Source organism: Pongo abelii, chromosome 12 (assembly GCF_028885655.2).
Source record: "Pongo abelii isolate AG06213 chromosome 12, NHGRI_mPonAbe1-v2.0_pri, whole genome shotgun sequence".
Taxonomy (NCBI): domain Eukaryota; kingdom Metazoa; phylum Chordata; class Mammalia; order Primates; family Hominidae; genus Pongo; species Pongo abelii.
This window is the reverse complement of record NC_071997.2, coordinates 44,834,400-44,906,488: the sequence shown is the minus strand read 5'-3', so window position 1 is coordinate 44,906,488 and position 72,089 is coordinate 44,834,400. Positions and strand designations below refer to the sequence as shown.

At 42.0% G+C, this 72,089-nt stretch overlaps 1 non-coding gene across 1 annotated transcript; it reads left to right on the top strand.

The window, feature by feature from the left end:
- The first annotated feature begins 48,401 nt into the window (after positions 1-48,401).
- Positions 48,402-48,505, top strand: LOC112132206 (small nucleolar RNA U13). The gene has a single exon (XR_002914013.1). It is a non-coding gene; the product is annotated as a small nucleolar RNA U13 (small nucleolar RNA).
- Positions 48,506-72,089: the final 23,584 nt, after the last annotated feature.

The window sequence follows — 72,089 nt, the reverse complement described above, 5'->3', positions numbered from 1 at the left end:
CTGGACTTGTTCACAGCCCAGGGAGGATCCAAGGATCACATCTCCCTGGGTGCCCTCGGGGGACTGAGGCAGCTGCTGGGAGTGAGTCCCACACAGTGGTGGGGGATGCCTGGGCACAGCCATGCTCTCCATTGACCATAATAAAAGAGGTCAATAATAACAAATGGAAGCCTTATGTTTGTACAGAACTTTCTAATTTAGAAAGCCCTCTTGCAATTTCCATTACAACACCACGGTGAAGCAGGTGGGCGGATGCTGCCAACCTTGTGCCGATAAGAAGTCTGGGGCCCGCTGGGCACAGTGGCTCATCCCTGCAATCCCAGCACTTTAGGAGGCTGAGGCGGGAGGATTGCTTAAGCCCAGGAGTTTGAGACCAGCCTGAGCAACATAGCAATATTTTGTCTTGACAGAAAATTTAAAAATTAGCTGAGTGTGGTGGCACACACCCAGCTGTTCCAGAGGCTGAGGTGGGAGGATCACTTGAGCTAGGAGGTTGAGCCTGCAGTGAGCCATGATTGCACCACTGCACTGTAGCCTGGGTGACAGAGAAAGACCCTCCAAAAAGAAGAAAAAAAAAAAAAGAAGGCTGGAGCCAAGAGAGGTTTAAGGACTTCAACGGGTGACAACCACTGGATGGGGCACCTCCACTATACCTGGCACGCTTCTAAGCACTTTCATGTATAAGCATTTAATCCTCACAGCAACCCTATGAAGTAGATGCTATTTTTATTCCCATTTTATAGATGAAGAAACCGAAGCTCAGATACACTAAGTAACTTGCTTAAGACCCTGCAGCTGTTAATGGTGGAGCCAGAATTTAGAACAGGGGTCAGCTATTTACCCACTACTTGATTCTAAATTTCTGAGATCAGAGGAAAATCTCATCCATAGTTTTTTGGAGGGGAGTCCCCGGGTTTGATCTTTGTTTGAAGGTGTGGTCACAGCCACACCCCTCTAATCCCCATTGAAGCCTCGCCAAGCCAGCCGTCATGCTTGGCCATGGCAGACTAAGGGCACTGGGGAGGAACCCAGACCAAAAGGTACCAAACACACAAATGCGAGAACCCTCGCACCAATAGTCAGAGGGCAGCTTGACAGAGAGAAATCAAAAGAATACAGTACCAGGAGGGCAAAACAAGGATAGTCAAAGCCCACTTGGTCAGTCAGCAGCCAGAATGTCTGGAGGAAGGGACAAAAGAAAGGGACAGTGTAAAGGAAGCACATGTTCCATCATCTTGTTTATTTTGTGCACTGTCCTGTCATACGACCTTATTTAAACCTCACATCAATGCTGTGAAGAAACTGAGCTCTAAGAGGTTGAGTTACCACCCATTAATCTTACTACAGTGTTGGCAAAAACCTACTGTCAACATACAGTGATCTAAATTCTAAACTATCATTATAAATTCCCAAGTTTCCTCCCTTCATGGGCTCCATGGGCCAATCAATCAAAAACCCTTAGCTATTTAGCATTCAAGACTCTTTGCAGGGAGTCCAAGGAACTTCGCACTTGGCACCATCCCCACCTACCAGAAGCTGGCAAATTCACTAGGAGAAGATTCCTCCCAAGTTCATCTTTCCATCTGCAGTCAACCGTGGATGAACTGGTGCTTTGTTTGAATAGCAAAGTAGCATGTTTTCGGCATGGAAAACTGTAGACATAAAGCACTGAAAACAAAACAAAACATAACAAACAAACAAATAAATGGAAATAACTTTTCATTCCCTCATTAGTATTAGCCTTAAAACATCTATTAATAGTAATAAAACAAGCTTACTTAAAATCTACCCCTCATTATGAAATAAGAAACAACATATGCTGTTCAAAAGCTTTTGTGCAGAGGAGTAAAATGCCTTTGAGTAAAAGTGATACAATCCTCTAACTGCTCACTTAATTAAACCTAATTTTATTTATGGATTCCTCCTGGCCTTTCCCTTGCTTTGGTTCTCTTCCCATTTAAGCTCTTCTAGTTCTTTCAGATCCAACTGCTGGTCACTTTTTCTCCTTCCTAGTAGCGCCTTTGGGTCTTGCAGAGAAAACTTTCTCTTATCCCTCTCAAGCCCAGACCAAGGGGCAACCAAACAAACAAGCAGAAAAACCTAGCTTGCTTTGCAAGTACACACACGAGAAGATAAAACAAGAATTCACATCTTAAATGCTATGTGTGTCTAGTGAATGTTCTAGACCAGAAGTTTCCAAACTTTCTCCAGTCATGGAAACTTAGTGTCTCTGTAATTTTCTCATGGTGCCCCAGGCCAAAAGAAATACCAACACTTCTGTTTATTAAGTAATTAAGTAATTAGGTCCAAACGACTTAATAAGTGTTTGTGGCTTAAAAATTTAGTAGCCATTTGAAAAATTAATACACAAAAAGTAGAAAGAAAAAAGGTTTGTATTCCATTATTAAATAATTACAATGACTTATTTATGGGCACTGTACAACTTCTCAGATCTTGGAATCAGGCTGTACAGAGCCACCCTCATTTTCTGTTCCACATTGATTTTCACAGAACTTATTTGTTTTAATCACAGCAACTGCAAAAAAAATATTCCATCAAAAGGAATGTGGTACAATCTAATGTTGAAACTGGGCACTACCTTGAGTTAGGAGTTTGTGTGATGTTTGACAGATGTTTTCTTGGAGAAAATGGAAAATATTCCATAGCACCCTGGGAGCTCAATGCAGTGCCCTAAGCACATCGGCACACAGTTTGAGAACCACAGTTCTACACGATAAATGCAGTGAGCACTCAAAGGAGGAACAAAAACTTTCCACTAAGATGGTTCACAGAAGATTTCATGGAGGAGGAGAAATTGAAGCTGGGCTTGCTGGCTTGGCTGGGTAAAGAAGAAGGGATGGGAGCAGGCCAGGAGGGAAGGGGCTGTCTGCAGGGGATCATAAGCAAAGTGCGATGGAAGCCAGCGGAAGACTGGACTAGCTGGAGAAAGATATGGAGAGAAGGCAGGCAGGTCTTAGCCATCAGCCTGAGGGCTGGGCCCTGGCTCAACTCCCCTGGGGTCCATCCTTAGTCCTCCTTCACTTTCTGAATTTTTACCTGTTTATGTCTTCAATTAGGCTGAAAGCTCTGAGAAAAGGGACTGTCTGTCTTCCTTTGTATCTTCCATACCCAGTAGCACAGAGCTTTATGCAGTGTCCAACAAATATTGACCCTATTGACACCAACCCCTACTGAATGCTAGTATCTGGGCCTTTGCAGACCAATGGCACAACCAAAGGGGTAAGAGGGAGTGGTGGGGATTCCAGTCCCTGGACAGGCTACTGGATGAGCTGTCTGATTCCTGCTTCACATTCTCCTATGGCTAATTTTTGGAGAAATGATAGGTAAGGAACTCAGTCCCCATGTCGTTTTCGGAGAGTGCAGGATTGTGTGTCTCCAGATCTCTTATCTGTCACATCTCCCAAGTTTTACCAGGAGGGCAGATCTTAGCACTCCCAGCCAGCCCAGCCCTCCCTAACCCACCTCCGTTCCCACGAGGCAGCCCAGATGTGACAGTAGCTCATCAGAGAGCTGTTTGTGTCTTTCTTATTTACAGTATAAACAGCATTTAGACTGCAGCTTTGGAAGGCCTCCGTCTATTTGTTCAGTTAAATCCACAGCCCTGGATGTGGTTTCCCTGTGAGATCTCAGGCCGGCAGCTTCTGGATTGCTCCTCTTTGCTGGCCATCACAGGAAAAAGAAATCCTCTGGTCTTCATTGCCTTTGCATGTATTGTGTTGACTAACATTGTTCCTAGCAGAAATTCTCCCAGGAGAAAAGATGGGGTTTGCCTTTCTGTACCTCCATCCGTTCCTTCTCACACACAGCACTACTTTAAATAACAAATCCTTTGGGAACATAGCTTTATAACAAAGTTCATTGGATTAAAAGCAAAGTCAACAATAACAAAATAAATTTTCATAATCAAAGACTATAGAGCAGACTGCTTCTGCAGCTATGTAACCAAAAACTCTCTGATTCTGATAAATAGATGTGTTGTTGGAATTTCCTGGCTTTGTTACAAATACAGGTACATTTATAACCGGCATCTTTTACTTTACAGAAAAGTTGAATTCTGGCAAAGCTAACTCATAATAGATTCTGTTTCCAAGGGAAGCCTATTGTTTTTCTCTTAATTTGCTTTGTAAAATTGAAAATGCTTTCTCTGCTTCTCACAGTCTTTTTAAAGTCTGGGTTTCAAAAGTAACAATCAAGAGGCATTTCTATTCCTCTTAAGTATTTTGTCTTCAATTAGAATAATTACCACCATTTGGATAGTAATGCTTCATGATTCCACCACCCAAGCTTCTCATAGTGTCCTTGCCCCAAAGAAAAAGGAACACAATTCTTTAGATGCACCTTTGACAGGTAAAATCCATAACATTTGTTATGACCACTAAGCAAGAGTCCCAAAGAAGAAAATTATAAGAAAAATAAATCTAGATAAAAATTTGGAACTTTTCCACAAACTCTTCTTTATTATTAATCAATACTTAAGATAGTTCTGACTTTGGTTTTCCTCCAGGGTGAAAGAAGGGTCTCTTTTAACTCACCCTTGATGTGAACACTTCCTCAAGTCAAAAGCCTTTCCTGGGGCTGCTACTGGTGACTTCAATCTTCATCTGAGCTGGGCATTAAAAACAAAAACAAACAAAATTCTGGCTTTTGTTCCCTTCTTCAATTGCTTGCCTTCTCTGAACTGCCCCCACCAGAACTCCAGTTCCATGAAGGCAGGCCTTTCTTCCCTGTCTGATCACTGGTTTATCTTCAGTGCCTTGGAAGTGGGCCTGACACATAGTCAGTGCTCAGGAAATACTTCTGCAGAAAGGAATGAATGAAGTAGAAAATGGAGAAGAGTGCTGTGAGGCTGATGCATGGGGGACTTGAGTCAGAGCAGCCCTTGGCCAGTGTCACTGTCTTTCCCTGTCTTCTCTGGCCCTTTCCTCTGAAATATGTCAAGATCTCAGTTCGATTCTCCTTAATCAGAACATAAGTTTAGTTACCTTCCTTGTGGTGCTTATTGATTTATTTACACATCTGCATAAATAGGATAATGGATGTTTTAGTTTCCTGGGAATGCCACTGACCAACCTGGTGGCTTAGAACAACAGAAATTTATTCTCACAGCTCTGGAGGCCAAAAGTCCAAAATCAAGGTGTTGGCAGAACCTCACTCCCTCCAAAGGCTCAATGGGCAGATCACTTTTTGTCACTTCCAGGTTCTGGTGGCTCCCAGCAATCCTTGGATTTCCTTGGCTCGTGGCTGCATCACTCTAACCCCTGTCTCCATCTTCACTCATCCCCCTCCTCTCTTTTTAAAGGGACACCTGTCATTGGCTTTAGGACCCACCTTGAATCCAAAATGATCTCACTTAACTTTACCCACCTTAATTACACCTGCAAAGACCCTTTTTCCACATAAGGTCACATCCACAGGTTCCTGATGAATGTGTCTTTAGAGGGACCACAATTCAACCCTCTACAGTGAGAATCAACGAGAACCCTCCAATGAGGTCTTACTGGTGCTGAATACAATGAGACCATTACTTATGATCATCGGATAACTTAATGCATGCTAACGTTTTTAAATTTGTCCATTGCCAATCCTGGTTCAAATTAACTTTGTTGTCAAGTGAACATTGATTTTACAAGAATGCTGCTAAGCCAGATCTCCCCAACTACATTTTTGTCCTTGCTTATTAAGCAAAAAGAGGTCATTTTTTTTCCTTTTTAATCTTTTTTTTTTTTTTTCAGAGACAGGGTCTCACTCTGTCGCCCAAGCTGGAGTGCAGTGGTGTAAGCATAGCTCACTGCAGCCTTGAACTCTTGGGCGCAAGAAATCCTCCTGCCTCAGCCTCCCAACTAGCTGGAACTAGAAATGTGTGCATTTGTAGTCTCAGCCTGCCAATGTTTTTCATTTTTCTGTAAAGACGAGGTTTCGCTTCGCTGCCCAGGCTGGTTTCGAACTCCTGGCCTCAAGCGATCTTCCCACTTCCCAAAGTGCTGGGATTACAAGTGTAAACCACCACACCCAGCCTATCTTCTTATTCCTCATTGATTTCATGTAGAGAATATTTAGAGCTTTGATCTCATCATCCATCATTGTTATCTAAGCTATCAGTTAACATATTCAACACAATGAGAACCAAGGAGAGAGCAGTGAGGGGGACTTTAACTAGAATTTTATCCCTCCGGAGCATTCATTTAATGAATCTTTATGGAGTGTTCACGCTGACTAAGGTGTTGCACTGGGCATCTGAAGGCTCCAAGTTAAGACACTGTGAAGAATGCCGAACATTAGAGAAAGCTCAAAGAGCTGTCAACTCATTTTTTTAAAAATTTATTTGGGGAATTCAACTAAAAGCACATGCCCTTATTGTATTCACAACAGTCTCATTATATATAAACAACTTGCCGAATGCCTTGCTAATTGTCAAGTTGTATTTTATCTTCCAATTTGCCAATTCAGTAACCAATCATATTAGAAAGAGGCCTTTATTTAACAGGGCTTATTCTCAGTGAACCTGTATTAGCTCCTGGTGGTCACTGTTGATGGAATGATTCTACAATGTTGGCATCTATAGAGAGCAAATTTACTAGTCTGTACTTAGTAGAATGAAAGTTTTTTTTAAAAATGACATTTGCGGCCGGGCGCAGTGGCTCACGCCTGTAATCCCAGCACTTTGGGAGGCCAAGGCGGGTGGATCATGAGGTCAAGAGATCGAGACCATATCGGCCAACATTGTGAAGCCCTGTCTCTACTAAAATACAAAAAATTAGCCAGGCGTGGTGGCATGTGCCTGCAATCCCAGCTACTTGGGAGGCTGAGGCAGGGGAATCGCTTGAACTTGGGAGGCAGAGGTTGCAGTGAGCTGAGATCGCACCACTGCACTCCAGCCTGGTGACAGAGCAAGACTCCATCTCAAAAAAAAAAAGACATTTGCTTATGTCCTGCCAACTGACACTTATTTAACTTTCCACAGATTCTAATATTACTGACAGCTTACTTGTGTCAAATCAAAAGTCAAAAGTTTTGTGTACAACCAAGCTCTGTGTGTGTGTGTGTGTGTGTGCATGTAACTTGCTTTTGTTTACTTAATCCTCACAACAACCTTATGGGACAGGAACTGCTGCTAAGCCCACTTTCCAGATGAGGAAGTTGAAGCAAAACTGAGAGACAAGAAATATTCTTTCATGAAAACTGGTCATTTTAAAGGCAGTATTCTTCTTGTGAAGATAAAGTTGCTGGTGCCAGAGAATGTCCCTCAATCTGACCACCTGCACACACAGTTTCCGACTGTACTGTCTTTGTGCTGTGTCCGTGGTGACATCTGAATGGGGATGAGTCACAGATGAATGAGTCTCTTTCTGTTTTGTTGAAGGTCATACATGTTTAAATCAGGACATGATGCCAGTTTACATTCATATCAGCTTGGAACAATTTCTTCTTATGTAACCCTCTGAAATAAGAACTGAAAATGCTTTTAAACAATTAATCCAGATCAATGGTTCGTATCAGAATTATCAGAAAGAACTTTAATAAAACAATAACAAGAGCACCGATAAAATGATCTCTAGGCCCTTCTCTGGACCATTTCAGTGGTTCTCTAGGAATAAGGCAGAGAACCAGCATTTTACAAAAAACAAAACAAAACAAAACAAAACAAAAAAAAAGCTTGGCCAGGTGTGGTGTGGCACATGCCTGTAATCCCAGCACTTTGGGAGGCCAAAGCGGGTGGATCACTTGAGGTCAGGAGTTTGAGACCAGACTGACCAACATGGTGAAATCTTGTCTCTACTAAAAATACAAAATTAGCTGGGCATGGTGGCACATGCCCATAATCCCAGCTACTTGGGAGGCTAAGGCAGGAGAACCACTTGAACCTGGGAGGCAGAGGTTGCAGTGAGCTGAGATCGTGCCATTGCACTCCAGCCTGGGCAACAAGAGCATAACTCCGTCTCAAATAAATAAATAAATAAATAAAATTGTTTAAAAAAAAAAAAGCTTCCCGCATGATTCTAATGTGCAGTCAGGATTTTGAGCCACTAATTTGAGAATATCTCATGTAAAGTGGTAGGGTCAGAGCTTCTCAAACTTACCTGTGCATAAGAATTGCCTGGGAGTATGGTAAAGATGCAGATGCTCAGGTGCTGCCCTTATAGAGTCTGGCTCAGTAGGTCTGGAGTGGGGTCTGGGATCTGCATCTCTAACCAGCATCTCAGGTGATTCTAATGCATGCGTTCCCTGGACCACACTTCAAGAAACACCTGATGAGATGCTCTTTTTGAGCCTAGACTGGGCTAAAATTATTTCTCTTTATCTTCTGTGTTTCCCTTTCCAAACTGGAGATCATCCTTCCTTCTGAAAAATAAGAGCAAGAGCCATATTAGTCAGGTTAGTCTCCACTGATGTCAAACCCCTACATCTCAGAGGCTTTACACTTGCTATAAACTGAATTGTGTCCTCCCAAAATTCATGTATTGAAGTCCTAACCCCCTGTAACCTCTGAATGTGACTGTATTTGGTAATAGGTCCTTTAAAAAGGTAATTAAGTTAAAATGAGGTTGTTAGAGTGGGTCTCAATTTAATCTGACTGGTGTCCTTAGAAGAAGAAATTAGGCGGGGCACAGTGGCTCACGCCTGTAATTTCAGCATTTTGGGAGGCCGAGGTGGGCAGATCACTTGAGATCAGGAGTTCAACACCAGCCTGGTGAACATGGTGAAACCTCGTCTCTACTAAAATACAAAAATTAGCTGGGAGTGGTGGCACACGCCTGTAATCCCAGCTACTTGGGAGGCTGAGGCAGGAGAATTGCTTGAACTCAAGAGACGGAGGCTGCAGTGAGCCGAGATCATACTACTGCACGCCAGCCTGGGAGACAGAGCGAGACTCTGTCTCAAAAGAAGAAGAAGAAGAAGAGATTAGGACAGAGAGAAAAACACCAGGGACATGCGCACACAGAGAAAAGACCATGCGAGGGCACAGCAAAAAGGTGGCGAACCAAGGAGAAAGGCCTCAGAAGGGATCACATCTGCTGGCATCTTTGTCTAGGACTTCCAGCCTCCCGAACTCTGAGAAATAAATTTCTGTTTTTCAAGCCACACAGCCTGTGTTATTTTGTTATGGCAGCCCTTACAAACTAATAGACATATCAAAGTTTACTTCTGGAGACACCCCATGGCTTTCACCTTGCAGTCTCTGCTCTACACGAACAAGTGGAGACCTGGCTGATGGAGACACTGCCATCTTGTTATGCTGCCATAACAACAGGATGAGTGGCCGAGGATAGAGAAGGGTGCGAAAATGTGCAATAGCTTGAAGTCCATCACTTCATCCTTGAAGTGATGCTTGGCCCTGCTACTCACAGTCCACTGGCCAGAACTAATCACATGAGCCCCAAGAGGAAGATCAGAGAACGAAGGGAGTTCGAGCAACAATTACAAGCACAACTGCCTCTTACATGGGATTGGAACAGTTGTGCCTTATCTCCGACTTCTTTTGATCTATTGGCAATGTATTATCTTTCTCAATCAAGCAAGTATTTATTAAGTCCAACTTTGTGATCAGCACTGTGCCAGGAATGAATGGAAGACAGGCTCCAAAAGAAATAAAGATAGGCTTCCTAGTGGTGGAGATTCTTTAGGGAGATAACGCTTACAGATGAGCTATCAAACAACAGACAATATTGCATGGTGGAGGGCCAAATGATGTAGGCAGCTCTGCATGCCGTAGATGCTCAGAAAAGGTGCAGTCAAGGGGCCTGGGATGATCAGGGAAAGTTTGATCATACAGAAAATCAGACAACAGACTGAGAGTTTAACTTGGGGTGAAAATGCTTCTCCAAGATGGGAAGGGGGTCCCAAGTAATCCCCTTCATGATCTCCTCAGCATCTACTACTTCCTCCCACCTACCACCAAGTATTGCACAAGTAATGAGTGGAAAAGTGCCTTTTTCCAGTAATAGAGCCTTAATCTTATCTCACAGATGAACTTCTAGTTTTTAGTTAAGGCTAGACATGGAAGCTGGACTAGGACTTGAAAGGGATGTAGGTAACAGCTTAGAGAGAAAGCATAGAAGCATGGAGTATAAATCCTCAGAGAGGCCAGGCGCGGTGGCTCACGCCTGTGATCCCAGCACTTTGAGAGGCTGAGGCGGGCCGATCACGAGGTCAGGAGATCAAGACCATCCTGGCTAACACGGTGAAACCCTATCTCTACTAAAAAAATACAAAAAAATTAGCCAGGCGTAGTGGTGGGCGCCTGTAGTCCCAGCTACTCGGGAGGCGGGAGAATAGCATGTACCTGGGAGGCGGAGCTTGCAGTGAACCCAGATCACACCACTGCACTCTAGCCTGGGCGACAGAGCGGGACTCCGTCTCAAAAAAATAATAATAATAATAATCCTCAGAGAGTATGAAGGTATTAGGTGTCTGGGGAGCCTGGAGTGGTACATTTGCTACTCCTGAGTCAATTTTATTTATTTTTATTTTCTTGGAGACAAGGTCTTGCTCTGTCGCTCAGGCTGGAGTCCAGTGGTGTGATCATTGCTCACTGCAGCCTTGACCTCTGGGCTCAAGCAATCCTCCCACCTCAGCCTCCTGAGTAGCGGGGACTACAAGTGTGCCCCACCACACCCAGTAAATTTAAAAATATTTTTTTGGAGATGAGGTTTCATTATGTTGCATAGACTGGTCTGAACTCCTGAGCTCAAGCAATCCTCATGCCTCATCCTCCCAAAGTGCTGGGATTACAGGCATGAGCCATCATGCTCAAATGTGAGTTTATTTTGGTTTCTGTTAAATGCTCATAATTAGCGGAACTCAGATGTCAGTGAAGGTCAATTGTTGGCAAAATGCAAACTCTAAATAGTGTCTTGTATGCGAACTAACCTATACCTATTCCCTATTAAGGAGAAGAAATGCTTTGACACAGTTTTTCACACCATAAGAAATGGCAGAATTTGCTTGGGGCTGCCTCTTTAACGTCTCCCAAATAGTAACTCCCTCTCTGAGGACCACAGGTAGAGTGTCCCCCAAGGGGGACCTGAGTGCTTGGGGTTTGCACTGTCACATGCAATGTAGAACCATCTCTTAAGACTCAAAACCTTCTGGCCTTGCCATGCTGCTGCCACCGCCACTATCTTTCAGGTTTCAAGAACAGTGATGTCAGGAGCTCCAGAAGCTTTCTCACCAGGGGTGGGGCTCCACCAGCCCAATAAATCAGCAGGAAAATAATAAATAGATGCTCTCACTGCCCTTCCAGAGACTTGTGCAATTACCCCCACCCATGCTGCTGTGCCACTCCTGCCTGGGACTAGGGAAACTCAAAAGGGTGAGGGGTGCCTCCATCCCTCGAGACAATGAGCCAAGTCTCTGAGAGGGGTGAGCAAGGTGCTGGAGGCAGTGCCTGTGGAGGGGGTGGGCCCTGAAGATTGAGATCTGCTTGGCTGTGTTGAAACTGAGTCTCGTGCTGGGCCTGGAGGCACAGAACCATCTGCAGATAAGCAAGCTGGGCTGGAAGTCTGGGTCAAGATGGGGCTCACCTCTGCAAACAGCCTGCTTGGCAGTGCTGTGAGAACCAAGGTTTGGACATGCCTACTTGCTTGTGGCTTTGGCCTCCACAGCGAGGCAGGGGGAGTGACGGGGGAGAAGAAGTGTTGAAATGTCAACAGGAAAGCTGAGGTAGTTCTCATGGGTGGCTGCGTCAGGGCGGCAACTGGGCTAGGAAGGGAGGACTCAGACTTGGTGGGGTCTGGGAGGAGCTTCTTATCAGGGATTGCTAAGGGGGTGGTCCTTGTATCTCCTCCAGGAGATTCTAAATTATTTCCCAGGTTAAAACATCTCTTCCAACTCCTATGTCTTAAAAATTTAAGTAGTGAGGCCCAGAGAGGGAAGGTGACAGACCCAAAGTTGCACAGCTCATGGGGACAGAGTCAGAAATGCTCAGTTCTCCTGGCTGATAGACCAAGCCACTTTTCATTATGCTCCTGATCAGGGCAAAATACATACATTCATACATGCATACACACATACACGCATATAGAAAATAAGATAACAGATTGAAAGTTTAACTTGGAGTGAAAATGCTTCTGCAAGGTGGATAGAGGGCCCCAAGAATCCCCTGCATGATCTCCTCAGCATCTGCTGCTTCCTCACTGCCCCCCAGTGTTGCACAACCAATCCATGGGAAAGGGCCTTTTTCTAGCAATAGATCTTTAATCTTATATCACAAATGAACTTCTAGTTTTTAGTTAAGGTTCCATTTGGTCATTCAAGAGGTAGCCCATTGGCATAACTTTGATGAGACCACAAAGAAAGAAATCTTTGGTACAATTCAACTACCTGTAGGACCCCTTGACCCTGGAGTGAGGTCTTCCTGGAATTTCTTTTTTTAAATTAATTAATTATTTATTTTTTGGTGATGCTGGGAGGTGATGGAGCAGGGAGAAGAATTCTGCTCACTGAGTAAACGTCATCCAAAATCGACACACATTGTCATTTTATGAATCTCTAAAGAACTTATATGTGGGGTATTGCTCCCTTGAAAAAGTTGAGAGATTGGTGGGGAATATGCCCCAGGGGAAAAACCCAAAGGCAGGAGAGAAGCCCAAGGGCTGGCTGGGACAAGGAGAGGCCCAAAGCCCATGCCATAGTCAGCCACCAAGAACAGGCAACACAGGTGGCCTCAGTGGGTGCCTCTTCCATGTTTGGGCTTCTCCAGGAAAATGCCATATTCCTTTCATGCCTCACTGTATCCATGTCAAAGGCAGCTCTTCATACATTGAATGGATAGGAAGTATTTCCTACTGGTTAGAAATGCAAACTCTGAACCCGATTGCCAGGTGGGGTTCTCAGCTCCACCACGCAGCTGCGAAATCCTGAGCAGGTTAGTTAACCTTTATGCCTCCATCTTCTCATCTGTAAAATGGGAATGATAATAGTACAGTAGTTTCCCTTGTCCACAGGGGAGATGTTCCAAGATTCCCAGTGGATGCCTGAAACTGCAGATAGTACTGAACCCTAGATATACTAGGTTTTTCTCTTTTTTCTCCCAAAATGAGAACGTGAGGCATATACTAGGCTTTTTCATCTGGTCATTGAGATAGCCACCAATGGGAAGGTAGCATCTACCTTGGACAAAGGGACGGCCCAGGTCCTGGGCAGGTGGGAATGAGCAGGACAGTGTGAAATTTCTTTTCTTTTCTTTCTTTCTTTTTTTCTTTTTTGAGATAGAGTCTCACTCTGTTGCCCAGGCTGGAGTACAGTGGTGCGATCCCAGCTCACTGCAACCTCTGCCTCCCAGGTTTAAGAGATTCTCATGCCTCAGACTCCCGAGTAGCTGGGACTACAGATATGCACCATCACGCTGGGCTAATTTTTGTATTTTTAGTAGAGACAGGGGTTTTGCCATTTTGGCCAGGCGGGTCTTGAGTTCCTGACCTCAAGTGATCCACCTGCCTTGTCTTCCCAAACTGTTGGGATTTCAGGTGTGAGCCACTGCGTCCGGCTGACAGTGTAAAATTTCATCATTCTAATCAGAAATGTGCACAATTTAAAACTTACAAATTGACTATTTCAGAAATGTTCAATTCAATATTTTCAGACTGAAGGCAGCTGAAGCCACGGAAAGCCAAATCATGGGTGAGGGGAGGCTACTCTGCTCCATCACAGGGTAGTTACTGAGGATTACATAATTATGTGAAGCACCTAAAATAATTCCCAGCAAAAAGTGTTACTTTATTATAACTGGTATTCTCTCTTCTAGACATAAATCTTATTTTCTCTGTTTTGTGACATGTGGCCAATATGGGAGAGAGAGTGCTCGGTAAATTAATAAAAGCTTCTCCACCTTCTCATTCATTCATTTAACATGGACCATGGTTGTATTTTTTCTTTCTTTCTTTTTTAAGTAAAAAAGCCATAGATGAGACACAACTACCCAAATATAGCTTCAGGCACAGCTTAGTTTCCTCTTGTTTCTCCTGGATCTCCAGCTGTTCTCCACAAACGTGTAATTGTCCCAGCTGCTCGCTGGAGACATCGGCCCAGTGCCTCTCCCAGGTGAATGACTGGCAGCAGCCTGGCACACTTGGGTCCCACCTGGGCACCCAGCAGGAACATTTGCATATTCCGTAGGTTCGCCTTTTGAAATTCCACACCAATAATTAAGGATTTCTAATTCTCTGGTAATTGAGTACCATTTGGGACTGATTAAGCAGATACGATCTAAATAATTATCTATTACAGCTTTGCTTTCCTTTGTGTGGGCTATGAATGACTTGTCAAAAGTGAACATCAAGTATTTCTCGCACCTGGCTCTTATTGTGTCTGATATATTCTCCCTCCTCCTCCCAACTGCTTCTCCCCTTTCTACCCTTTCTCTGCTCTTGTCTCTCTTTCTCCCTCTCCTTCTTTTGCCACACTTTGCCACAGTCCCACACCGTGATAAAATCAACCTCCAGTGTTTCTACGGAATTCCAAATCAAATAAGTGACAGGACAATTTTTTTTTAAAACTCAGTGGTAGAATTGACTGGGTGGTTAGGTGACCCTCTTTATAACCATCTATATTTCACCACTTAACCCTTTTCCTGTTTAGAAAAAAGCCAGTGCTCATTTAATTTTACATAGACACACTTTTTGAGGCTGAAGCAAACTGACTGATTTTCAATGTGAAAATGAAGTATAAAAACTATTCTTGGAGTTATTTCTAAACAGAACTAACATCAGAATCTTCTGAATCATCACAATTGTCTATTTTGGAAAAATCAGATCCACCAAATGAATCTTCGGCCAACAACTGTTTGAGAATGATAGCTAACATCACGTGTAGGAATGCTATGTTTTCTAGGATTTGACATTTTCGGCGATGGAGAATTACTACATTTTGTAAATGGAAATGCTGCTACTAAAAACAGAATGCTATCAATAGAATGAAGTCTTTTGTTTCCAAAGTCAATGTACTAGAGCGATGAGCAAATAATAATCAAAGCGAGATATTTCACAGCAAAGTTATCTCGGAGTAAATGCTGTAGCCACAAGCATGGCCGGTGAGTATTCTCAGAGCAAATGGAAAAAGGGCTAAGAAATGGAAGCAGAGGAAGTTTAAGTAACTTGCCCAACATCACACAACTACTAAGTGATAGAACATGGATAACACGTATGAGAATGTGTATCAAAAACGGACCCCCTTTTCATTCAAAGTAATCCTGGGGTCCACAGGGACCCCTCCCCCACAGGCCTAAAGGTCTTTTCATTCAACACTCTATCACTGCAGTGGAAGTCTCCTATGTATCCAAAGGCCAAATGCTGGGGATCCATGGTCTCTTTCACTTCCAGTAACAGCCTCTTGCTCCCTGCGGGCAGGGACCGCATCCTATTGGCCTTCATCCACTTCTTCAGCACTCAGTTCAGTGTTCAACACATGGTAGATCCTCTCATTTTGTGAACGAATTGAAGAGTTTTGTGAATGCATGGAAGAGTTCCTAGGGCTTCCAAATGCAGGCTGGTTCTCACTGATTTAGGTACCAGTGGGGAACATGCACACCTTAATTGTCCCATCTCTGTCTTGTCTCTAATAAGGTTGCTCACGTTCCTTCTGTCATACACTAGGGTGCCTAAAAGTGCTGGGGACACAGTGGATACGCAAAAGGTTCTTGTCAGATTAGACTACTAATAGACGGCAGCTCTAGGGCAGGGGTGTGTGTGTGTGTGTGTGTGTGTGTGTGTTTTGTTTGTTTTGAGACAGAGTCTCGCTCTGTCACCAGGCTGGAGTGCAGTGGCGTGATCTCGGCTCGCTGCAAGCTCTGCCTCCCGGGTTCATGCCATTCTCCTGCCTCAGCCTCCGGAGTAGCTGGGACTACAGGCTACTCCTGCCACCATGCCCAGCTAATTTTTCGTATTTTTAGTAGAGACGGGGGTTTCACCATGTTAGCCAGGATGGTCTCGATCTCCTGACCTCATGATCCTCCCACCTCGGCCTCCCAAAGTGCTGGGATTACAGGCGTTAGCCACCACCGCGCCCGGCTTTTTTTTTTTTTTTTTTTTTTTGAGACGACGGAGTTTCACTCTTGTTGCCCAAGCTGGAGTGCAGTGGCATATCTCAGCTCACCACAATCTCTGCCTCCCAGGTTCAAGCGATTCTCCTGCCTCAGCCTCCTGAGTAGCTGGGATTACAGGCGCCCACCACCACGCCTGGCTAATTTTTTGTATTTTTAGTAGAAACAGGATTTCACCATGTTGTCCAGGCTGGTCTCAAACTCCTGACCTCAGGTGATCCACCTGCCTTAGCCTCCCAAAGTGCTGGGATTACAGGTGTGAGCCACCGCGCCCAGCCTAAGGCAGGTTTTTAAAGGAAAAGAAGGGTGCTTGTCTAGTCCCTCAGCTGAAGGTTGTAAAGGACACCTAGCTCCCCTGCCCCACTGCCCATCTGTTGGTCTCACCTGTCAGCATAGATTGTTGGTAGTAGAGTCATAGTTTCTTCAGGGGACTCACAGTCAATTAAATGGTTGACAGCCCACTTACCTCACATTTTAGAGTCTCCAAGAACTCCTAGGCTGTGGGCAGTTGATTTGACCTGACCATTCACTAACTAATTTCTAATTGTTAAAACCATCCCAGGAGCAGGAGTGAAAATTCACCAAATAGCTTTTGTTTTAGATCGGGGTGTCCAATTTTTTGGCCACATTCAAAGCTGTCCTGGGCCACATGCAGGCCACAGGCTACAGGTTGGACAAGCTTGTTTTAGATCAAACCTAGCTTTAAATCAGACCTAGCTTGGAATGGTAGTCTTTTTCCATTTAATATATCTTATGTGCATATGCCTGGGCTTCAGAGGCCAAACTCGCAGATAGCTTCCTTTCAGGCACTCTCTACAATGTGGGAGGGTTGTTTTATTCATCTGTTGAAGGTTTTTTTTCCCCCATTAGTAAAATAAGAGTTTTTCTCTGAGGCCTTATCCACAAATCTAACCTTTTAAGATTCTATGATGGTGGAGGTAGGACAAGAATGAGTCATGAGACTATAATACAGGAATACCTCATTTAAAAAAAATGTATTTCATTTTAAGTTCTGGGATACCTGTGCAGAATGTGTAGGTTTGTTACATAGGTAAATGTGTACCATGGTGGTTTGCTGCACTTATCAACCCATCACCTAGGTATTAAGCTCCACGTGCATTAGCTATTTATGCTGATGCCCTCCCACCCGCTACCCCCCATCACAGGCCCTGGGGTCTGTTGTTTCCCTCCCTTTGTCCATGTGTTCTCATTGTTCAGCTCCCGCTAATGAGTGAGAACATGCTGTGTCTGGTTTTTTGTTCCTGTGTTAGTTTGCTGAGGATGATGGCTTCCAGCTTCATCCATGTCCCTGCAAAGGACACGATCTAATTCCTTTTTATGGCTGTATGGTATTCCATGGTGTATGTGTACCACATTTTCTTTATCCAGCCTGTCCCTGATGGGCATTTTGGTTGATTCCACGAATACTTCATTTTATTGTGCTTTGCTTTACTGCATGTCATAGATAATTGCATCTTTTACAAATTGAAGTTTCGGCCGAGCATGGTGGCTCATACCTGTAATCCCAGCATCTTGAGAGGCCAAGGCAGGTGAGTCGCTTGTGCCCAGGAGTTTAAGACCAACCTGGGCAACATGGTGAAACCCTGTCTCTACAAAAAACCTAACAAACCAAAAAACAGACTGAAGGTTTGTGGCAACCCTGTATTTAGCGAGTCTATCAGCACAACTTTTCCATCTGCTCACTTCATGCCTCTGTGTCACATTTTGGTCTTGCTCTTTTGCCCAGGCTGGAGTGCAGTGGCACAATCTTGGCTCACCGCAACTTCTGCCTCCCAGGCTCAAGTGATCCTCATAATATTTCAAACATTTTTATTATTATTGTATCTGTTACGGTTATCTGTGATTATTGACCCTTGGTATTACTATTGTAATCGTTCTGGGGTGCCATGAACCATGCCCACTTGAGATGGTGAACTGAATCCATCGAGTGCTTTTTTATTTTTTTGGTTTTTTTGAGACAGGTCTTTCTCTTTTGCCCAGGCTGGAGTGCAGTGACACAGTCTTGGCTCACTGCAACTTCTGCCTGCCAGGCTTAAGTGATCCTCCCACCTCAGCCTCCCAAGTAGCTGGGACTACAGGCGTGTGCCACCATGCCTGGCTAATTTTTGCATTTTTTGTAGAGACAGTTTCCTCTTGTTGCCCAGGCTGGTCTCAAACTCCTGAGCTCAAGTGATTCATCTGCCTCGGCCTCCCAAAGTATTGGTATTAGAAGTGTGAGTCACCATGCCCCTACCAGGAAAAGTGCTTGAAGGAAATTAAAAGTGCTACTTCAGTGAACACATAAATGATAAGAAAGGGAAACAGTCTTATTGCTGATAAGGAGAGGGTTTGAGTGGTCTGGATAAATGATCAAACCAGCCACAACATTCCCTTAAGCCAAAGCCTAATCCAAAGCAAGGCGCTAACTCTCTTCAATTCTGTGAAGGCTGAGAAAGCTGAGGAAGCTGCAGAAGAAAAGAGTGAAGCCGCTGGAAGTTGGTTAATGAGGTTCAAAGAAAGAACCCGGTCCATAACATAAAAGTGCAAGATGAAGCAGCAAGTACTAATGTAGAAACTGCAGCAAGTTATCCAGAAGATCTAGCTAAGATCATGGATGAAGGTGGCCATGCTAAACAATAGATTTTCCATGTAGACAAAATATTGGAGGAATATTTTGATTCTATTGGAAGAATATTTTGATTCTACTGAAAGATTCTATTGGAAGAAGATGCCATCCAGGATTTTCTTTACTAACAAGGAGTAACCAATGCCTGGCTTCAAAACTTTAAAGGACAGGCTGACTCTCTTGTTGGGGGCTAATGCAGCTGGTGACTTTAAGTTGAAGCCAATACTCATTTACCATTCCAAATATCCTAGGCCCTTAAAATTAATAATAAGTCTACTCTGCCTGTACTCTATAAATGGGACAATTCCTGGATGACAGCACATTGGTTTACACCATAATTTACTGAATATTTTAAGCCCAATATTGAGACCTACTGCTCAGAAAAAGATTCCTTTCAAAATATTTCTGCTCATTTACAGTGTACCTAGTCACTCAAGAGGTTTGGCCAAGAGGTACAAGGAGATTAATGTTGTTTTCATACCTGCTAACACAACATCCATTCTGTAGCCCATAGATCAAGGAGTTATTTAATTATTTCGGCTTTCAAGCCTTATTATTTAAGAAACACATATCATAAGGCTATAGCTTTCATAGTGATTTCTCTTATGGATCTGGGCAAAGTACACTGAAAACTTTTGGAAAGAATTTACCATTCTAGATGCCATTAAAAATATTCATGATACTTGGGAGGCCGAGGTGGGCAGATCACAGAGGTCAGGAGTTCAAGACCAGCCTGGCCAACATGGTGAAACCCCGTCCACTAAAAATACAAAAAATTAGCCAGGTGTGGTGACAGGCACCTGTAATCCCAGCTACTCGGGAGGCTGAGGCAGGAGAATCACCTGAACCCAGGAGGTGGAGGTTGCGGTGAGCTGAGATCGCACCATTGCACTCCAGCCTGGGTGACAGTGTAAGACTCCAACTCAAAAAAAAAAAAATCATGATTCATGAGAATCGGTAAAAATATTAACGTTAATATGAATTTGGAAGAAGTTAATTCCAACCCTCATGGTTGACTTTGAGAGATTCATGATTTGGGTAGAGGAAGTAACTGCAGATGAATGGAAATAGCAAGAGAACTAGAATTAAAAGTAGAGCCTAAAGATTGAGTGAATTGCTGCAATCTCATGATAAAATATGAATGGATGAGGAGTTGCTTCTTATGGATGAGCAAAGAAAGTGTTTTTTTGAGATGGAGGCTATTCCTGGTAAAGATGCTGTGAACACTGTTGAAGTGACAACAAAGGATTTAGAATGTTACATAAACTTAGTTGATGAAGCAGCGGCAGGGTTTGAGAGGATTGACTCCAATTTTGAAAAAAGTTCTACTGTGGGTAAATTGCTATCAAACAGTATTGCATGTTACAGAGAAACCTTTCATGAAAGGAAGAGTCAGTCAGTTAATGCAGCAAACTTTATTGTCTTATTTTGAGAAATTGCCACAGCCACCCCAACCTGCAGCAATCACCACCTTGATCAATGAACAGCCAACAACATCGAGGCAAGACCCTCCACCAGCAAAAAAGATTACAACCTGCTGAAGTCTCAGATGATATTAGCATTTTTGCAGTAAAGTATTTTATTATTATTATTATTGTAGGGATGGGGGTCTCACTTTGTTGCTCATGCTGGTCTTGAGCTCCTGGGCTCAAGCAGTCCTCCTTCCTTGGTCTCTCAAAGTGCTGAGATTACAGACCTTAACCACCTCACCCAACCCACAATAGAGTATTTTTAATTAAGGCATGTACATTGTTATTTTAGACATGATGTTATTGCACACTTAATAGACTACACTATAGTATAAACATAATTTTTATATGCACTGAGAAACCAAAAAATGTGTGCGACTCACTTTATAGTGATATTCACTTTATTGTGGTGGTCTGGAATCAATCTTGGAATAGCTCTGAGGTATGCCTGTATAGCGATGGGCCAGAAATTTGACTACACAGAAGCCAATTCATAGGAGATAAAGGCTGGAGAGGATCCAGCTATACGGTGGGATGAATAAATAAGAGTGAATGGGCCGGGTGCAGTGGCTCATGCCTATAATCCCAGCACTTTGGGAGGCTGAGTTGGATGGATCACCTGAGGTCAGGAGTTCGAGACCAGCCTGGCCAACATGGCGAAACCCTGTCTCTACTAAAAATACAAAAATTAGCCGGGCATGGTGGCAGATGCCTGTAATCCCAGCTACTTAGGAGGCTGAGGCAGGAAGAATGGCTTGAACCTGGGAAGGGGAGGTTGCAGTGAGCCGAGACCGTGCCACTGCACTCTAGCCTGGGTGACAGAGCGAGACTCTGTATCAAAAAAAAAAAAAAAAAAAAAAAAATGGAAATAGTCAAGAGTAGAAGAAACTAGAAGGGATTCAGCGATTCAGGGTAACAGGGTAGGCAGTAGGCACTGGGGACAGGGGTATGTGGAAAGTGATGTAGATTAGGCCCTAAGAGGATGGAAAAGTTCCTGAGATTAGGCAGACGCTCCAAGCAGCACCTTTGAACTGTGGTCATCAAACTTGGGTACCCAATAGAACTACTCGGGAAGCTTTTTAAAGATATAGATTCCGCGATCCCCACACCTGAGGATTCAAATCTAGCAGATCTCATGAAACTGTTTTAAAATATAAGCCCCATGTATTCTCATGAACCAGCCTGACTTTGAGTCCAATGTTAAAGCTGGTGTTGAGGGGGCTTCTACTGGGTCGTGGGCGGAGTTCTGGGAATAAAGGCACCCACTTGTCTAGGGGTGAAGGAGGGCTCATGCTTCAGGAGAGGAAGGCTGGATCCTGTTGCAGAGCATCTGTAATGTGTCAGTTTGTAGAAATCGTGTACTTTCAGATTATTTGCCCTCTGGTTGATTATTTCGCCTGAGTATGAGGATTTGGAGGTGGCATTGAGGGGGTACTGCATAGTTCCAAGAGGTGCTCTCTTGCATCTTAGAAGATAGCATCCCAAATCACCTTCTTTTTTTTTTTTTTTTTTTGAAACAGAGTCTAGCCCTGTCACCAGGTGGGAGTGCAGTGGTGCGATATTGGCTCACCGCAACCCTATGCCTCCCAGGCTCAAGTGATTCTTCTGCCTCAGCCTCCTGAGTAGCTGGGACTACAGGTGCATGCCACCACGCCCAGCTAATTCTTGCATTTTTAGTAGAGATGCAGTTTCACCATGCTGGCCAGGATGATCTTGATCTCTTGACCTTGTGATCTGCCCACCTCGGCCTCCCAAAGTGCTGGGATTACAGGCATGAGCCACCGTGCCTGGCCCACCTTCTTTAAAGAGGCAGAAAAACAGAGGCATTAAGAGTACAGACTCTGGAGCCAGGATACCTGGACTTGTAGCACATCTGGGGTTGCCAATTTAGCAAATAAAAGTACAGGATACCCAGTACAATCTCAGTGCCGTGTTTTATCCGGCAGCCCTAATCCCAGCTCCAGCACTTATTAGCTGTGTAACACAGTGCACTGCTGAACATCTCTGTACCTCAGCTTCCTCCTCTGTAAAGTGGGGATAATAGTGCCCATCTTATAACATTGCTATAAGGGTTATGAGTTAAGCATGTTCAGTGCTTCAGACAGTGCCTAAGTGCTGGATAAATATTAGATTCAACCATTATTTGATGGTGCCCCTCCAGTGTTTTCATTACAACACCAGGTTAGGGGCAGGCTGTTAGAGTTCTTAAAGTTGCAACAATATTATTTCCTTTACCCCCAAATAACGTGATCCAGGGTTCATTTTCTTTATGGGCCAATGGGATACATAGAATAGGAATGTACATGGTCAAAAGCTGCATCACTAATTCTGACTGGAGGTCTTTCTAGTTCCTACCTTTTAGCCACAAGGTGAAGTGACTAGCCTAGACTGTGGCTAGCTCACAGCACCCCACCAACTGGTGGAGATTAGACATCCCCATCGAATATTTCACAGATAGTGAGTAGTGATTGCTTATGCATCAGAAACAAACAAAAAGTAGAATTTAAATGGTCAAAGCCTTTAGGATTAATTCAATCACAAGCATAAAACTTTTGCAAAGACAGATGTTACACATCTGCACCATCCAATATGACATCCAGTAGCCACATGTGGCTATTTAGCACAGGGAATGTAGCTAGAACAACTGAGATATTGAATTTTTAATCTAGCTACATGTGGCGAGTGGCTACCATTTTGGACAACACAGGAAAGGAAGCATCTGGAATCCAGAAAGGTAAAATAAGTTTCCCCAGGTCTCACAGTCAATTGTTTATAAGGCTGGGCCTAGGACTTATGTCTCCTGACTCCTCTTTCAGTGCTCTTTCAATCTGGAGCACTTAAGAATAACTGCCACATGGTAGAGAGACAACTCTCTTACCTAGAAAGCCTTGTAACATTAAACTAGATTACCGGGCAGTCTTAGCTCTAAAGCCCAGAGAACATTATCAGGAACAAGAAGGATAAGATGCAGAAATGCAGCCTGCAGAGTTACAGACATTTCTTAAGGCTCTAATCCTCAGATAAACAGCTCCGTTCTTTCATCTTCTCTGGATGACACCTCCTTTGTTAAAGCTGTCAAACTCTGTGACACCTTAAGCCCCACTGGCTACATTAGAGGGCATGTTGCAGAGGGGCCAACCTGGATGGGTCACAGCCCCATATGCATTGAGCCTGCTCTGCTCCATCAGCACAGACCCCTTATGCCCCATTCCTAGGGACCCCATCTGGGTGGGATAGGATGAGGCTTCTCATTGAGAGCAGGGGATATGGTAAAGCGATGTGCTCTGAAGATAGCAGGGCTGCCTGGGTTCAAATCCCAGCTCGGCCACTTAGTGCAATGCAAGCTGGGTAACCTTGGGTAAGTAACTTAACCTGTCTGGGCTTCTGTTTCATCATCTGTAAACAGGAGACAATAGCTACACCTATTGCATCAAGTTGTTGTCGGATTAAAAGAGTCATACATGTAGAGCACATAGAACTATGTCTGGCTCACAGAAAAAACACTTGATAAACACTAGCTGTTTTTAGAGTGGGCCTTAACAAGGAAGTTGTGGTTGGAGAGAAGGCAGAACACAGGCTGGATCTGGCAGATGACTTTGAGCAAGTTGCTTAATGTTTCTGTGGGTCAGCATTTTTTAGGTCTAAGTTATAGTGAGAACACTGGGACTCCCATATTAAGAGGATAATAGAGAACAGCAAAGAAGGAATTAAAGGAACAATAATATTTTTGTGTGACTATGAGGTGTTCTTTTTTTAAATTTTTCTTTTTTTGAGATGAAGTCTCACTCTTTCACTAAGGCTGCAGTGCAGTGGTGGGATCTCAGTGTGATCACTGCAACCTCCACCTCCTGGGTTCAAATGATTAACTATGAAGTGTTATAAAAACTTTCTTTCCTAGATCGAGACCATCCTGGCTAACACAGTGAAACCCCATCTCTAATAAAAATACAAAAACAAAATTAGCCAGGCGTGGTGGCAGGCGCCTGTAGTCCCAGCTACTCGGGAGGCTGAGGCGGGAGAATGGTGTGAAGCTGGGAGGCGGAGCTTGCAGTGAGCCGAGATCACACCACTGCACTCCAGTCTGGGTGACAGAGCAAGACTCCGTCTCAAAACAAACAAACAACTTTCTCTCCTAATAATATTTTCAGGGGAGCCCTACTCTTCCATGTCAGGGCAGCAGCTACATTTGTATGTCAGGATCACAGGCTCTTTCAGAATCTATTGAGATCCTAGAGTCTAAAGAACATGAACAGGGACCCACAGGGCAAATCCAGGCTGCAGGTGTGTTTTGCTTGGCCTGTAGTGAGGACCCAAACAGTATTTTAAAAATGTTTAATTAGTTGCCAACATTTGAAAAAACAGGAGATTTCACGTTTTAAAAATCCAGGTTTCCAGTTTCTCTTGCAAAATCAGATAACATGGTAGCATCGGCCCAAACTCAAGCCAGGCAACAACTGGCTGGCGCAAAGTGCAGGCCCTCGGGGACGTGACACTACCTACCTGGCCCACCTCATTCTGTGTGCTCTGCCTGTGTGTCCCCAGATCTAGTCCCACCCTTCCCTTCAGTGATGGGAAAACGGAGGGACCCAGTTTCCCAGCCCTCAGGCCAGCACCCCTTCCTTTACACCCGTGGTTCTCAAACTTGAGACAGCATCAGAATCGCCTGGAGGACTTGCTGAAACACATTGCTGGGCCCACTCCCAGAGTTTCTGATTCAGTGGGTTTGCATTTCTAGTAAGCTCCCAGGGATGCCGATGCTGCTGGTCCAGGGCTGTACTTTCAGAGCTACTGTTTTGCATCAAACCACTTTTTTTTTTTTTTTTTTTTTTTTTTTTTTTTTTTTTTTAGACGAAGTTTCTCTCTTGTTTCCCAGGCTGGAGTGAAGTGGCACGATCTCCACTCACTGCAACCTCTGCCTCCCTGGTTCGAGACATTCTCCTGCCTCAGTTCCTGAGTAGCTGAGTTTACAGGCGCTCACCAGCTATGCCCGGCTAGTTTTTGTATTTTAGTAGAGACAGGGTTGCATCATATTGGTCAGGCTGGTCTCAAACTCCTGACCTCAAGTGATCCACCTGCCTTGGCCTCTCAAAGTGCTGGGATTACGGGCGTAAATCACTGCGCCCGGCCTAAACCACTTTAGATTTGAGAATCCTGGTTTTGGTCTCCTTGGTTCTGCCTCTCTTTCCCCATTGTCTTTGGTTTGCTTGCTGTTTTCTTCATCTTTGTTTCTTCTTAGCCATTCTTTTATCCCCGCCCTCGCTTTTCGAGGTTGCCTTTTTTCCAGAAGTCAGCTGCGGGGGTGTCTTGAGCCCCCACCCCCATAACCTGCCTTAGCAGTCCCTCAGTACCCCTTTCTGCGGCCCAGCCTCTCCCCCAGTCACCCCCTAGGGAAAAGCGTGCTCGGGAGCCCAGCTGCGCCCTTCTGCTGGGTCTTGCGGCCTCCGATGCTCCTGAGGGCAAATGCCCATCCCTCTGTCCAGCCCAGAACGACAGGGCTGGGACTGAGAGCCTCAACCCTCCTCCAGGGAAGCCTTGTGCCTGCCTGGGCCGCTGCGGGGTTCGGGTGCCAGCATCTTCGCGGATGTTGGCATCTTCGTAATCACAGCGGTCACGTCGCCGTCATTCAACCCTTTCTGTCATCAGGTGCCCAGCCACGCCCTGGGGGCGCCTGCAGCCCAGACGCCCGGCAGCCTCCCCAAGCCGCGGAGGATGACCGGACTGCGGCTCCCCGGGAAGATGAAGGCGACCACTGTCTTTATAGAGGAGTTGTCTTTTATCCTCCAGGGAACCAGAAATAGGCAGGTAGACCGGGCTTCGGCCCCTCCGCCTCCGCCTGGCCCTGTGCTCCCCGGGGCCCAGCGCCCCGAACACAACCCCACGGACTCCCGGCCTTTGATGTGGTCCCCAGCGGCCCGCAGCTCCAGCCACGTTTGGGCGGAATCCGGCTGCTCGCGGGCCCGGCCGCCCTGCCTGCCAATCCACAGCTGCCGCCTGCCCCCAGGCAGGCCCGATTACTGGTTTTGCACCTGGAAGGGGCCCCAACCCGGCTTTGGTGAGACTCTATCTCCCAGGTGGTGCAGGAGCGGCTGTGGTGTCTGGGGCAAGGGGAAGCCCCAGGTAAACTCTAACAACCGAGAAAGAGGCAGGCGAGAACTTTTTTCGGGGCAGGGAGAAGAGGCGGCAGAGGAGGGGAGGGGAGGGGAGATGAGTGCTGTTGCTGGGGACTTGGCGCCTTCTCACATGGCTTCCCAGGCCACCATCAATAGCAGGGGCAAAGCATGCATCTTGCCGCTCCACCTGTACCGAGTTTGGCCAAGTCACTGGCAGAGCTAGGCTTTGATGTTCTCCATTCTCCCCTGTGCCAGAAGGAAGGCACCCACTGCCTCTCGTGTTTTCACTTTGCCTCCTGCCTGCCAACCAAAGGTGAATGGGGAAGATTTTGGAGTCCGAATGCCAGGAGCCCCTGGTTGCCACTAGTTTCTTAGGCAGCTCTTCTACTCTGCCTGCTGCTGAGCACACAAGTCCAAGAGCACACTGACCTTCAGGAGAGCAAGGAAGCATGAATCCTACAAAAAGAAGTATAGGGAGAAGAGCAGATGGTGGACTGGGGCCTGGGGGCCTCCTGCTACAGAATTTACCTAATCCACCCAGATTTCATATAATAACAATTGCTGCTGTTTGAATGTTCACTGTTCCCCCAGACACTATGCTAAGGGCATGACTTGCCTTCTATCCTTGAATCCTAGCAGTCCTATAAGATTCCCATTGTACAGATGAGGACACTAAGGCTTAGAAAGGGTGAAGTACTTACCCATAGTAGATAAGGGTGGGAGGAAATTCAAACTCATGCTGACTGACCCTGGAGTTCACTGTTGAACCTTTTATTATCTGGCCTTCTAAAGAGTGGTCTGGCCTCAATGGACAGGTGGAATCAAGAGAAGGCCAGGGTTTCCAGGGAGGGAGAGGCTGGATGAGCTTCACTGGCCCTGAATAAAATAAAACGATTTTTTCCTTTTTAAGGAATAGAATAAGAGCACACTTAATGGCCAAATGTTCCAACATTTTCAGGCCCATCCTGATTTCCAAGAGTCCTGGTATGTTCATTAATCATGACAATATCTTGGACAAATTGGTTTCTGGGCCCCAAATTGCCACTTAGACTCCTCACAGTAGGAAGCAATATGAAACTTACCTGTTGGTCTGTGAGTCCCATCTTTTGACATAAAAATGGCAGTTTCTTGTCTCATAGGAGCTCTCCCTCTGTCAACAAAAGGTGGAGAAAGAACTGGTCCCATTTTCATTTCACCATAACTCAGAGGAATTTTTTATGATGATAAATTGAGGTTTCCTAAAAGCTGACAGCTTTTCTTTGTTTCTTTTTGGTTGTCCTGATTTCCCTGAAGTGATTTGCAAAAACATCCTGAGAATTAAAAGGGAGCTTACAGATTATATCATCCAACTCTTAATTTTATGGGTAAAGACAATGAAGCCAAGAAAAAAAGTGACCAGCCCAAGGTTGCAGTTAGACACTGGTCAAGGCAGAGCTAGAACCCGAGGGGTGGGGGCAGGACATCTCAGTCCTCGGGCCTCTGCACTGGGTGAAATGCAAAAGGTCCTTGTTATTGTTCCATGGGAAAAATGGGGTGAGACTGTGAGGCTGTGAGTGTGTTGATCTGAGGAACCCTAGTGGATAGGGAAGGCTGTGACAGCTAGAGAAAGGAGAGGAAACCTGGGAGAAGGAAGGGAAGCCAAAGAAACTCACTAGGCCACAGGGGCCACCAGAAGCCATGTATGCCACCAGCAGGTACCGACAGCAGCCACTCAGGACTCTCACAAGAATAGTCTCTATTGTACAGGGAGCTTGGCTCAGGTACAAGGCACTCCCTGTCAGCCCCACTTTAATCTGAAGATCCCTCCATTCTCAAAACCCTCACCCCAGGTTATGTCCTTCTGACTCCCAGTCCTCCTTTCATCCTTCTGTTTCAATGATGAGGCTGCCTGCAGCTTCCCCTTTGGACACTGGATAAGAGAAATTTCCTTTTTTTTCTTTTATTTTTAGTTGGCATCTAATCATTGTACATATTTACGGACTATAGAGTGATATTTTGATGCATGTATACAATGTGTGATGATCAAATTAGGGTACTTAGCACATCCATTACCTCAAACATTTATCACTTCTGTGTGCTGGGAGCAGGTAAAATCCTCTCTTCTAGCTTTCTGAAAATAAAAAATAAATTATTGATAACCTTATTCATCCTGCAGTGCCATGGAGAGCTAGAACTTATTCCTCCTGTCTAGCTGGAATTTTATATCCATTAACCAACCTCTCCCTCTCCCTCTTTCTCCCTACCAGCCTCTAACAACCACAATTTTAACTCTCTACTTTTATGAACTTTTTAAAAAGAGCTTCCACATGGCCAGGTGCGGTGGCTCACGCTTGTAATCCCAACACTTTGGGAGGCTGAGGCAGGTGGATCACGAGGTCAGGAGTTCGAGACCAGCCTGACCAACATGGTGAAACCCCGTCTCTACTAAAAATACAAAAATTAGCTGGGCGTGGTGGCGCGTGCCTGTAATCCCAGCTACTCAGGAGGCTGGGACAGGAGAATCGCTTGAATCCGGGAGGCAGAGGTTGCAATGAGCCAAGATCACGCCACTGCACCCCAGCCTGGGCAACAGGGCGAGACTCCATATCCAAAAAAAAAAAAGAGAGCTCCCACATATGAGGGAGAACATGCAGTATTTATCTTTCTCTGCCTTACCTGAACAAATATATTTTCTGAACTTTTATTTTAGGTTCACAGGTGCATGTGCAGGCTTGTTATATAGGTGAATTGCGTGTCATGGGAATTTAATGTACAGATTAAGGAAATACATTTCTACTGAAGCCCTGGTCACAGGCCTCTGGCTTCTACCCTCAAGTTTCTCTTATAGAGCCATGAACTTTCCTAGGGGTTGGGGGTGGTTAGCAGAATCTAGAAGGAAGGATGTCACTGATTACAAAGCAGAGAAGAAACTGATGTTGAGAGTAACCCACCATGTTCCATTCTCCACTTACAAGGAGAATTAGTGTTCACCATGATATGCCACAAAAACAAAACAAAATAAAAAGTGGCTCTTTCAAGATCAAAATGGAAGTTTCTCCAGAAATTATCCATTTTGATATTTTTGGTCAAGAATGAGTGATTTACATTTTTAACATCAAGAATGGTATGAGCTTTTAAAATGTTTATATAAAAAAAGGAACATAATATGTTTTAAAAGATTTAGAAACACAGATTTAGCTAGTCAGGTCCCTTAGGGTCACTGCATATGGCTTTTCCTTCCTCTAGCCTGTTCTTTCTACTCATTTGGAAACTTAGAATTATGCAACAGCAAAGAAATGATAAATGTTTGAAATGATGGATATGCTAATTACCTTGATCTGATCACTAGACATTATATATATCAAGACATCACTATATACAATATAAACATATACAATTAGTATGTGTCAATTAAGAAAACAATACACAATAAAAGACTTGTGTGTTGTTAAGATTGCCTAGATTATACTGCAGTGGCAAAAAGTCCAAAGTTTCAGCAACTTAAGAGAGAAATCAGAACACTTTTCTTAAAGGGCCAGATACTAAATATGTTCTGCTTTGCAGGCCGGTTTTGTTTTGTTTCCTTTTTCTTTTCTTTTCTCTTCTCTTCTCTTTTCTTTCTTTCCTTTCTTCCTTCCAGTTTTTCTTTTCTCCTTCCTTCCTTCCTTTCTTCTTTCTTTCTTTCTCTCTTTTTTTTTTTTCTTTTCAGACAGTCTCACTCTGTCACCCAGGCTGGAGTGCAGTGGCTCCATCTTGGCTCATTGCAACCTCTGCCTCACGGCCTCAAGCGATCCTCCCTCCTCAGCCTCCCGAGTAGCTGGGACTACCACCACATGCAGCTAATGTTTGAATTTTCTGTAGACATGAGGTTTCACCACGTTGCCCAGGCTGGTATCAAACTCCTGGGCTCAAGCTATCAGCCCACCTGCGCCCTCTAAAGTACTGGGATTACAGGTGTGAGCCACTGCATCAGTCCAAGCCAAACAGTTTTTGTAGCAACCACTTAACACCACCTTGGTAGTGTGAAAACAGACATTATGTAAATGAATAGTTGTGGCTGTGTTCCAATAAAACTTTATTTATAAATACCGCTAACCCTTGGGCAAAGTTTACCAACCCTTGGCTTAAAATAATAAAGGCCTATTTCATGCTTGTGCTCTATGTCCATCAGGGATTGGGTGATGGGTGATGGCTTTGTTCTACATTACCGTCATCCTTAAGCCAGGACCAGTTTGATGGAGGAGCCTCTATAGGGAACATTGCTAATCGCCTCAGCAGAAGGAGAGGAACCGGCAAAGTATGCACTGGTCTCGAAAGCTTCTGCCCAGATGTGACACACAGCTATTATTGCCCAAATCAAGTCACGTGGCCCCAACCATGTTCAACAGAGCAGGAAAGTACAATCTACCATGTGTTAAAAGAAGAGAGAACCAAACATCTGTAAACGGCTGTGGTGGTTACCACAGAATGCATAGTTGTGGGTTAACGAAAATCTCTACCTTGCCTGGAAAAATTCAGTCATTCCGCCTATATTCATTGAATGCCTGTAGTTTGCCAAGGACTGAAGGTACTGAGATACTTTACAGGTTGTACCTGCCAAAAAGATACAATCAGTGTTGTAAGAATGGATAGGGAAAAAGAAACCCATTTTTAAAAAATGGCTAAAAAAAAAAAGGAGGAAAACACATTTAAAAAGCAGTGGTGCCCCAAGATAAGAGAAATGTATATGATTGATTGCCAGATAGATAGATAGCAAAAAGACTGGAAAGAAGTTCACCAAAATATTGGCAGTGACTAGTTCCAGCAAACCGGCCAGTTAGGATTACTTCAGTTTTTTCTTTATGCTTTTTGGTATCCTCCAGTTTTTCTTCAATGATTAAACATTAATTTCATTATAAGATTTACTTTTATAAAAAGAAAAGGAGTTGCTCCAGTTTCCATCATGGTAGAGGAGCTTGCATCAGTCTAACCCTCCCAGAGACTACAATGGTAAACTCTGGACAAATTGCACTTATAATTTGAAGGCATGGAAAAATGGCCCAAAGCAAGCAGAAACTGGAAGGGATTTGACTAATGGAAAAAAGAGGAGCATATTGTATGAGATTCACATAATATGCTTTTTCCTTTACAGGACCCCAAGTCTGTGTGGCACAGAGTAACTACAATTCAAGGAGAACATCTTGGTCTTACTGGCTTGGGGTATCAGAGGACAGCATTCAGAGCTGCCAAAGTGTCTGGAAAGTGAGGGAAGGAACTTATCCCATAAATACAGGTGCCACAGCAAAGGGAGCCCCCAAAATCTGCATTTAAATTCTTGGTTAACCCTTGAACTGCACACGTATTGGGGAGACTCCAAGGAATCTAGCAGAAAGCAAAAACTGAAAGACTATCAGAACTGAAAGGAGATATCCCCAACTTCCACTCACTATAGACTAGAAAGTTTGGAGTTTCAATCCCACCAAATTAGAGAGGCTTGGTAAACACATGGGGCTTTCCACAGACCTACATAAGTGTAAAACTAAGCCCCCACAATTCAAGTTAATTATCTAGTAACTTAACCAACTGCTAGAATAAATATCAACATACCTCAGAGAAAAACAACAGAATCTAGAGTCTCTACAATGTCTCATCCACAATTTCTAGTATATAATAGAACATGTGTTAGACATGTGAAGACAAAAAGGAATATGTAACCCATAGCGAAAAAAAAAAATCAGGCAACAGAAACAGACTATGAGATGTCATAGTTGTTACAACTATGAGGTGACATAGTTGTTAGAGTTAGCAGACAAGGACTTTAAGGTAGATGTTTTAAAATATGTTCAAGGACTTACAGGAAAAGGTGATCACAGTGAGTAAACAGAAAGACAAACTCAGAGAAATGGAAATTATAAATAAGAACCAGGTGGACATTCTAGTCCTGAAAATTGTAACATCTGAAATAGCAAAAATTCACTGATTGGTTGGACTTAACAGCAGATTGGTGATGGGAGAATAAAAAGTAAATGAAACATTAAGATGAGTCAATAGAAATAATCCAATCTGAAAACAGACCAAAAAAAGACTTAAAAAATTGAAACAGTTTCAGTGATCTTTGGACAATATCTAGCAGCCCAACACATGTGTGATTTAGAGCCTCTGAAGGAAACAAGAGAGAATGAGGCAGAAAAAAAAAACTGGGTAAAAAATGGCTTTAAAAATCTCCAAATTTGGTTAAAAAAAAAATCAATTTTCAGACCCCCCAAAAATCAAAGTACATGGCTGGGCATGGCAGCTCACACCTATAATCCCAGCACTTTGGGAGGCTGAGGTGGGTGGATCTCCTGACGTCAGGAGTCTGAGACCAGCCTGGCCAATATGGCAAAACCCTGTCTCAACTAAAAATACAAAATTAGCCAGGTGTGGTGGTGGGAGCCTGTAATCCCAGGTACTCAGAAGACAGAGGCAGGAGACTAGCTTGAACCCAGGAGGCGGAGGTTGTAGTGAGTCAAGGTTGCACTGAGAGGCGAAGCCAGCTGGACTTCTTGGGTCGAGTGGAGACTCAGAGAACTTTTCTGTCTTACAAGAGAATTCACTCTGTAGCTAAGATTGTAAAATGCACCAATCAGCACTCTGTAGATAGCAAGAGAATTGTAAAATGCATCAATCAGTGCTCTGTAAAATGCACCAATCAGTGCTCTGTAAAATGTACCAATCAGCGCTCTGTAAACGCACCAATCAACAGGAGTCTAAAAGTAGCCAATCGCGGGGAGGATTGAAAAAAGGGCATTCTGATAGGACACAAACGGAACATGGGAGGGGACAAATAAGGGAATAAAAGCTGGCCACCCCAGCTAGCAGCAGCGACTGGCTCAGGTCCCCTTCCCTGCTGTGAAGGTGTGTTCTTTCTGTCTTCACAATAAATCTTGCTGCTGCTCACTCTTTGGGTCTGTGCCACCTTTAAGAGCTGTAACACTCACCCTGAAGATCGGTGGCTTCATTCTTGAAGTCAGTGAGACCAGGAACCCACTGGCAGGAACCAACTCCGGACACAGCACCACTGCACTCCAGCCTGGGCGACAGAGCAAGACTTGGTAAATAAATAAAACAAAAGCAAAAATACACGCGCACACACAACAACAAAAATGTTTCAAAGAACATCTTGAAATCAGCCATACAGGAGAAAAACACACCAAACAATGATATAATTGATAATGATCTTCTCATAAGGAAAAACAGGCTTTAAAACAATGGAATGGGATCCAAAGATCTAAGAGTGAGAGAGAGAATAAAACTTCTGCAAACATTTTTTTTTTATACCAATGAAAATACCATTTTAAAATGAGGGTCAAGTAATGCCATTTTCAGATAAATGAAAGATGAATTTGTTACCAGCAGAGCTACATTAAGAGAAATGATAAAGAAGTTCTTTTGGCCAAAGGAAACTGACATCATATGAATTTCAGACACAGAAGAAAAAATAACATAGGAAACGTTAAAATATGTGGGTAAGTACAAAAGACTGCATCTTTCCTTGGTTTCTTTGAAATGAATACTTTTGTGAAAAACATAATATTGAATTATAAGATTTCAAATATGGAAATTAAAATATATGGCAGAAGTTGCACAAAGGATAAGGGATGATAGATAAAATTTACTGTTACAAAACTTTTAACATTTTTCTCATGAATTCGTACAATATTAATGATCAGTAGACTATGTTAAAGATGGATATGGTACTGCCTAAAACAACCACTAAAAGCAATCCAACAAGTATAGTTAAAAAGCCAGCGGAATTAAAATGAAACACTAAAAAAGAAATGTGATTAACTAAAAAGAAGGTAGGAAAGAAGGAACAGAAAAACAACAACGACAAAAAAAAAAAAAAAACAGAAGAAATTAATAGAAGATAAACAGCAAAATGACATACTTAAAAACCTAACAATATCTATATTAGATTATGGGTAGACTAGGCTGGGCATGGTAGCTCAACGCCTGCAATCCCAGCACTTTGGGAGGTTGAGGCGGGTGGATCACCTGAGGTCAGGAGTTCGAGACCAGTCTGGCCAACATGGTGAAACCCTGTCTCTACTAAAAATACAAAAAATTAGCCAGGCGTGGCAGCGGGTGCCTGTAATCCCAGCTACTCAGGAAGCTTGAGGTAGGAGAATCACTTGAACCTGGGAAGTGGAGGCTGCAGTGAGCCGAGATAGTGGCATTGCACTCCAGCCTGGGCAACAAGAGCAAAACTCCATCTCAAAAAAAAAAAAAACAGAGAAAAAAATACAGATAGACTAAACTTACCAATTTAAATCCAGAGGTTGTCAGAATGGTTAAAAAAACCAGTCTCAACTATATACCAACTAAAAGTAATACACTTAAAATGTAAAAACACGGGTAGCTTTCAAGTAAAAGAATGAGGAATATATACCATATATTCAGTAAGCATATAAAAACTGGTATGATTATGTTAATACTAGAAAATTAGACTTCAAGACAAAACTTCAATATTAGCAAGAATAAAGGACATTTAATACTGATAAAGGGGTCAATTCATCAAGAAGACAAAACAATCTTAAATGTATGTGCATCTAATAATAGAGTTAAAGAAATAAAAACTGATAGAACTAAAAGGATAAATTGATAAATGTATAATCAGAGGTCAAGATTTTAACACCAACTCTCAGCCATCAACAGAATAACTAGGCAATAAATTAGTCAAGATAAAGATTTGAACATTATCAATTAACTTGTCCCAATTGTCATTTATATAACACTCTATCCAACTATAACAGAATCACATTATTTTCAAGTGCATGTGGAATTCACCAACATAGAGCATGTACTAGGCCATTAAATAGGTTTCCATACATTTTTTAAATGGAAATATTACAGAATATATCTGTGACCACATGGAATTAAATTAGAAATCAATAACAATAAAACATAGAAAAACCAAAGTATGTGGAACTTAAACAATACGTTTTCATTTATTTACTTAATTATTTAAATTTTTTTTAAATTTTAGATTCAGAGGCTACATGTGTATGTTGGTTGAATGGATATATTGTATACTGATGGGGATTGGGCTTCTAGTGTACCCATTACCCAAATAGTGAACATTGTACTGGATAAGTAATTTTTCTTTTTTTTTTTTTTTTTTTGAGACGGAGTCTCACTCTGTTGCCCAGGCTGGAGTGCAGTGGCGCAATCTCGGCTCACTGCAAGCTCCACCTCCTGGGTTCATGCCATTCTCCTGCCTCAGCCTCTCTAGTAGCTGAGACTACAGGCACCTGCCACCATGCCTGGCTAATTTTTTGTATTTTTAGTAGAGACAGGGTTTCTCCGTGTTAGCCAGGATGGTCTTGATCTCCTGACCTCATGATCCGCCCGCCTCGGCCTCCCAAAGTGCTGGGATTACAGGAGTGAGCCACTACACCCGGCAAGGATAAGTAATTTTTCAACCCTTGCTTCCCTCCTAGCCTCCCCTCCCTTAAAGTCCCCAGTGTCTATTATTTCCATCTTTAGGTCCATAAACAATACATCTTTAAAACAATCTATGGATTAAGGAAGAAATCACAGAAAATCTAGAAAATATTATGAAGCAAGTGAAAATATAATCACAAATATCAAAATTTTTTGGATTTACCTAAAGGAGTGCAATTTAAAAACAATTATCTAAGTTTGAGCTTTAAGAAACCAGATAAAGAGAGAAATTAAACCCAAAGTAAGCAGAAAGAAGGAAATGTTTTAAAAGCAGAAATAATTGAAATACAAAAGACAATAAAGAAAATTAATAAAGCCAAAGTTTAGTTCTTTGAAAATATTAATAAAGTTGATAAATCCTACTAAGTTTGCTTTCAACCGTTTATAATAGCAAAAAATATAATAATCAGCGTGGCTAACATGGTGAAACCTTGTCTGTATTAAAAAGACAAAAAAAATTGCCAGACCTGGTGGTGGATACCTGTAATCCCAGCTACTCGGGAGGCTAAGGCAGGAGAATTGCTTGAACCCCAGAGGCAGAGGTTGCAATGAGCCAAGATCATGCCACTGCACTCCAGCCTGGGTGACAGAGTGAAACTCCGTCTCAAATAAATAAATATATGTGTGTGTGTGTGTGTATATATATATATATATATATGTGTGTGTGTATATATATATACACACACACACACATTTGAAACATTAATAAGAGATTAAGTAATAATTCATAGCCCATCCATAGGACGGAATACCATATAACTGGGAAAAAGTATAGTGTCAATGGATACTTGATGGTATTGAAAAATGGTTATGTTTTGTGTAAATCAAGGTATGATTACAAAACAGTATCTGATGCTTACTCTCAATCTTAGACAAATATTCATTTAAAAAACATTAGAAGGACATAGGCTGTTTATTAATAATAAACTTTGCATGGTAATGTTATGTGATTTTAATTTGGGAGAGGTTATATATATATTCTAGATTTCTACAATTAATATGCATTATTTTATAATTAGAAAAACAATATGTGTTATTAAAAATGATTTTTTGATATTGGATACTCAAAGTCTATGTTAGTGTACTGTGTTTAATCAAACATGTGTATTCCCAAAATTTTGTGAATATTTTTTGTAAATCAAACTCTGTTTTCTCTAGCTCACCATATGCTACTATGTAAAGATACAATCTAAGGCCTTTTATAGTGTGAATAATCTTTTGTAATCTATCCATAGTTTATTTGATTCAAAAGTTAAGATTTTCAAAATGGAGCTGTATTCTGTATTTTGCGTGTCCTTGCTGGTTCAAGTATGCCTTCCATCCAATGTCTGAGCCAGATTTTTGGTGTCTGAGTGAATGGTATTCTGATGAAAGAGGGGATGAAAGAACTTGGAATCCTGTGGATAGAACCTCACTGAGGCCAGTGCAGAAAATCAGGTGTGCCAGTTCTTCAGCCATGTGACTTGTATTGCTTTCTTCTTATTACCTTGGCTTTAACATCCTGGAGACCCCACCTTCTCCTGGACACTCTTACCATGGGCTATTACAGTTTCATTAGGGGAGGGGTGTATCCAGGGAAGAAAATGTCTTTTAAAAGATGTGTTAGTAGGGTGATAATAAAAAAAAAAAGGTTTGAGATACACTGTTTTAAGATGTCATAAAGAAGCTTAAGAAAACTAGTGGAAGAAACCAGGGATGCCTTGACAGAGGATGTACAATTTGAAAAGGGACTTGACACTGAAAAGGACTTTGGTTGTTGGAGATTAGGGGAGGAGAGGTCTCTAGGTGCAGGGAATGGGTGAATGGGATTATGGAGGTAGGAAAAGGGCTATCCTCCAGCTAAAAGAGCAAATATTCCACTCCCAATGGAGCAGAGGCCCAAAGCAGGGAGTCCTAGAAGCTTCTACAGGAAGTACAGACTATTTCCTATGCATGTAAAATATCTCCTGAACTAGAACTGCTCTTCTAGGTCTTTTGCTTCTTTCTAGCTTCACCTCCCTGGGAGTCCTATTTGTAGCCAGAATATGAGCAAACTGAATTAGGAACATTTTGGCTTTGACCATGCCTTTGTAATCAGCACTTCCTCCCCCTCGCTCTCCGGGGTCGTGCTCATTTTCCCCCGGCTGCTCAGGGTCTGTGCAAGAACACACCTTGGTGATCATGGTGTCATTTCTACGGGCTGTGTATCATTGTTACTCATATGTGGGACTTTTGCTATATGTATTCTCCATGCAAAGGGGAGCTCCCACTTGGGAGAGGAGGCTAGAGTGGGGTTGGGGCTGAGAAACTGGGCTGAGACAGGTTTGTGCACTCACTGGGATCTGGCTGATGTCAATAGTCTCTGCTATGCAAATGAGCAAAAAACAAAACAAAAAAAAACAACAAAAACCAACTGTCTTGTCTAGACCAGAAACCAGAACTCAGTGGGAGGTCGCTAAAGGGTGTGATGCAGCTGGAAACAGAAAAATTCATTTCATTTGGCCTTAAACAGAACAGGATATTCATCAGACTAGCTTCAGGGAGGTAGGCAACAGCACAGAGCCCAGGGGCCAAAAAGTTGCTAAGAGAGAGACCAAGACCAAGAGCTGCTCACAGCCTCTGTCAGGCAAATGAGGGCTGGGAATTGGAGATTGAGCATCAGGAGAAAACGTGTACTTTGCACATTGATTTTTAGTGATGCTTTCTGTTTCATTTATTTCCTTTTGGAAATAGTTGAACCTTAATTGGCCTGGGAATCAGACTGTTCTTTCCTAGTCCGTTCAGCTTCCCACTCTCAGAGAGGACTTTTCTACATGTTGTCTCTGCAAAGCTCCTTGCTCTGCCTTAATCTTCCTGCTGAGGAAACTGGTGCAAACAGAAGAGAAGGTCCACAGACTCCCACCATAGCCACCCGCTCCCAGCAGCAGCCTCCATGTCCTCTGCTCACCTACTCGCTGCCATTCTTTTTCCTGTCAAAAGCCAATCTGGGGGGCAGAGGGGAGGGTGGCATGCACCTGTAGTCCCAGCAACTTGGGAGACTGAAGCAGGAGGATCGCTTGAGCCCAGGAGTTCGAGGTCACAGTGAGCAAGAACCCATCTCTTTACATAAATAAATAAATGGAAAAAAAGAAGAAAACAAAAAGGTGATTCTAATTGTGCACTAGGCCTTGTCCTGTGACTCAAGGACATCCTCAGCTGGTCTCTGCTCATTCTAAACACCAGTTTCTCACCTGCTCTGTGTCACTCCCATCAGCTTACAAACATATTATTTCTCCCATTTTTTAAATTTTTTTATATTTGCAAACTGAAAGTGTTATATAATATTTCTCCCATTTTGAACAACAGTAACAACAAATATCTCTTAACAGCCATCACAATTCTTTGTTCCTCTTTGTCTTCAAAAGAATTACCCCAAACTTCCTAATTGCGGTGGCCGCGTCCCTGTCTTCATCCTAATTGACCTGTCAGTAACAGATGACCCTGGCTCTGGCTCCTCCTCTTTTGCTTCCAGGATCTACATTCACTTCATTTTCCTCTCTCTCTTTCCTTTTTTTTTTAAAAAAAAAAAAAAAAAGAGAGAGAGAGAGAGAAGGTCTTTCTTTGTTGCTCAAGCTGGAGTGCAGTGGTACAGTCATAATTCATTGTAGCCTGAAACTCCTGGCTCAAGGGATTGATCCTTCTGCCTCGGCCTAGCCAAGCACTGGGATTACAGGCATGAGCCACTGCACTAAACTTCCTTTTCCCCCTCTCTCACTGGCTGCCCCTCAGTCCCCTGAGCTGCTCCCTCTGCTCTACCCTTCAATGAAGGAAGGCATATTCATTTTCTGTTGCTGCTGTACAAGTTACCACAAACTTGGTGTCTTAAACAATACAAATTTATTATCTTACAGTTCTGGAGGTCAGAAGTCCAATATGGGTCTCCCTGGGCTAAAAAGGTGTCCGCAGGGCTGTGTTACTTTCTGGAGGCTCTAGGGAAGAATCTATATCTTTGCTGTTTCCAGCTCCTGGAGGCTGTCTGCATTCCTTGGCTCTTGGTTCCCTTACCCCATCTTCAAAGCCAGCAATGTTACATCTCTGACTCTTCTTCCACTGTTACAGATTTCTCTGACCATTGCAGGGAAAGGGTCTCCACTTTTAAGAACCCACATGATTAGATTGGGTTCATCTGGAAAATCCAGGATAATCTCCTCATCCAAAAGTCCTTAACCTTCATCACATCTGCAAAGTCCCTTTTGCCATTTATGATAACATAGTAACAGGTTCAGGAGCTTGGACATCTTTGGGCGCTGTTATTCTGCCTCTGCAGGCATTGTTCTTCTTCTTCTATCTACTCTCACTGTCTGATGATCTAATCCAGGCTCATGGATAACACTAGTCAGTGACTCCCAAATCTCTCCAAGCTCTTCCTCTCTCCAAAACTAAATTTCTTTACTCCACTGATGATGAGATATCTCCAATCAGCTGCCTACTAAGTCACAAACTCAATCTGTACAAAACCAAATGCCTGATCTTCCCCCCAAATATGCTTCTTCCCTAGACTTTGCCATCTCTGTTGATGGTAGACCTTCAGTTGCCTAGTCCAACAATCTTGGAACTATCTTTGACTCCTCTTTTTTTCTCCCATACACGGCATTCATTCCATGTATCAGAAAATCTTGTCTTTACCTTAGAAATATATACCAGATTGCTTCAAAATAATTCAGCATTTGTTGGGGTAGGGAGAAGGTGAGGGGAGAAGGCATTTAAATGAAACAGGTTTGCTCATGCTCTGGTAATGGTTGAAGCACAGTGATGGGTACATGGAGGCTTATTGTATTATACTATTATTGGTACTTTGTGCATGTCTGAAATTTTCCATAATACAATGTTTTTAGTTGCATTTGCCATTGAACTCAGCAATCCCATTCCTTTAGAATCTATCCCATATTAGCCCAGGCGCGGTGGCTCACACCTGTAATCCCAGCACTTTGGGAGGCTGAGGTGGGTGGATCATGAGATCAGGAGTTCAAGACCAGCCTGGCCAAGATGGTGAAACCCCGTCTCTACTGAAAATACAAAAAAAAAAAAAAAATTAGCCTGGCGCAGTGGCAGGCGCCTGTAATCCCAGCTACTCAGGAGGCTGAGGCAGGAGAATTGCTTGAACTCGGAGGGTCTAGGTTGCAGTGAGCTGAGATCATGCCACTGCACTCCAGCCTGGGCAACAGAGTGAGACTCCATCTCAAAAAAAAAAAAAAAAAAAGAATCTATCCATATTAGTAAAAGCAGTAGTGCATACTAACACATATATATTGGCTGGGCATGCTAGCTCATGCCTGTAATCCTAACACTTTGGCAGGCCAAGGTGGGAGGATCGCTTGAGCTCAGGAGTTCAAAACCAGCCCAGTCAACATAACGAAACCTAGTCTCTTAAAAAAACAATGAATAACAGAATTAAAAATACATATACATGGATCTTTACTTTAGCATTGTTTTCAGAGGCACAAATAGTGAAAATGAAGTGAAGAGATAACAATGTGGATACAAAGGGATACCTCCTTTTATTGCACTTTGCCTTATTGTACCTCACAGATACTGCATCTTTTACAACTAATTGAAGGTTGTGACAACCCTGTGTTGAGCAAGGCTATTGGCACCATTTTTCCAACAGCATGTGCTCACTTTTTGCCTTTGTGTCACATTTTGAGAATTCTCACAATATTTCAAACTTTATTATTATTATTATAGCTGTTATTGTGATTTGTCATCAGTGATCTTTGATATTACTGTTGGAATCATTTTGAACACCACAACCACACCTGTATAAGACAGTGAACTTATTTAATAAATGTGTTTCTGACTGCCCCACCGACCAGCCATTCCCCTCTCTCTCTCCCTCTCCTCAGACCTTCCTGTTCCCTAAGACACAACAATATTGAAATTAGGCCAGTTAATAACCTACAATGGTCTGTAAACATTCAAGTGAAAGAAAGAGTCACAAGTCTCTCACTTTAAACCAAAAGCTAGAAATGATTAAGCTTAGTGAGCAAGGCATACCTAAAGCTGAGACAGGCTGAAAGCTAGCCAAGTTGTGGATGCAAAGAAATAGTTCTTGAAGGAAATTAAAAGTGCTACTTCAATGAGCACATTAATTATAAGAAAGCGAAACAGCCTTATTGCTGATAGGGAGAGAGTTTGAGTGGTCTGGATAAATGATCAAACCAGCCACAACATTCCCTTAAGCCAAAGCCTAATCCAGAGCAAGGCCTTAACTCTGTTCAATTCTGTGAAGGCTGAGGGAGGTGAGGAAGCTGTGGCAGAAAAGTGAGAAACTGCTAGAGGTTGATTAATGAGGTTTAAAGAAAGAAGCCATCTCCATAACATAAAAATGCGAGGTGAAGTAGCAAGTGCTGATGTAGAAGCTGAAGCAAGTTAGCAAAAAATCTAGCTAAGATCATTGATGAAGGTGACTACGCTAAACAACAGGTTTTCAGTGTAGACAAAACAGCCTTCTATTGGAAGAAGACGCCACCTAGGACTTTCATAGCTAGAGAGGAGAAGCCAATATGTGTCAGCTTCAAAGGACAGGCTGACTCTCTTCTTAGGGGCTAATGCAGCTGATGACTTTAAGTTGAAGCCAATGCTCATCTGCCATTCCAAAATTCCTAGAACTAAATCTACTCTGTCTGTGCTCTATAAATGGAGCAACAATGCCTGGATGACAGCACACCTGTTTACAGCATGATTTACTGAATATTTTAAGCCCACTTTTGAAAACTACTGCTCAGGAAAAAAAAAAAAAGATTTCTCTCAAAATATAATTGTTCATTGACCATGCACCTAAACACCCAAGAGCTCTGATGGAGATGTAAAAGGAAATTAACATTATTTTCATGCCTGCTGACAAAACATCCATTCTGTAGTCCCTGAAGTAAGGGGCAATTTTGACTTTCAGGTCTTATTTTTTAAGAAATAAATTTCATATGATTGTAGTTGCCATAGGTAGTGATTCCTCTGGGCAAAGTAAATTGAAAAGCTTCTGGAAAGGATTCACCATTCTAAATGCCATTAAGAATATTTGTGATTCAGGGAGGAGGTCAAAATATCAACATACATATGAGTTTGGAAGAAGTTGATTCCAATTCTCATGAATGACTTTGAGGAGTTCAAGACATTGGTGGAGGAAGTAACTGCAGATGTGGTGGAAATAGCAAGAGGACTAGAATTAGAAATGGAGCCTAAGGATGTGACTGAATTGCTGCAATCTCATGATCAAACTTGAACAGTCAAGGAGTTGCTTCTTATGGATGAGCAAAGAACATGGTTTCTTGAGATGGGACCTACTCCTGGTGAAGATGCTGTGAACATTGTTGAAATGACAACAACACATTTAAGATACCACATAAACTTAGTTGATAAATTAGGGGCAGAGTTTGACAGGACTGACTCCAATTTTGAAAGAAGTTCTACTGTGGGTAAAAATGCTATCAGATAGCATCGCATGCTACAGAGAAATCGTTTGTGAAAGAAAGACCCAATGGATGCAGCAAACTTCATTGTGGTCTTATTTTAAGAAACTGCAGGCCACACACACTGGCTTACACCTATAATCCTAGCACTTTGGGAGTCCAAGGTGGGCAGATTGCTTGAGCTCCAGAGTTCAAGAGCAGCCTGGGCAACATAGTAAAACCCTGTCTTTACAAAAAAATACAAAAATTAGCCGGGCGTGGTGGTGTGCAACAATAGACCCAGCTATTCAGGGTGCTGAAGTGGGAGGATTGCTTGAACCCAGGAGACAGAGGTTGCAATGAGCCAAGATTGTGCTACTGCACTCCAGCCTGGGCAACAAAGTGAGACCCTGTCTCAGAAAAAAACAAAAACAAAAACAAAAAACTGCTATCTGACGAGCTTTGGCCCACTGTAGTAATCTACAAATTCACCAAATAGAAAGAAGAAAGAAAGGAAGGAAGGAAGGAAGGAAGGAAGGAAGGAAGGAAGGAAGGAAGGAAGGTAAGAAAGAAAGAAAGAAAAGAAAGAAATTGCCACAGCCACCCCATCCTTTGGCAACCACCACCCTAATCAGTCAGCAGTCATTAACATGGAACCAAGACCCTCCACCACCAAAAAGATTACAAGTTGCTGAAGTCTTGGACAATCATTAGCCTTTTTTTTTTTTTTTTTTTCTCCCGAGACGGAGTCTTGCTCTGTCACCCAGGCTGGAGTGCAATGGCACGATCTAGGCTCACTGCAACCTCTGCCTCCTGGGTTCAAGTGATTCTCCTGCCTCAGCCTCCCGTGTAGGTGGAACTACAGGCGTGTGCCACCATGCCCGGCTAATTTTTGTATTTTTAGTACAGACGAGGTTTCACCATGCTGGCCAGGCTGGTATGGAACTCCTGACCACGTGATCTGCGCACCTCAGCCTCCCAAAGTGCTGGGATTACAGGCGTGAGCCACTGTGCCCAGCCAAGAATTTTATAGATAAGGTATATGCATTTTGTAGACATAATGCTATTGCACATTTAATAAACGACAGCATAGTAGAAATATAACTTTTACATGCACTGGGAAACCAGAAAATGTGTGTGACTTGCTTTATTGTGATAGTCAGTTTATGGAGATAGTCTGGAACTGAACCTACAATATCTGTAGGTATGACTGCACAGTGGTTGAATACATTTCTGAATGTACACTGTGAGGCATCTCACTACCACTATAAGAAATAATTAACTTTATATTAGATGATTTGGTGAAGTTTCCGTAATTTACTGATAAGCGAGAAAAGCAAGATGTATCTAATATGATGCAATTTCTATACAACAAAAATGATAGTAATTCTATTATATATATTCATGCCAATAAAATTCAAAACAAAATAAAAGAAGTATCCAAGATCTAGTGGCTTCTAACCATCTCAATTCCATTCATTGTGCTGCAAGCTGCCACTGTCTCTCACCTGGATTCCTACGCTGGCCTTCTAACTGTTCTCACTGATTCTACCCCTGCCCTCAACAGTTTGATCTCATCACAGTGACCAAAATGCTCAAAATCCGGCAATGGCTCTCATTTTCACTCAGAGTAAAAGCCGAAGTCCTGACAATTGCCTCTGAGTTTCCGCATGATCGTCTGCCCAGACGCAGCCCCATCCTTGCTTCTCTGACTTCATAGCCCACTGCTCCCCTGTTCCTCACATGGTTCCAGCCACACTGCTCTCCTAGCATGCTTCTGCCTCAGGGCCTTTGCTCCACCTCATTCATCTTTCTGGAAACTCTTGTCTCATATATCTGCTTAGCTTCCTCCCTAAGTTTCTTCAAGTCACCTTTTCAGTGAGGTCCAAAGTGAATTCTCTATTAATAATAATAATAATAAAAATCTGCCTCACACCTTCCTGATCTATTTTGCCCTGTTTTTTTTAAAAGGCACTTTTGATATATTATACTATAAAATTGATATATTTACAACGTTCATGTTTATTGTCTTTCTTCGTCATCAGAATATAAGCTTCTTGAGGACAGAGATCTTTGTTTTTTCATGGATGCACTTCCAGCGCCTGGAACAGTGTCTGGCATAAGTAAGATTCAATAAAGATGTCCAGTGCTGCATAAAAAGCTAATCAAGAAGGCAAAGATCTTAATAGAATTTGCCCTGAAAATGCTTTCTTGATGAAAATTCATCAATGTTGCTAGAGATCGCTTTGATATTTAGGGATTTGTTTTGTTTTTGAGATGGCACTTCTCATGCAGAGGGTTGAGGTGATCGTTCTCCTCAGTTGAGGCATATTGTCATTGGAAGTCCTTGCAAGGTCACTCTCTTGTTTGAGAAATCCTTATGTCACCCACTCATCTACTCATCCTCCCACCCCTATCTCCCTATCCATCCCCCCATCCATCCCTCCATCCATCTATTCATCCCTTTATCCATACACTTTTCTTTCCATTTCTTAGCTCCGTTCCCCTTCCCCCAGATGCAATTATTTTCATATTTTAGATATGTATCCTTCTTTTGTATATGTTCTGGTATAACATCCATTTTTGTGGACATGTGTTTTAAAATTGTATATATTTAATTCCGTTTCTGCTTTTCTCAACATTTTTAACATCTAGCCATGTTGCTATCTGTATGTCTGGACTAATGCTTTTAACTGCTTCAGACATATATGACACATTTTATTAATCTAGTTCTCAAGTGATGGATAACCAGATTGCTTCCAGCTGTCAACTGCCAAAGCAATCCCATATGTATGTGAGAATTCTGGGGGGGCTACCTATCCAGGTACAGAACTGAGAAGTTTTCAGAATGACTTCATCAACCTTTACACCCACCAGTGGCACATGACAATTCCTAAATCCCCGATCCCCAATGCCAGCTGGCATTATCTAGATGTTTAATTTTTTCCAAATCTAATAGCTAAAGTGTATTTTCTGGCAATTATTCTTTTAATTTGCATTTCTCTGATTACCATTAATTTGACTACTTATATGCTCTTTAGCCTTTTGCACTTAGTGTTTTTGTTGGTTTTTCTCAGGGGGTCCTTTTGCCTAATAATTTGTGCTTTGGAGATTTTGGTTGAAAATTGAAAACAAAGTTGGAAGCAGTGGCACATGCCTGTAATCTCAACTGCTCAGGAGACTGAGGCCAGAGGATTGCTTGAGCCCAGGAGTTTGAGGCTGCAGTTAGCAATGATTGTACCATTGCATTCCAGCATGGGTAACAGAGTGAGATCCTATTTCAAAAAAAAAAAAAATTATGTCACAGAGTTTTACTTTCCACATTCCATGTCTGTCTGTCTATCTGTCTGTTTGACTACAGCCAAAATAGGGAGTGTGATGTGGCATCTCATTATGATTTGCATTTTCCCAATGACCAATAATGTTGACCACTTTTCATGTGCTTATTGGCATTGATAATGGAAAAATGCCTGTTCAAATCTTTTGCCCATTTAAAAAATTGGGTTGTTTGCCTTTCTTCACTTTATTTTAAAGCCCCATTCTTGACTGAAAATTCCTTCAATCCTGGTATCACCAGAAGCTTCAGGATTAGACAGATAACTCCCGCTACCAGCATCAGCACCAAAAATCCCCCCGGTAGGGCTATTCCTTCTCCCTCCATTACTCCTTTCTCTGCCACTAGGAAGGAAAACTGGGATATCTATGACATTCTCTATAAGCATCACCAGGAAGGGCCCTGATTCACTATACAAGATAGAGGTCTTCCAATGATGTTCCTGAAGAATCCTGGCATCCTCAAACCAGACCAAGGTTTTCTGCTGCTAAACTAGTATAAGTCTAAAGTCATTTCCTAGACCTTCAGAGAAAAAAATTAATGACTATGTTTTCTAATTTTAACTCTTTCTCTTGGAATTTTTACTTCAAACTGAAGTGCTTATTTTTACTTGTTTATGCTAGGAATTAATATAACATGATGCTTGACTAGCAAAAAATTATGTATTTTATTTGCAGAATACAAATATCATTATTTCATTATGTTCTGCAGAAAACACAAGGACCCTAGATGCTGAACAATTTTGAGGACCATAAAAGCAGGAAATAGAAAGGACTTAGAAGACATTATTCTCCTTCACAAAGTGTGGCACCACTGCTCCCCCCAGGCACTGAGACTGAAATATCATTGACGATTTGCTCTTTCTTCTTCCCCACCTCATTTAACCAGTCATCACTTTCTAGAATATTTGCAATGCTGTCTTTTCATCTCCATCTTATCTGCCATTGCCCTGGTCCATGGCCTCTAATTCCCCTTTCTGGACTACTGTAATAAGCCCTAATTGGTGTCCTTGCCTCCAGCCTCTACACTGCTACTGAGTAGTGAATCACATTTGAAATTAATCAATGTTATAATCAATTACTTCAGTCTCTGCTTTCCCAAGAGAGTAACTCCATCAAAGAAAGGATGGTGCCCATCCCGTTCAACACTGCATTTGTAATGCCCAGAACAATGACTGGCATGAGATTGGAAAGGCAGTGAGTCAATGAAAGAATGAATGAAGAACAAACGAATGAATGATTTCAAACTGCAAAAGTACATATCACACAACTCTGGTGACTGTCCTTCCTACCTCCACAGCAGAAAAGATAAAGTCCATACTCCCCAGCTTGGCACACAAGGCCCTCCTTGACTTGACCTCTCTACTACTCCTTGCTTATCTCAGCCAGTCCCTTCCTTGAATTTTAGGTATCAAAATATCTTGGAAAATTCCGTACTTTTTATCTCTTCTATGTCTCTGCTCACTTCCTTATGCCTGGAATGTCCTTACCCAATATTCCATCCTCTATCTCCTTTTCACCAAACTCTTTTCTCCCTTTTAAAAGCATAGAGAACATTGTCCATTGTGTTCTACCACATAGATTTATCAAAGCTAAGCATTTTGCCGTATTTACTCCAACTTTTCTTTAAGAAATAAAGCACTGTAAATACAGTTGAACCTCCTTCTTCAATCTCATCCCCTTCTCTTTTTCTTCAGATGCATCTGTTATCTTGCTTTTGGCGTTAACCATTCACATATATATATTTCATATTTTTAATTGGGATTTTGAAAGCCCCCCCTACTGGTGACTGTCATGTTTTAGTCTAGATGAAGAGTAGTCCAAAGTCCAGAGAGGTCAAGACTCGCATGAGGTCACTTAGCAAGGTAAGACCAAGATAGCTCACGAGCCCAGGACTCCTGTCTCTTAGTTCGTGTTTTCCCAATACACCATGGTGCATCTTTTAAACAATGTGTATAGATCCTTTTGCAGCTCATAAGTGTGATTATTGGGTTTTCACACTCATGTGTAAGATGTGTTTCCCTCAAACCTTGCTATAATATCAGCACAGTACCTATCTGACATGAAAAACATAAAATATTTTTAAATGGGCTGGGTGCAGTGGCTCACGCCTGTAATCCCAGCATTTTGGGAGGCCAAGGCAGGTGGGTCACTTGAGGTCAGGAGTTCAAAACCAGCCTGACCAACATGGTGAAACCTCATCTCTACTAAAAATACAAAAATTAGCCAGGCACGGTGGTGGGTGCCTGTAATCCCAGCTACTCGGGAGGCTGAGGTGGGAGAATCGCTTGAACCTAGAAGACGGAGGTTGCAGTGAGCCGAAATAGCGCCACTGCACTCCAGCCCGGGTGACAAAGCTGGACTTCACCTCCAAAAAAAAAAAAAAGTAATGTATATGAATGAAATAGATACCATACGCTATGTCTCAGAGATAGTGCTAGACATATATATATATATGTATATTAGTTCATCCAACCCTCACTCTAGAGAAGAGAAACTGAGACTCAGAGAGGAGGTGAAGTCACCTTCCCTATGTTAACCCAGCTAGCAGGTAGCCGAGGTAAAATTGGCCCCCTGGGGCTGCCTGACTTCTAATGCTGCCCTCTAGTGGGGACAGTATGGAAAAGACATGAGTTTTGAAAGAAATCCCAAGGTTTGTGTCTGGTTCCTCCCCTCCCTGCCCAGAGAATCCTGGGTAAGTTAAGTCCATTTAAAGTACCATTTATTGACTACCAAGCACCAGCAATTTTACACATCACCTCATTTAGTTCCCACAGCCAAACTCAAAGAGAAATATTATTTTTTCTCCATTTTCAGAGGGAGAAATTGAGACTCAGGGAGAAGTACCATTAACAAGGAGCAAAGCCTGAAGCAGGACTCAGGATCACCAGCTCCAGAGACTGTGGCGCGAAATGCCCCCAGCATGCTTTTTTTTCCTTCCTGTCATGGCTTAAGTGTTTTTTTAATTTCATTTTTGAAATTATCATGTAGGTTGTATATAACATATCTGATTAAAGTCTTGTAGCCAAAATATACAAAAACCTCTTAAAACTTAATAAGAAAACAAATTCTCCAATTAAAAATGAGCAAGAGAGCTGAACACACATTTTATTAAAGAAGACATACAGATGGAAAATAAGCATAGGAAAAGGTGTTCAATGTCATTTGTCATTAGAAAAAATGCAAATTAAAACCACAATGAGATACCAGTACATACCTATTAAAATAGCTAAAATCCATAAATCTGAAAATACCAAAGACAAAGATGCAGAGAAATAGGAACGCTCATATTTTCTTGGTGGGAATACAAAATGTCGTAGTCACTTTGGAAAACATTTAACAGTCCTCAAAATGTTAAACACAGTTACCTTATGATCAGCATTTCCACTCCTATATGTATAACCAACAGAATTGAAAATATATGTCCACACACAAAAAAATTGTTTAAAATGTTCATAGCAATGGCCATGGTGGCACATGCCTGAAGTCCCAGCTACTTGGGAGGCTGAGGCAAAAAGATCCCCTGGCCCAGGAGTTCTAGGTCACAGTGTGCTATGATCATGTCTGTGAATAGCCATTGCATCCCAGCTTGGGCAACACAGAAGGACCCCACTGCTAAAAAATAAGAAATGAAATGTCCAGAGCATCATTATTGACAACAGTCAAAAAGTGGAAGCAACCCAAATGTTCATTAACTTATGAATGGATATGCAAAATGTGGCATATCCATACAATGGCATATTATTAGGTGATAAAAAAGAATAAACTACTTATACCTGCTACAGCATGGAGAAACCTTGAAAATACTATGCTAAGCGAAAGAAGCCATTTACTAAAGGCTACATGTTGGATGATTCCATTTATGAAATGTCCACAGTAGGCAAATCCATGGGACAGAAAGCTTGGCAGGGGATTGAGGGAGAAGATAAATGACAGTGACTGCTAGAGGGTGTGGGATATCTTTATGGGGTGAAGAAAATGTTCTAAATTCAGATAATGGTGATAGTTGCACAACCTAGGAAATATCCTAAAAATCACTGAATTGTACACTCTAAAGGAGTAGATTGCATTGTATATGAATTATATGTCTATTCAGATAAAGTTATTAAAAATATTAAAAATATATAAAGTTGTAAAAAATGAAGTAAGGCCAACAAATATTGAAAACAATGGAGCCAGGGTTGTGGGGCCGCCAGAAGTGTGTTTTTGGTGCAAGCAGTGAGGCCATCCTGGCAGAGGTGCTCTTGCCCAAAGATTGTTTTAATGACCTAGTTAAGAATGGCTTAGGGCAGGAAAAAAAAAAAAAAAAAAATGGCTTGTGATGAGATTGGCTGTTTTTAAACAAACATGTGAAGGACTGAGAGCAGGTGTAATGTCTACACATCATTCCTGCATTCAACCAGAAACAACTATTAAAAAGCCTATATACATTTTAATAAAATATATGACCATCAAGACAAAGGGCTAAAAGTTTTTAAGAAGAAGGTGACTAAAAAAAAAAAAAAAAAAAGCAACCAGGAATCAAATTGACATCTGATTTCTGAATAGCAACACCAGAAGCAAAAACACAATGGAATAATGTTTTTAAATTTTTTAAAGTAGCCTGAAACCATAAAACTCCTAGAGGAGAACAAAATTATAAAGTTTCATGACATTGGTGTTGGTAATGTTTTGGGGCTGGGGGTATGATACCAAAACACAGTCAACAAAAGCAAAAATGGACAAGTGGGACTATATTAAACTAAGAAGCTTCTGGGATTGCTGTGGGGGCTCACATCTGTAATCCCAGCACTTTGGGAGGCCGAGATGGCTGGATCTCTTGTGCTCAGGAGTTTGAGACCAGCCTGGGCAACATGACGAAACCTCGTCCCTACAAAAAGTACAAAAAATTAGCCAGGCCTAGTGGCCTGCCTGTGATCCCAGCTATTCGGGAGGCTGAAGTGGGAGGGTTGCTTGAGCCCAGGAGGTCTAAGCTGCAGTGAGCTGAGGAGCTGAGGGTACACCACTGCACTTCAGCCTGGGCGACAAAGTGAGACTGTGTCTCAAAAAAAAAAAGCTTCTACACAACAAAGAAAATAATAAACAGAGTGAAAAGACAATGTTAATCGTCAGGGAAATGCAAATCAAAACCACAATGAGATAGCACGTCACGCCTGTTAGGAGGTCTGTTATTCAATAAATAATAAAGAAAATAACAGATGTTGGTGAGGATGTGGAGAAAATTGGAACTCCTTTGCCCTGTTGGTGGGAATGTAGAATGGTGCAGCCACTACAGAAAACAGTATGGAGATTTTTCAAAAAATTAAAAATAGAACTATCCTAAGATCGAGCAATCTCACTTCTGGGCATTTATCCAAAAAAATTAAAAGCAGGATCTCAAAGAGGTATTTGCATTCCCATGTTCATTGCAGGGTACTCACAATATCCAAGTGGTAGAAGCAATCCCAGTGTCCACTGACAGATATGTGGATAAAGAAAACATGATGTACACATATAGTGGAATATTATGCAGCCTTAAAAAAGGAGGTCCTGTCACATGCTAAACATGGATAAACCTTAAGATATTAGACTAAATGAAATAAGCAGTCACAGAATGACAAATGGTGCACAATTCTACTTATATGAGGTATAAGATGTGAAGATGATGGGTCTGTCAGGTGAGCCTGTTGACTGATACCCACCACTAAGTGTTAGAAAGAGGTGCCAGGCCATCCACTTTCCAAGCTCTGCTTATGTATTTTTATTTTTATTTTAGAGACAGGGCCTCATTTGGTTGCCCAGGCTCTCAAACTCCTGGCCTCAATCAATCCTCCTGCCTTGGCCTCCCACAGTGCTGGGATTACAGGTGTGAACCACTGTGCCTGGTCCTCTGCTTATGTATTGAAGAACTTTTATGTTCAAAGACTGACATGATGAAAATGCCTTTTTAAAAATTGTGGTATTTCTAAAGTATAACGTAGTCTAATGTAAGAAAATAAAACATAGGACAGTTGAACATATTTAAAAGTTTTCAAGAAAAAGTTTAAGCTTAGAATTTTATATCTAATCATATTGTTACTTCAAAGTGAAAATAAAAATATTTACAGAAGATATGCCACCTAAAAACTTTGAAAGCACTCTTGGAGGAAAAATCAAATGAAATGAAAAAATTAATTTAGATCCTTTCCTCCAGTGTTCATGAAAAGAAAAACAAATTAATTTAGACTGATGCCTTACGAAATCCAGCACCTGAGCTGCAGGTATTTATTAAACTGATTTGAAAACTTATGTGCACACAAAATCCCACACATTAATGTTGTTAGCAGCTTTTTTAAAATTAATATAACCATCAGAAAGTGAAAGCAACCAAGATATTCTTCAATTGGAAAATGGATAAACAAACTGTCATCCATCCATACAATGGAGTACTATTCAGCCATTAAAAAGAATGAGCTATCAAGCCATGCAAAAACATGTGCAAATCAAATGCATATTGTTAGGTGAAGGAAACTTGTTTGAAAAGTCTCCATTTATATGGCATTCTGGAAAAGGCAAAGCTATAGAGACAGCAAACAGATGAGTGGTTGCATGGCATTTGGGAAAGGGAAAAGGTTGAGTAGGTGAGGCACAGGGCATTTTTTGGGGAAATGAAACTATTCAGAGTGATATCGTACAAGGGAATAAGTGACGTTATTAATTTGTCAAAACCTATAGAACTTTACAGTATGAAGAGTAAACTCTAATGCATGCAAATGAAATAAAAATCATTTAGGAAGTTGGAGGATACCTAGATAGGATGAAGACTGAGGTACAAGAATTTGTGCATGAAATATGTGAATGTATGAAATAACCTCACTGATCAGAGTGCTGACCAAAGTGACCTTGAAAATGAATGGAGACTATATGACTTAAAGCAAAAGGAACTGCAGACAATTACTGTACTTTAATTGGTAAAATTGTTTCCCTTAGGGGCATAGGTTAACAATTTTGAAGCCACTAAACACATATATAGATATTGATCAATTGAGTAAATGGATAGCAGATGTTGGGAGCCAGGCTTCTCACTGGTGGGAGGTTACAGACAAGTTACAGGGAAGGTTAGAATAATACATGATAAATTAGAGTAGGAGGCATCAATATGAATTCATGGGTAGCCTAATATTGATACAAATGGACACATTTATAGATATGCATATGTACATTGGGAAGCATACACATATTTTCTTGCTCTGTCAGATAAGAGGGCATGAAGATGACACTCCAGTATCAATTAGCACACCCAGTGCCCCTTGCTGTCTAACACCATTCTCTATTAAAAAGAACCAGGGCTGTTTGGAGAAGCAGCTGATTCTGGGGCTGGGGCAGGAAATATACAAGATGATCCTGGGACTTCTTGTAGTGCCAGAAAGTGAAGAAGTGCTAAACACACTCACATATAACAATGGGGCTGTGTCAAAGGGACACATGAGTCAACATAAAGAGTTCCCAACGGCTCCCAGCAATTAGAGTGAAATAATGATAACAATAATAATGCCGAATTGAATTATAATCCACGGCATAAACATCCATTGGTTCATACTAATATAAGTAAATGATTAAATAAATAAGTGTGGAAGAATAGGTAAGTTTCCTGTGCAGAAGAATTCCAAGTAATTTATGTAGATGTTCCTTCCTCAAGGAACATCTGGAGTGCAGTGGTGTGATCTCGGATCAGTGCAACTTCCGCCTCCTGGGTTCAAGTGATTCTCCTGCCTCAGCCTCCTGAGTAGCTGGGATTATAGGCGTGTACCACCATGCCTGGCTAATTTTTTGTATTTTTAGTAGAGATGGGATTTCATCATGTTGGTCAGGCTGGTCTCAAACTCCTGACCTAGTGGAGCATAACTGCACACTCCTTAGGTGTGGGCTGCAAGTAATTATTTCCTTCCAAGAGCACAATATGGCAATGGGGGTGGGAAGCATAGCTTTGTGGTGGAGAAACTGGCAAACAGTACCTTGGCCAGCTGATAAATATTAACATCAACGACAATAAGTCATTTAGATAGTATGAATCCCTGATATGATGTGATGAGAATGGCACTTTCTCTGTTGTCTTCTTCTCCAAAACTCCAAATCCCAGTCGAATCAAAAAAAAAAAAAGCAAAAACAAACAAACAAACAAAACAGCAAACTTCAACTGAGAGACATTCTACAAAACAGCAGGTCGATATTTTCCAATCTGTCAAGGTTATCAAAAACAAGAAGAGCCTGAGAAACTGTCACAGTCTACAAGAGCCTTAGAAGACATGATGATAAAATATAATGTGGTATCTTGGATGGGATCCTGAAATAGCAAAAAGACATGGGTAAAAACTAAGGACATCCGAGTAAGGGATGAATTTTAGTTAATAATAACATAGCAATATTGATTCATTAGTTGTGACAAATGTACCATACTAATGTAGGGTTTTCATAGGGAATGAGTGTGGGGCATATGCACATTATCTGTACTATCTTTGCAACTTTTCTGTAAATTTAAAACTATTCTAAAATAAAATTTCATTTAAAAATAAAATTTAAATTTAAAAAATAATATAAAAATTGCTTTTCAAACTTTTGTGTATAGTTCTATGAGTTTTAACACATGCACAGATTTGTATAATGACCACCACAATCAGGGTACAGAATAGTTCTATCGCTTTCAAAAACTCTCTCCTGCTATCCCTGTGTAGTTATACCCTTCTGCCACACATCCCCTGGCCACCACTAATTTGTTCTTCATCACTATAATATTGTCTCTTCAAAAGTATCATATAAGTGGAATCATATAGTATGTGACATTTTGAGGCTGACTTCCTTCACTCGCATTGTGCTTTTGAGATTCATTCAACTTGTTGTGGATATTTATTGCTAAGTAACATTTCATTGTATAGATATGCCACAGTTTGTTTATCCATGTACCTGTGAAGGAGATTTGGGTTGTTTCTAGTTTTTGGTGATTACAATAGAGCTACTATAAACATTCAAGTACCTTCCACACCTGTGAAAGAAATAGAGAAAAAAATCATGTACATGTCTTTGTGTGTATTACCACCACTACTTGTATTTTTCTTGGATAAACACCCAACAATGGAATAGCTAGATCATATGATAGGGTATATTTAACTTTGTAAGAGACTGCCAAGCTGTTTTCTTGAGTGGTAACACCCGTTGCTGTTCACACCAGCAGTGTATGAGAGTTCTAGTTGCTCCACTGACTCTCCAGCACTTGCTATTGTCAGTATTATTTTATTTTAGCCATTAAGATTTTAAAATTTAAGTATACCTGCATGTTTCCAGAAACAATGCATAGAATGACTTTGTGTCTTTACATTTTAAATATGTGGTGTAATACTAAATATATATATATATATATATATATAGAGAGAGAGAGAGAGAGAGAGAGAGAGAGAGAGAAAGAGTTTCACTCTGTCACCCAGGCTGTGCAGTGGCGTGATCTTGGCTCAATGCAACCTCCACCTCCCAGGTTCAAGCGATTCTCCTGCCTCAGCCTCCTGAGTAGCTGGGATTACAGGCACACACCACCATGCCTGGCTAATTTTTTGTATTTTTAGTGGAGACGGGGTTTCATCATGTTGGTCAGGCTGGTCTCAAACTCCTGACCTCATGATCTACCTGCCTCGGCCTCCCAAAGTGCTGGGATTCCAGGTGTGAGCCACTGCACCTGGCCACTGAATATATTCTTTTGATACTTGCTTTTTATTCTTTCAATGTTGCTTTTGAGATTTTTAGTGTTGATTCACATACACCTAGTTCATTCACTATAACTGCCATATGGTGTGCTATTTTACAAATATATTAAAGTATTTATGCAAGTCCCCTAGGGATGGCCATCCAGCTTGTTTCCAATCTCTTACTGCCTAAGACAGTGCTAAAATGGACATCCTGATCCATATCTTTTTGCACATAAATGTGAGACATTTATGTCCTAGTGAGAATCACTAGGACAGTGATTATCAAACCTTTTGGTCTCAAGACCCCTTTACACTTTTAAAAATCATTGAGGACCCCAAAGAGCTTTTGTTTATGCATATTATACCTGCCAGTGTTGACCCTATTTGAAACTAAAACTGAGAAAATGTTAGGTATTTATTTAATAATTTTATAAATAATGTTACTTTAATTTTTTTAAATGACATAGAAGATAAACAAGTATATGTTCATTTCTAAAACAAAACAATTAGAGAGAAGAGTGAAAGTGTCTTATACTTTTAAAAATCTCTAATGTCTAGCTTAAGAAATTGAATTCGCCTATCTGCTTCTGCATTTAATCTGTGTGATATCACATATTATTTAACTTCCAGAAAACTCAGCTGGACACTTACGATATAATGAGAATGAAAAAGCAAAATAGCATTTTAATGTTATTATGAAAATAGCTGTGGCTTCATGGACCCCTTCCGGGGCACTGGGGAGAGAAATATGAGAACTGTTGTCCCAGGCTACACACCTGGAAGAGGAATTGCTGGGCTGTGTAGTTGATACCGTCTAATTGCTTTTCTTTTTTTTATTTTTTATTTTTATTTTACTTTAAGTTCTGGGATACATGTGCTGAACGTGCAGGTTTGTTATATAGGTATACATGTGCCATGGTGGTTTGCTGCACCTATCAACCCATCATCTAGATTTTAAGCCCCACATGCATTAGGTATTTGTCCTAATGCTCTCCCTCTCCTTGCCCCCTTATTCCTGACAGGCCCCGGGTCTGTAATATTCCCCTCCCTGTGTCCATGTGTTCTCATTGTTCAACTTCCACTTATGAGTGAGAACATGCGGTGTTTGGTTTTCTGTTCCTTTGTTAGTTTGCTGAGAATGATGGTTTCCAGCTTCATCCATGTCTGTGCAAAGGACATGAACTCATTCTTTTTTATGACTGCGTAGTATTCCATGGTGTATATGTGCCACATTTTCTTTATCCAGTCTATCATTGATGGGCATTTGGGTTGGTTCCAAGTCTTTGTTATTGTAAATAGTGCTGCAATAAACATACGTGTGCATGTGTCTTTATAGTAGAATGATTTATAATCCTTTGGGTATATACCCAGTAATGGTATGGCTGGGTCAAATGGTATTTCTGGTTCTATATCCTTGAGGAATCACCACATTGTCCTCTACAATGGTTGAACTAATTTACGCTCCCACCAACAGTGTAAAAGCATTCCTATTTCTCCACGTCCTCTCCAGCATCTGTTGTTTCCAGACTTTGTAATGATCGCCATTCTGACTGGCATGAAATGGTATCTCATTGTGGTTTTGATTTGCATTTCTCTGATGGACAGTGATGATGAGCATTTTTTCATGTGTCTGTTAGCTGCATAAATGTCTTCTTTTGAGAAGTGTCTGTTCATATCCTTCGTCCACTTTTTGATGGGGTTTTTATTCTCATGAATTTGTTTAAGTTCCTTGTAGATTGCTTTTCAAATATATACTTTCACTAGCAGCATATGTGAGTTCCCACGTCCTTTTATCTTCAGCAATACTTAATGCTGTCAGGCTTTTTAATATTTGTCCGATCTGATGGGCATGAAATCGTGTCTCATTGTTGTTTTAATATGAACTTCTTTGATTATTGGTAGACTAACTCTTACACTATCTTTGCACACTTGGCCCAGGCTGCCCCTTTTGGTCTAGACCATACTCTTTGAGAGAAGGCCGATGTTTACCTCGTTCAGAGTCTGGCATGGACCTGGCACTCAATATAGTGCTTGTTATTTTAACATGTTATTATTAATGACATCATACAGACATAAAAACACTTCATCTTGTGCAGATTATTGTACCATTCTCATTGGTTTTGATTTCCTGTTACTATGTCTATCTGCCTTATAAGGAAGGCTCTGTTTTAAGGCAAGGATTATTTCTTATTCATTTCTTTTTATTCTTTCAGATTAGCTTCTTAGGAAATGTTTGTGGATATGTAATTTTTCACTTATATATCAAGGGACTTAGTCTTCCCTCAAGACCTGGACAGTCCAAGGAGGAGTGACACTCTGGTATCATTCCAGGCAGACATTTATTCTCCCTCCTTGGTCCAGCCTTGTTGCCAGCATGCTGGAGGGTCAGCACTGTGCCATGGTGGGTTACCCTCCGAGTGGCAGCATTCATTCTAGGACGGAGAGGCAACACTGCTTTCCCTAGCAAGAGAGGAAAAGCCACTTAGCCTTTCATCCTGGATGCATTTCTCATCATGGTAGACAGAATAATGGCCCCCTAAAGACGTCAAGGTCAGAGGCAGAAATGCAGAAGTTGGGGTGATAAGGGCAATGAGCCAAGCAATACAAGCATCCTCTAGATGCTGGAAAAGTCAGGGAAACAGATTCTCCTTTAGAGCCTCCAGAAAGGAAAGCAGCTCTGCCAACCCATTTTGGACTTCTGATGGCCAGAGCTGTAAGATAATTAACTTGTGTTGTTTTAACTAAGTTCATGGCAATTTGTTATAGCAGCAAAATAGAAACTAATACAATCGTATACCCAGAGACAGCATTTGCCTCCTTATAATACATGCTTATGTATGAATGCGTTTTCCTTAGAACGATCCAGTCATTTTATTTTAACCTACTTCTTCTAAGTTTGGCTTCCCTACCAGACTGTTAGAAAGCAGGCTCCTTGGCTGTCTCACCTACTATTGTGCCTATCTCCAGTGTCCTTGTCCATCTGGTTACCCGCTACAGCCCAAAAACCTGTCAGGGGCCTGGCACAAAGTAGGCTCTTGAAAAATATTTGTTGAGGGAATAGTACATCTTGACATATTGTTCCACTTATCTATTGCTGTGTAATAAACTACTTCCAAATTGTAGTGGCTTAATACAACAATATTTATCTTGCTCATGAGCTCTGCAATTTGGGCAGGCCACAGCAGGGACAGCTTGTGTCTGATCTACTTGGCATCAGCTGAGACAGCTCAAATGCTTAGGGCTGGTGTCATCTGAAAGCCCAATCACTGCCATGCTGGTTGCCAGCTGGGACCTGAGCTGGGGCTGGGGCCGGAACACATACATGTGTCTTCTCCAGGTGGCACTTGGCTTTCTTCCAAAATGGTGGCTGGGTTCCAAGGGTGAGCATCTCAAGAGACCCGTCCAAAGTTGTGTTACCTTTTAAGTCTCAGCACAGAAGTCACATAGTGCTACCTTCCCAACTGTCACAATCCCAACCAGATTCAAAGGGTGAGACGGCAGGTGGGCAACATGGATGTAGAACACATGGGATGGGACACATTGGTGCAGCCATCTTTGGGAAATGCAATCTGCCACCTACATATTCATCACTTACAGACATTTATGAAGTATGCTCCATATGCTGAACACTGGGTTTACAATGGTGAATCATACAGATGGGGTTTCTGTTGCCATGGAGTTTGCATTTCAGTTGGAGTGTTGTGGGGGGAGGATTTAGACATGTAAACAAATACATAAGATAAAACCTGTATGCATGGGTTACAAGGAGGATGCTGTTTATATACATCAGTCAGGGAAGGCCTTTCTGGGAATGTAACAACTTCCTGAGGCTGGACTAACTGGAAGAAACCATCTGGGCCAGCAACTGTGGGCAGCATGCTCCAAGCAGAGGGAATCACAAATATCATGGGATAACATTGGCATGTCAATGACACAGGAAGAAAGACCATGTGGCTAGCATGGAAAGATCTTAGGGTGCAAAGTAACGATGGAGAGGCAGGTGGGGGCCAGATCATATAAGAATATGCTGAACAACTTGGATTTGACTCCTGAGTGCAACAGAAAGCCGTTGGAGACTCTTCAGCAGCATGACCTAAGTTACATTTTTTAAAACATCATTCATTCTTCCAAAAAACAAAACTCTGGTATCCTACTTTGAAACGGAAGAGTGGAGAATTCTATCCACCACCACAATTTTCATTCATTCATTCATTCTTTTGTTCATGACACTTTGCAATTATTATATAGTCAGAAATAACATATGCATATAAATCAATATGCTGAAATTAAGTATTACAAGTTTTAAATCATGTCTTTCAATTAATACATATATATTGAATGCCCCCCTAATATTGATATTAACAAGCACTCTTTGCCTGGAGCTTGGTGGAGGAAGATAGGACAGTAAGGATCCTGGGGATGCCAATCTGTGGCTCCTACAAGCCAGGATTGGCTGTGTGTGCTTGGAAATCGCAAGCTGCAGCACTTAACCTGGATGCATTAAAATATTTTACATTTTTTTTTCTGTCTTGAGATGGGGTCACACTCTGTCACCAAGGCTGGAGTGCCTAGGGCATGATCACGTCTCACTGTAACCTGAAACTCCTGGACTTAAGCGATCCTCCCGCCTCAGCCTCCGAAAGTGTTGGGATTACATGTGTGAGCCACTGCACCTAGCCCTTTTTTACTATTTGAACATTTGACTCTAGCCTTTCCCTGCTGCCAAGACAAGGTCTAGGAGAGGCCACAGATGTGAGCTCCAGGGTGGGCTGGTTAACTATTCAGGTGGATCATGGTAAATGGAAACCCAGCTTTAATCTAGTGGTTCTGCCCCGGAAGGCCAGTGTGCGTTCACAGGTGGCCGGTAATGTCACCTGAACATTCTGCATAGATTTTCCCTGGAAAAGAGCTAGAGAAAGCGGTGTCCCTGCCACCCCACACAAATCTGCTTGATGACTGGGCCCAGTGGGGAGGGGATTTGCTCAGCATGCTGGGTGGAAGCTGCCCTGCCAGAGAACTCCAGCTTCAATTAAAGCCATTAAACAGGATGAAGCCAAGGACCATATCCCCTGTTGGGCCCCTTCCACCAGAAGTCTGAGCTAGCAGAGCTGAGCCTTGAGGAGGGGGAGTGCTGTGAAAGCCTCCAGCCAGCAAGCGTTAATGGGGCCAGCACCCACTTTCTGTTCAGCAGAGCTATGCCCAAATAAACAGCCCATTTGCCACCGCCCCCCACCCCAACCTCACCAAAAAAAGTCTCGGGTTTAAGACACAGTGGGTCAGCTTAGGAGGAAATACTCCAGAATGCACTTTACTTACAATCACTCTCTAACCAAGTCCGGTTAGGCCTCTAGGGTGACCAACCATCTGGTTTGCCCAGGACTGAGGAGTTTCCCAGGTCATGTAGTGTTAAAATTGAGGAAGTCCCAGGCACATCAGAAAGAGAGAGTCACTCCACCTCTTTACCTCAATGCCCTCCAGCTGTGACACCAAAACAAAGACCAGCTGCACTCTTTTCCCGAGCTGCTGTAACTCCTAGGAGTCACCAATTTATACCCAGTTGTCTTAGATACAAGCCCTTTCCCCTAGATTTCCCTGTAATATCATTAGCTACCATTTATTGAGTGCTTACCACCAGGAGCTGTGAAAAACACTCTCCAATTATTATTTCTATTAATCCTCTTATTAATCCTAAGAGATGAGCAACTTTATTCTTATTTTGTAGATGATGAAACTTGGGTTACAAGGGCTTCAGTAATTGCTCGAGATCACATCAAAAGCACGTGGCAGGCCGGGCATGGTGGCTCACACCTGTAATCCCAGCACTTTGGGAGGCCAAGGCAGGCGGATCACTTGAGGTCAGGGGTTTGAGACCAGCCTGGCCAACAAGGCAGAGCCCTGTCTCTACTAAAAACACAAAAATTAGCCAAGCATGGTGGCGCGTGCCTGTAATCCCAGCTACTCAGGAGCCTGAAGTATGAGAATTGCTTGAACCTGGGAGGCGGAGGTTGCAGTGAGCCAAGATCGTGCCACTGCACTCCAGCCTGAGTGACAGAGTGAGACCCTGTCTCAAAGAAAAAAATAAAATAAAATAAAAAGAAAAATAAAAGCATGTGGCAGAGCCAGGTCTCAAGTCTTTTTGACCTCAGAGCATGTGTAACTCTCATGCCATTCTGCCTTCAAAAAGGACTGACTCACTGGATGGACAGTACCTGTCCTTGGGGATGTGAGCTTATGTCTTGCTGCGACCACAGTTATATGTATATAAGATGGATGCCCTTTTTATGGGATTTGTGTTCCTCTGCTGCCCAACCTATTTTTCTGACAGGAGTCTTCTTCCCTAGCCAGAAGCAAAGTTTCTGGGGATTGGAATAAATCAGAGCCAGCTCACTGGGCCCATTTCAGACCCCATGGTGTTGCAGTGCTATAATGCACAATGGGATGGGGGCTTTGCTTTTGTGATCCTGTGTCATGTGGTTTTAGGTTTGAGGCTACCCACATCAGGCGACTGCAGATCCACTGCTGCTGCAGCCCTCCTCCTCCTCCTCCTCAAAATCCCCCGCCAGCAGCCCCTGTGGCAGCTCGGGCACCTCTGCTTGCAGTAAACATGACCTTTGCCTTCCACCGCCAACATGACATTGGCATGTCGCTGCTGATCTGTAAACACAATTGTGTTTTCAGTCTTCTGACTGAATTTTGTTACCAGGATCCTAACAGGCAGCAGGTCTCTGTTTATCTGTAAACAGCAGCCCCATTCCCCGGCAGAGAGGTTAGGATGCTGTTTGTTTTTATTACTTTACAGTAAGAGGAAAAGGTGAGTTGTGACAGGCGTCCACACTTCCCCTCCCTCTCCTGCGCATCTGCAAAGATAATCCCTCCTTCTTTCCCAGTGCACACACAGATTCATACCCTAGATCCGAGGAAGGACTGGAACAGGTCTCTTACCTTTTAGCATCTCTTGGAATGACATGGAAGAGCCTGGTGGAAATACTTCAGAGAATAAATGTCCGGTGCCGTGTAGAATGCCAGCACAATTCCCTGCATGGAGGAAAGGACTACTATGAACAGCTCCCCAGGAAACTCAGCCCAAGGCCCCAGAAGCACCAGGTTCTGCTCCTGACGGTCACTCATCGTGGGCAGCCCTGGACATAAGTGTGTGCCTTGAGAGATTTTCATATTTATGTCAGTGTGTCTTGGAGCCATTTAAAGTCTTTCTACAAAACTTGAGTTTTCTGTTTAAGTGCGTGGATTTCTCTTTCTCCAAAGTTTGTGTTCTAACCAAAAGACTATAGTCTTTTCATAGAAAGCAGAAATAATCTGGTGAAATGAAGTTCTCTAAAAAAGTTTCCAGAGTAATGATTAGCTTGTAAAATTTACAGTTGTTATATATAAACTCCAGCTTTTATTAGTTCTGGCTATGGAAAGCAAAAAGTTAAATTGGCATCTCCTCTTCAGCAAAGCTAAGTTATCAGGGACATTGTGATTTAGGAAAATTTATAGCTTCACATGTATAACAGTGTAGAGAACGTGATGGTAATTTCCCTTACCTCCTCTACCTTTGGGAAACTGGAAAAGGAAATTAAAGCATTTATTCTGATTAGATGACAAGAGCAAAAAAGACAAAATACTGGCCAGGCGCGGTGGCTCATGCCTGTAATCCCAGCACTTTGGGAGGCCGAGGCGGGTGGATCACGAGTGAGACCATCCTGGCTAACACGTGAAACCCCGTCTCTACTAAAAAAATACAAAAAAAAATTAGCCGGGCATGGTGGTGGGCGCCTGTAGTCCCAGCTACTCAGGAGGCTGAGACAGGAGAATGGCATGAGCCCGGAGGCGGAGCTTGCAGTGAGCTGAGATCGCGCCACTGCACTCCAGCCTGAGCGACAGAGCAAGATTCCATTTCAAAAAAAAAAAAAGAAAAAATACTAATAATTTAAAAAGTAAACTGCTGGAAGTTTAGGAAAAATATATGACTAATTGAATTGCAAAGAAATATTTAAAATCAAGTCTGTTCATAGGATTAATTATTCTAGTTAGTAAAATAGGAAGTTGAATGGTTATTTTTCTTCCACTGTTTGTCCTAAAGGAAACATCTTTTTAACATAATGTGATTAAAATAATTTTATAGGGTTATCAAAATTTTGTTGAGGTAGACAAATAGAATAGTGTTTTTTTTTTTTTTTTTTTTGAAACAAAATCTTACTCTGTTGCCCAGGCTGAAGTGCAGTGGTGCGATCTCAGCTCACTGCAACCTCCCCTCCCAGGCTCAAGCAATTCTCCTGCCTCTGCTGGGATTATAGGTGTGCGCCACCACACCCAACTAATTTTTTTATTTTTAGTAGAGACTGGGTTTCACCGTATTGGCCAGGCTGGTCTCGAACTCCTGACCTCAAGTGATCCACCAGCCTCAGTCCCCAAAGTGCATGAACCACTGTGCCCAGCCAATAATAGATAATTTAAGAGTAAATTCAGTTGGAATTTACAAATCTAAACTTAGAAAGTGATAAAATATCTAGTTCAACATGACTGAGCATATGTGCTTAAGTGAAATAATGAAATGCATAATTTTAAAATACATTTATAACAGCTTTGAAAACAAGACATGATGCCATCAACAGCCCAGAAATTTTAAGAGATTTGGTGGAAATTAGAGAACATGTGTGATTAGATTCACAGAGAAAACAGACATCTGATGATGCTGGTTTGCAGACTACACTTTGTGTAGCAAGAATTACAGACAATGTCCTTCAACCACAACTTCTGCTTTAGTCAGAGTTCCCATACAAATATACCCTAAGTCAAAGGTTCAAGAACCAGTGGTTTACTCTCTGGGTGAAGGAAACACCAGTTAGAAAGTGTGGCAGTGGGCTGGATGCCGTGGCTCACACCTATAATCCCAGCAGTTTGGGAGGCCAAGGCGGGCATATCACTTGGGCTCAGGAGTTCAAGACCAGCCTGGGCAACATGACGAAACCCCATCTCTACTAAAAATGCAAAAATTAGCCAGGCATGGTGGTGCGTGCCTGTAATTCCAGCTATTTGGGAGGCTGAGGCATGAGAATCACTTGAACCCGGGAGGTGGAAGTTGCAGTGAGCCGAGATCAAGCCGCTGTACTCCAGCCTGGGCAACAGAGCGAAATCCTGTCTCAAAAAAAAAAAAAAAAAAGGAAAGAAAGTGAGACAGTGAAACAGAGGCAACAAGGCAGCCAATAAAGGTGTACTATCAAGTCAGTTACCACTGTGGCCAACTGGAACTCAAGGACCCTGGAGGAAACTCTGAGAACCAGTGCTGAGTGTATGCCTCATAGTCATCCCTCTCAGGAGGCGAGGGTACGGGAGTACCATGCACCCATTTCCAACATTAATCTGTTAAATGTTGTTTCCTATAGAAGGTATTAAGAATCTTAAAGCAGCTACTATTGCTATCCCTAATGAAGTAAGGTAAATTATGCTCACAACAAATGAAAAGAGCAGAGAAAAATACAGCGTAAAAGAACCAAATGGAAATTCTAGAACTAAAATACATAATATCTAAAATTTACATGTTCAAAATGATTAACAGCCAAGTTGAGGTAACAGAGGTAAGTGAACTTGAAGATAGATCAATAGACATTAGGGAAAAAACAAAAAGCAACAAAAAATTAGACATTAAACATTATCCAATATAAGAAAGACAGAGGGAAAAAAATAGCAAAAAACTGAATAGAGCCTTAGGTAACTGTTAGATAATATCAAATGGTTTCATATATATGTAAGTGTAGCAACCCCAAGGAAAAAAAGAGAAAAGGAAGCATAAAAAATATTTTTAAAATAATGGCTAAAAATCTCTCAAAATTTGTGGAGAATGTACATTTACAGATTCAAAATGCTCAATGAACACTAAGCAGAATCAACATGAAAAAGGCCACACCAAGGCACATCATAGTCAAACTTTTGAAAACCTAAGATAAAGAGCAAATCTGGAAAGCAGCAAGAAATGACAAATTATATGCAGTGGAACAATGATGACAGTGGACTTATCATCAGAAACTACACAGGCCAGGAAAGAGTAAGAAAAGCATCTTTAAAGTACTTAAAGAAGAAACTGCCAGACCAGAATTTTATATCTGGCAAAAAATATCCTTCACAAATAAAGGTAAAATGAAGACTTCTTCGCCAGTAACTCTCACTACAAAACAAAATGCCAAAGGAATTATTTATGCTAAATGAAAATATTACCAGATATAAACAAACATTATTAAAAAGAAGTAGAAAGCATTGGAAATGGTAAATATCTGGGTAAATAAAAATACTAAGTTTTTTTGCTTCTTAATTTCTTTATAATACGTATGGCTATTAAAAGCAAAAATTGACACATTTTCTTGTGGGATTTATAACCTATACAGATATACAACATATAACAAGCCTAGGCAACATAGCGAGACCTTGTTTCTACTAAAAATAAGATTTAAAAAAAAAACAAACCAGGTGTGTGTGGTGGTGCATGCCTATAGTCCCAACTAATCAGGAGGCTGAGGGGGAGGATCCCTTGAGCCCAGGAGATTGAAGCTACAGTGAGCTATGATCACGCCACTGCACTCCAGCCTGGACAACAGAGCAAGACACTGTCTCAAAACAAAACAAAACAAAACAAAAACAAACAAAAAACAGATTGGGCGCAGTGGCTCGTGCCTGTAATCCCAGCATTCTGAGAGGCTGAAGCAGGCAAATTGTTTGAGCTCAGGAGTTCGAGACCAGCCTAGGCAACATGGGGAAACCCCGTCTCTACAAAAAAAAGTACAAAAACTAGCCGAGTGTGGTGGTTCATGCCGGTAGTCCCAACTACTCAGGAGGCTGAGATGGGAGGACTGCTTGAGCCTGGGAGGTGCAGGGTGTAATGTGTACTCCAACCTGGGTGACGGAGTGAGACCCCCGTCTCAGAAAAACAAAACAAGACAAACAAAAAACCATGACAGTCATAACATAAAGGAGATGATGGTGATAGGAACCTATACAGTTCCAAGGTTTCTGTATTTTTTCATGAAGTAGAACAAGAGTAACTGTAAGTAAACTGTAAAAAGATAAAAATGTATGTTGTAATCCCCAGGCCAACCACTAAGGGCAGAACTTGTAAAAATGAATTAAAAAGCCAGACCCACTGCTATGGACTGAACTGTGTCACCCCAAATTGATATATTGAAGGCCTAACTCCCAGTGTGGCTGTATTTGCAGTCAGGAAATAGGATTAAGCGAGGTCATTAGAGTAGAACCCTGATCCAATAGCACTGGTGTCCTTCAAGAGGAGACACCAGAGAGTTTACTCTTTCTCTCCACTATATGAGAACACAGGGACAGGCAGCAACCCGCAAGCCAGAAGGGAACCCTCACAAGAAACTGAATTGCCCAGAGCTTTGACCCTAGGCTTCCTGGCCTCCAGAACTGTGAGAATACAAATTTTCATTGTTTAAGCCATCCAATTTATAGTATTTTGTTATGGCAGCCCCCGAGCTAACTAAGACAACAATTATCTTCTTTCTTAAGAAGACACATGGAGGTCGAAAGTCAATAGACAAGAAAGTGCATACTATTCAAACAGTGAGCAGAGAATAAAGCTGAAGTGACTATAGTAATATCAGATAAAATAGATTTCAAGACAAAAAGTACTACTAGAGATAGAGGATTTGCTAATAGTAGAAAGAAAAATTCATCAGGAAGACAGTAGTCATAAATATGTATACACCAAATAACAGAGTTTCAAAATACATGAAGTAAAACTTCCCAGAATGAAAGAGAAAAAGACACAATTTTGCAATCATATTTTAAAATGTTAACACTTCTCTCCCTATCAGCAAGTATATGAAAATCAGACCAAAACAAAAAAACCATCAGCAAACACATAGACAAAACGAGTAACACCATCAACCACCTTGAACAGTCCAGCTATCAACTGCAGAACTTTTCAAGTGCACGAGGTATGTTCACCAGAATAGAATACACACTGTGCCATACAACAAGTCTCAATAAATTTTAAAAGATTAGAATAGACTGGATGTGGTGGCTCACACCTGTAATTGCAGCACTTTGGGAGGCTGAAGGGGGAGGATTGCTTGAGGCTAGGAGACCAAGACCAGACTGACAACATAGCAAGGCCCCATCTCTATAAAAAGAAAGAAAGAAAAAAGACTAAAATCATATCAACTATGCTCTCTGGCCACAATGGAATTAATTAGAAATCAATTGACCATACAAATAACTAGGAAAAAAACATACATCTGGAAATTAAGCAACATAGTTTTACACAGTGTTTACCACCCTGGGCTGGACAATTTCTTGTTGTGGGGAGCTATCCTATGCACTTAGGAAGCTCAGTAGCATCCTTGTCTATTCCTACCAGATGCCAGTTGTACCCTTCTAATTGTGACAACCAAAAATGTCTCTAGACATTGCCAACTATTCCCTGGGGGACAAATCACCCCAGTTGAGAACCATCGTTCTAAGTAATTTATAGATGGAAAAAGTAATCACATTAGAAATTAGAAAATATTTTGAATTGACATTTGTGGAATGTAGCTAAAGCTATGCTTAATGAGAAATATATAGCATTAAACTAAATGCTTATTTTAGAAAAGAAGAAAGACCTAAAATGAATGATTTAAGCTCCCATCCTAAGAAATTAGAGAAAGAAGAGCAAGTTAAACCCAAAATAAATTGAAGGAAGAAATAGTAAAAATAAGAGCAGAAATCAATGAAAAGCAAAATTAACAAAGAATAGAGAAAAAAAAAAGCTCATTCTTTGAAAGGATCAATAAAACTGGTAAAACTTTAGCAAGGCTAGTCAAGAAAAATAGAGAGAAGACACAAATTACCAAAATGAGAAATGAAAGAGGACACCACTGGATATTTTAAAAATAATAAAAATAATTTTAAAATATTTTAGGCCAGGCACAGTGGCTCATACCTGTTATTCCAGCACTTTGGGAGGTGAGGCAGGAGGATTGCTTGAGTCTAAAGTTCAAGACCAGCCTGGGCAATATGGTAAGACTCTATCTCTACAATTATTTTTTTAATTAGATGGGCATGGTGATGCACACCTGTAGTCCCAGCTACTCAGGAGGCTGAGGTGGGAGGATTGTTTGAGCCCAGGAGGTTGAGGTTGCAGTGAGCCATGTTCATGCCTCTGGCACTCCAGCCTGGGTGACAGAGCGAGGTCCTAGCTCAAAAAAAAAAACAACAAAACAAAAAACTAGAACTTTATGCCAATATAATTGAAAACTTAAATAAACAGACCAACTTCTTGAAAGACACAAATTTACAAAACTTCCTCAAGAAGAAATAGAAAATTTGAATAGCCTAATATCATATAAATATTTTGACTTCATAATTGAGAACCTTCTCACAGTAAAAATCCTAGGCCCAAATGGTTTTAGAGTAGTCCTCCCTTATCTTTTGGGGGATACATTCCAAGACCCCAGAGGGTGCCTAAAACCATAGATAGTACTGAACCCTATATATAGTATGTTTTCTCTATCTGATAATCAGGATGGCTTCTAGGTGACTAACAGTGTATAAAGGGTGGATATGCTGGACAAAGAGCTAATTCACATCCCAGGTGGGATGGAGCAGGATGGCCAGAGATTTCATCATGCTTCTTAAAATAGCATACAATTTAAAACTTATGAATTATTTACCTCTGGAATTTTCCATTTAATATTTTCAGATCACAGTTGGCCATGGGTGACTAAAACCACAGAAAGTGAAACCATGGATAAGGGGGGACTATTGTACTTATGAGTTCTATCAACCATCAGAAGAGAATGGATATCCATTCATCCCCTTTCATATGTAATATAAAAACTATGGGCACCACAAGGGCTTTGTGAACGTGATGTACAAAAAGATGTGGGCTTGAAAAAAAATCCCCAAAATAAGAAGGGGCTCTGCGTATTAACCTGTGTCTTGGGTAGTTGGGTAGCATCATCCTGGATGTGGTACCCATGTCCGTAAGCTGGCCTCATGCCTTTAACCAATAACCTAATATTTGACCATGTCATGGACCTGAATCTTCAACCCAAGAATCTCAGCCTAAATGTTAATGCAGTCCTTTTTATTGGTAAGAAATGTTGCAAATCTAGGGAAATATATTTATATGCACATACGTACATATTCATGCACATACATACACATACATATACATAAGTGTGTATTGTATATGTATATATGTGTATGTAAATATATACATTTTTATTTTATGTTAATTACCTTTCTATTGCTTGATTGGAGTAGAATTCTGCCCTTCCCCTTCCCTGCCTGCTTCCCTCCCTGTACCCATAGCTACGGATCTCCATGCTGCATGATTGGAGTTAATTGTGCACACTCATGCATGCACACACAACATCCAGGTGATAACACTCCCTTCATAATTTGTTTCATTACCTGACCTACCGGTTACTGTCTTATAGCCAATATACTGATCCATTTCATTTTTGTTTGTCTCTACCTGCCAATGTCAGCCAGCCTAACAACATTCTATGTTCCTTATTTTACAGATGAGGTTCCTAAGTTAAGAGAAACAGTGGCCTTTGCCCAAATCTACCATTCACTAGTAGGCACCGCACCTAGGCCCCTATGGACTGCATGCTGTATTCTCTCTTCCAACATTCAACCAAGGCTTGTCCTCCTCAGCTATAGTCCAAAACCATTTTCCTTCATCAAAATGTATCTGACCTAGCTAATTCTGTCAAACACTTTTGTGCTATGAAGCAGAATTTAAACTAATAGTTTAATGAGTAATGTGCATTTTCACATGAGGATGTAATATTAATCCCCAGGGAGTGAGACGGAAGATGATTTGCTGACCACATTACAGGTGTAGGTGTTTGGGGACTGTAGTGGGAGGACAGAAGAGTTCCAGTCACTCAGGGATAAGCCACCCTGCCGCATCTGAAGATCATGACTTTAGGCTCCTGGGAGTAACTGATGTTGAAAAGTCCCAGGCTTAGCAGGTCCTCCCCCACTCCTCTCTTCCAGGAAGCTCAGTCCCATAGCCAGACAGCTCTGTTACCCAACACCCAGCCTGGGAGCGGCCAGCCACACAGTTTATGCTGTCGGTGAGCTCATTAGAATGAATGAGATGAGTCAACATTCACACAAAGACCTTCTGGCCTGCAATCTGAGAAAAGGTTTAGGAAGAACAAAGCAAGGGGGAGAAATGTAACCAAGAACTATCTCTTTATTGCTTTTGAGTTGTTTAAGGGGATTTTAAGGGATTAGGGCTAAAGAAATGTTGACTGTAGGGAGAGGAGCAGGGTATCAGTTGAACAGAATAGAGGCCTTTGTGCTGACTAAGAGGAGAAGCAAATGAAAAGAATATCTCAGCAGCCTGGCTGCTCGCAGTGGGAGGGGGCTAGAAGTCAAAGGTGAATAAGAATGCCAGGTTTTCAGCCTATAGGGAAAAGTCAAAGCATAGGGACTTTTAGGGTCCCTGTTGGTTAGGAGTAGCCAGCTGAGGACTACCAGAGTTCCCCCGGCCCCTGCCTCCAATCTCCTCCCCAAATTTTTTTTTTATTTTTTAGATGGAGTCCCACTCTGTCGCCCAGGTTGGAGTGCAATGGCGCGACCTCAGCTCACTTCAACCTCTGCCTCCTGGGTTCAAGCGATTCTCCTGCCTCAGCCTCCTGAGTAGCTGGGATTACAGGTGCCTGCCACCAAGCCCAGCTGATTTTTGTATTTTTAGTAGAGACGGGGTTTCACCATTTTGGCCAGGCTGGTCTCGAACTCCTGACCTCAGGTGACCTACCTGCCTTGGCCTCCCAAAGTGCTGGGATTACAGACCTGAGCCACCACGCCTGGCCTTCCTCCCAAATTCTTGACTGAAACCCTAGGAGGAAACTCACCACAAGCACTGAACACAAAGAAGGACTAAGCCCTAGGAGACGTGGAGGCAACGTGCCAGGGAACCCAGGGAACCAAAGGGTCACAA